The sequence below is a fragment of the Cervus canadensis genome, chromosome 22 (genome assembly GCF_019320065.1).
Source record: "Cervus canadensis isolate Bull #8, Minnesota chromosome 22, ASM1932006v1, whole genome shotgun sequence".
In the NCBI taxonomy this organism is placed as follows: Eukaryota; Metazoa; Chordata; class Mammalia; order Artiodactyla; family Cervidae; genus Cervus; species Cervus canadensis.
This window is the reverse complement of record NC_057407.1, coordinates 8895406-8963549: the sequence shown is the minus strand read 5'-3', so window position 1 is coordinate 8963549 and position 68144 is coordinate 8895406. Positions and strand designations below refer to the sequence as shown.

General features: G+C 51.8%; 6 protein-coding genes across 6 annotated transcripts; all 6 read right to left on the bottom strand.

The window, feature by feature from the left end:
* Positions 1-4776: 4776 nt before the first annotated feature.
* Positions 4777-6072, bottom strand: LOC122424366 (cathelicidin-4-like). The gene is given in 4 exon segments (XM_043442118.1): positions 4777-4854; positions 5452-5523; positions 5660-5767; positions 5875-6072. Coding segments are annotated over 4 exon segments (456 nt in total).
* A 5912-nt stretch (positions 6073-11984) lies between these two features.
* LOC122424365 (cathelicidin-4-like) lies at positions 11985-14074 on the bottom strand. Its single transcript, XM_043442117.1, has 4 exons — positions 13877-14074; positions 13147-13254; positions 12918-12992; positions 11985-12266 (listed from the first exon to the last, which is right to left on the bottom strand). The coding sequence occupies exons 1-4, from the start codon at positions 14072-14074 to the stop codon at positions 11985-11987; spliced, it is 663 nt and encodes a 220-aa protein (XP_043298052.1).
* A 6354-nt stretch (positions 14075-20428) lies between these two features.
* On the bottom strand, positions 20429-22531 carry LOC122424251 (cathelicidin-3-like). The gene is made up of 4 exons (XM_043441825.1): positions 22328-22531; positions 21598-21705; positions 21365-21436; positions 20429-20759 (listed from the first exon to the last, which is right to left on the bottom strand). Exons 1-4 carry the CDS (start codon positions 22523-22525, stop codon positions 20592-20594), a joined length of 546 nt encoding a protein of 181 aa, XP_043297760.1. The 5' UTR covers positions 22526-22531; the 3' UTR covers positions 20429-20591.
* A 9550-nt stretch (positions 22532-32081) lies between these two features.
* Positions 32082-35305, bottom strand: LOC122424364 (cathelicidin-4-like). Its single transcript, XM_043442116.1, has 5 exons — positions 35203-35305; positions 33763-34022; positions 33033-33140; positions 32793-32868; positions 32082-32197 (listed from the first exon to the last, which is right to left on the bottom strand). Exons 1-5 carry the CDS (start codon positions 35303-35305, stop codon positions 32082-32084), a joined length of 663 nt encoding a protein of 220 aa, XP_043298051.1.
* A 7191-nt stretch (positions 35306-42496) lies between these two features.
* Positions 42497-43979, bottom strand: LOC122424252 (cathelicidin-2). The gene is made up of 4 exons (XM_043441826.1): positions 43777-43979; positions 43556-43663; positions 43340-43411; positions 42497-42740 (listed from the first exon to the last, which is right to left on the bottom strand). The coding sequence occupies exons 1-4, from the start codon at positions 43972-43974 to the stop codon at positions 42609-42611; spliced, it is 510 nt and encodes a 169-aa protein (XP_043297761.1). The 5' UTR covers positions 43975-43979; the 3' UTR covers positions 42497-42608.
* Positions 43980-60180: 16201 nt separating this feature from the next.
* On the bottom strand, positions 60181-62013 carry LOC122424250 (cathelicidin-2-like). The gene is made up of 4 exons (XM_043441824.1): positions 61505-62013; positions 61284-61391; positions 61068-61139; positions 60181-60466 (listed from the first exon to the last, which is right to left on the bottom strand). Exons 1-4 carry the CDS (start codon positions 61700-61702, stop codon positions 60269-60271), a joined length of 576 nt encoding a protein of 191 aa, XP_043297759.1. The 5' UTR covers positions 61703-62013; the 3' UTR covers positions 60181-60268.
* Between the last annotated feature and the right edge of the window lie 6131 nt (positions 62014-68144).

Below are 68144 nucleotides of genomic sequence, written 5' to 3'. Positions count from 1 at the left end.
TCCCCTCTGCCTCCACAACATGGTCTCCTCAGGATTCGGGGTAAAGGAGTGTATTCAGGAGTCAGCCTCCACCTTTTGGCACTGCCTGGAACCCAGTAGAGAGTCACTTAACATTTGGTGAGGGGATGACAGTACCACATCTAAAGATGTCCACACCAGCCAGTCCCTCGGCAGACACAAGCCCCACACCACCCTTTTCTCAGTGCCCAGGCCTCAGACAGTGAGCTCCGTTGATCCCCTCTCCTGGATTCCTCTGCATTGCTTTTCTCAGTCTAAAAATGTCCTGTCCCCAGAACCCACCAACCCTGGCCTATTGCTTTGGCTGCTTCTCATCTGGCCTGAGAAACGGTCATCTGTACACTTCTTTGCTCTGTTTCACACTCAGGCCATCGCAGGCTGGACAGCCCTCCCTACGTACAGGGGCCTCACTCAAGCCTCATCTTTATCTTCACAGGCTGTGGAGTCTGTCTGTCCTCCAAAAACTGATTCTCCCCTGTTGTTGCTCTCCTGGGTCCCCTCCTCCTCCATGGGTTCTCCTGCTGAGTCTCCTCCAGGGAGTCTCCTCTTAGGAGGTGGGACTGGCTCGGGTGCATCTGGGCTGCTTTTCTTCCCAGTCCTCACATGTTCCAGGGGGCTGTCCCTTCCCTTTTCAAGACACCAGTTCTCATGTACACACGTCAGTGCTCTCTGTCTCTGGGTTCAAGACTCCTGTGAACACCCTGGTTGTCCGCACTGGACTGTTGGCTGGGTGTTGCTGCAGGAGCTCTGAGCTGGAAGCCTGCGGGTCCCACCTGCTCCTTCTTCTTCCTGAGGACACTCCCCTGACCTCCCACCACCCCGCCCTGGTCCTACCCCCGTCTTCTCTTCTCTAACAGGGAGCCGGAATGCCCAAAGTCCTCCTCCGTGTTGCTGGCTCCCCCCTGACCACTGTTCACCCTCCATACCATTGTCTAGGGGGCTCCTGCAAATCACTGATTTGGGCATTTCATCCGCTTCCTTGAGCCAGGGGCATTAGGGTCTGGATGGTTGGATCTCTTTATTGTCCTCACTCCCCACCCTACAGGCCTCAGGTATCAGGTCCCAGGCCACCCCAATCACTCAGGCCCGTCAGAGCCTCCAGCTTGTCTCCCATCTCTGCCCCTGATCCCTCTGCTTGCCCTGCTCTTCCTCCTTCAAAGGCTTCCCTGACATCTGAGAACACTCAGCATCTCCTCCTCTTGGCTCTCACAGTCCTCAGAAAGTTTCTTCTTATTTGACTCCATGTCCAGGCCTGTGGGTGAGACACCAGGCTTGAGGGTTGGTGCTGGGTGGTAGAGAGAGCACAGATGGGAGATATAAGCAGCCAAAGTGTTAGAGGGGCTCAGAGAGCATGAAGCTAATTCTAATACAGCTTCCCTTGGGATGGCCATGTGACTGGAGGCCAGGGGTAGCTCTTGGCCTCTTTTGGCCTGTGGGACTCTGGACAATTGGCTGGGGTCCCTCGGAAAGTGGCAGCTGGATGGATGGTGCTGGTTACACATCAGCTTTGGAGAGAGTAGGAGAGGTGGTCCTCTGTGCAACCTGGTTTCACAGCCCAGGTCTTGCCCCAATGGCCTCTTGGTCAAGCTGTGTCCTTTTCCCAAGTCAAAGAAGGAAAGGGAGGTGATTACAATAGAAAATAACTAGCAATATGCATGGTTACTGGCTATTAGGTAAGCCTGAAACCCTCCCATGCTTTCTTGCCTCTGGGCCTTTGCATTGGCTCACACTTCAGACTGAAGTCCCCTCCCCCATCCTCCCTAATTCTGTGTAGGGTCCTCAGGAAGGTCCTTGGTGGCGCCTCCCATGGTGAGGAGCATGTCTTCCATGCCCTGAGCAACCAGCTTTTCTGGTTTAGTCCTCACAGACTGTTAGGGCTGAGGTCTTCTTGGGAAAGACAGCGCAGCCCCTGTCCCCAGCCAGCTTGTTCCCGACTCCACATCTGAACCTTGAGAAATCCGCATGCATCTTTCACCCCAACAGACTCAGGTAGGAGCCCTGACCCTGAATCGCCCCCTCCTTTGCTCCTCCCAGCCATCCTTCCTGTCCATGAGACTCTGGGGCAAGGAGAACCAGAATCCAGTCCCTAACAGTGCCCCCAGACCTCTGGGAACACCCACCAGCTCTCTGTGTAGGTCAGTTGATGAGGAAAATGAGACCCACAGGTAAACCATTCAATCACCAGGAAATGGCAAACTCAGCAGGGTGACCCAAACCCTCCGTCAGGAAGGCGCTGTACGCTGAGACGAGCTTAAACCTCACCCACAAAAGCCCTGGAACTGGCATTGCACCCCTGCTTTAGGACTCACTGAGGAGGGAGCTGGGCTTTCATGTCCCTTCACAGGCGGTCACTTACACAGGCCAAGTGCAGAGGAGACATAATACCCCAGGCATCTCCTGGGGAGGAGGAGGCTGTGAAGGCAGCTGTGAAGGGGGACCTGTGAGCCCTTACCATCTACCTGCCACAGGATCTGAGCAGGACACTAACAATGCCTACTGCCCAGCACCCCACCCACAGATCAGCATCCCTCTGGCCCCCCCAAACCAAAGGGGTCAACACTGAACTGTCATCTCCCCCCACACACATCTTATACCTACACCCGGACGCCGAGCAGCCCAGGACCATGCTCTCACAACCCACGCCCGCATGGTCCAACCTGTCAGGGAACCAACCTGCCTCAATGAGTCTTCAGTACCTCATCCCAGGCAGCCCACACTCTCTCAGCCTCTAGAGGCTCTTCCCTCCTCTCGTGACCACTGCCTTGGCCTGATGCACAAACTCATTAATGGAAGGATCTGATATTTGTTCTCTCGGGAGTAAGAGGTCCAGGGATCGAACAGCCAAAACTCAGAAGCCAATCCCCATAGAAGGTACTGAGAAGGCCTGCAGACCTCCCTGCCAGGGACCACTTCAGCTCCCTGCGCTAGGATTTAGATGAAACCAATATAAGCATCCACCCCTTTCTGCTATCAGTGGTTACCTACGCTTGCTGAGAGCCTCCTCCACAGCAAGGAACGTCTGGTCAATGCCAGTGTAGAATATGAAAGGACGAGACTGGCCCGAGGCTATAGGTGGGTGACCATGGAAGCTGGATGGGCGATCATGGAGAACAACTGAAAACAGATGTGACTGCACAGATGCATGTCATCCTGATGAGTGGTCCCTCTCTCTGGTGGGGGTGGGATGTGCCAGCGGTGACAGGCCTAATGTGGAGCATTTGCCAATTTCAATGGTGTAAATATTTCCACCATGGCTGATTTCAAGCTACCAAGAGTGTAACATCTAGCTCAAAAACAAACAAACAAACAAACAAAACTGACCATTTAGCACTTGACTCTACCAAGCCTGCATCCTCAGGCACAGACACAACACAGCTCTGAGTTCCCTTTGTAGGGTTTCCTCCCATAGCATACGATGATGTAGAGAAGATGCACAAGGTTCCTCTAACCTGTCTGCAATCAACCCACCTGCTCACCAAGAGGAGACAAGCCTGACAGGTAACAAAGTAAATGCTCTGTGAGATCCTACCCTCTGTCCCTCTCAGACAGGGGAATATGTCTTGGTGCATATTGGCCCAGAAGGAGACTGAAGGCAAGCATTTAGTGGAAGGAGTTTGTTTGCGAGGTAATTCCAGAAAAAGCCAGCAAAAGTGTCGACGGAGGAGTCAGGGCAGGACTTGAGTGAGAAGAAGACGTGTCAATAAACAGGTACTAAAGTGGATGACAGGAGCTCAACCCAACTGGGGACCTCAGGCAGAGGTGCGATACCTCTGGAGGTGGGCCCCCGAGGGAATGAGAAAGAGAAGATGTTTTTACAGCAAGTTCCCCCAATGGTTAGTTGAAGCTGCTCCCTGATACAAACTCCCTAGTGCTTCCTGTCTGCCTCAGAGCAAAGGTCAGCTAGAGAATGGGGAGCGGGCAGGACATGGGCAGTGTCTGAAACACACAGGCAAGTAGACATGTGACCTCTGGGTCACTCTGTCTCTCACACCCTAATGGAGAAATCTTCACCCCGATGAGCAGGATACTTCTTTTTAATGGTGCAAATTTTTATACTATGTGTTCGCTAAGCACAAATCCACCACTGACATCTGAGACCCAGCCGAAGAAACAGTATTGGGTCTAAATGTCACAGGAAAAGCCAAGAGGGATGGGCTATTTCAGAATTAACATTGTCAAGAGATATGTCCTGGGCGCTGCACCTGCAGGCTTATCCCTGAGACTGAACTTCGTCTCTGTGAGTGTTTAGCAAGGTGGGAAGCCTGGCCCTGCATGGACTGTCAGCCCCACGTGAGCAGGGACAACAGACCCGCCAGTACTGCACACACAGCAGGTCTCCTTACGTCCTATTGGGTGTTGGAGGAGGAGGGCAGGGGCGGGTGAAGGGTTCGGGAGGGACCCGAGGGTGGGGACGCTGTCCTGGAGCTCCTGGGGCTGCTGCCTGCCCCGTGCCCTCCTGGAAGGAACACGGGCCTCACGCTTCTCTGTGTTCACAGGAATGATCTCACACACACACACATAGACACACACACACACACACATAGACACACATACACATAGATACACACACATTCGTGGGGGGCCTCCCAGAGTTAGGGATATTGTCCTGTTAAGTGGGAGAAGGGGAAACAAGTGAAATTAAAGCCTGGAGGAAGCTGTTTTCATAAGAATTTATTTTCACTGTCCAGACCCCTGAGCCAGAACAAATCAGACCCTTAGGACTCTTCCCCAGACTCAAGATCCGACAGTCCTTCTCCATCAACCTCGGATTATGGGAAAGAAAAGCCCGGGTCGTCGGATTCTTGGCCGTCGCCAGTGTCTCCTGACACTCTGGAGCTGTGAAACAAGAAGACACAGGCTTCTTTTGGGACTGACTCAAGATTAACACTTGACACCCCGCCACACACACACACCTCAATCTTCCCGGGCTGCCCAAGGAGCCTTGGGACCCCAGGTCACACTCTGGCTGTGACCCTTGGAGCATGTGGTTCAATCTCCACACCACAGACCGAGAGGAACCTGGCCCACGGATGACATGGGGCTTCCCAGGGTCACGAGCACATTCCAGCAAAGCTGGATGAGCAGAGGCTGAAAACCCATGACTGCAGTCAGTGTCACAGACTGAGCTCAGTCACAATTCCCTGCAAGTCTTGTGAAAATACAAATGGCTGGGCCCCACCCCACTGTCAGAGTCAGGAAGTCTGAGTGGGACTTGAGAATCCATCTCATGTCAGTTCCCAGATGGGAACCCCATTGGAGAACCACTGCTCTAAGGGAGGCAGCCCCAGGGCTGGAGACCTGGGGCTTAGGGAAGGAGGGGCCAGGGCAGGAGGGCCTCTCTCTACCCTGGATGGGGCAGCGGGTCATTGGTACAAAGGATGTTCCACACACTACCTTCCCTAGAAACCCCCCAGTCCAGTAGGGACCACTCACCTCATTACAGTTCAGGTCAAATTGGTCATTGGACGGGTCCAGGGTGACTGTCCCCACACACTGTTTCACCAGCTGGAAGGAGAGGCTCAAGGTCAAACTGGAATCCCCTTGGCCATAACCTCCCAGTGTCACCCCAGCGACAGGAAACCTTCCCAGAAGCCCCTTGTTCAGCTCCCTGGGAAACATTGACCCCAAACCCCAGCCTCACCCCATTCTCCTTGAAGTCACACTGCTCCGAGGACTGCTGAGTTGTCCTGGGGCACACAGTCTCCTTCACCGTGAAGCTCACAGGCTTTCAAGTGCCCAGATCTTCATCCTGGTGGTGGATTAAATTGGAGGGGGCGGGGACTGGGTTCGGGCTCATTCTTCTTTCTCTGATCTGTCTCCCTGCCCCTCACCTAGACAGCCCCCTCCCCAACTCACGTCACTGGGAGGTGGGTCTAGCTCCAGGAGGCGGTAGAGATTAGCTTCTGAGGACCTCTCATTGAGCTGATCCACAGCACGAAGCACGGCCTCCCTGAAGCTGAGGGCCTGGGCGCTGGACGAGGGTAGCACTAGTCCTAGCAGCAATAGCCACAGTGACCACCGTCCCAGGGAGACGCTGGCCCTCTGGGTCTCCATGGTCCCCAATCTGCCTCTTCTCCGCCTGAGGGACCCTCCTTTTACACTTGGCCTGGGCCCTGATGCAAAGGCTCAACCAGGAGTCTTCCTGACCCACCCCATCCCTGCCCTCCTCCCAGGGTGTGAGCTGGACTTGCCTCAGCCCCTGCCGTTGCTTCATGGGATTTCTGGGAAGTGGGCAGGGAGGCCCCTGTGCAAGGTGAAGAAATGTTTTCTCCATCTCCCTGACAACTTCTTGGTCTCTTCTGGACACCCTGGGGAGTGTCACCAGCAAGTTTGCTCAAAATAGTTGAGTCCTTAGGATAGGGACGGAGTCAGAAATCTGTCTTACACCTGCACACTTGACAACAGTTTAAAGGACTTTGCATGCATGAATGCTAAGTCACTTCAGCATGTCCAACTTGTTGTGACCCCATGGATTGTAGCCCACCGTGCTCCTCTGTCCATGGGAGTCTCCATGCAAGAATACTGGAGTGGGTTGCTGTGCCCTTCTCCAGGAGATCTTCCCCATCCAGGGATCAAACCCATACATCTTACATCTCCTAAAATGGCAGGCGAGTTCTTCACCACAAGCTTCACATGGGAAGCCCTTAAAGGAGTATATTCAATAATAAATCTTCAGCTCAAGGCTCTTGGCCAGTAGGCACTCAACAACTGTCATGAATGATTGACAGTATCATCAGGTCTAGAGCCTAACTTCCCCGCAAGCCAGTACCGAGGCAGGCATCAAGGCCACACCATCCTGTCCTCTGGGCTCAGTTCTCAGTCTATCAGGAGCTCAGCTCCATCTGTCCCCTGTTCTGGATTCTTCTGATTACTTTCTCAGTCATATATTTCCTATGGCCAGATGCCTGAGCTGTTACTCTGGTACCTCCCCAACTAAGTATGAGGAAGTGTCATCTGTATCATGACCACAGTTCTTTGTTCTCTCTCACAGTGAAGGCAACCACAGGATGGACAGTCCTCACTAAATACTTAGGTTGGGTTAAAGCCTTTTCTTTACCCAGTTTCTAGGGAGCATGTTCCCAGCTCTTCCCTGACCACTGTCCACCCTCCACACCATTGTCTAGGGATCCTGCAAACCACTGATTTGACCATTTCACTTGCTGCCTTGAGTCAGGGGCAACAGGGCTTGGAGCTTGATGCTCCGTGTTGTCATTTCCCCCTGCCTGCAGGCCTCGGGTGTCAGGCTCCCCTGTCCATCCCAAACACTCAGGCACCTCAGAACCACCTGCTCGTCTCCCATCTCTTCCCCTGATCCCTCTGCTTGCCCTGACCTTCTTCCTTAGGAAGCCTTCACTGATGTCCAAGGAGATTCAGCACCTCCTCATCTTGGGTCCCACAACCTTCAGGAGATCTCTTCTGATCTGACCTCAAGTGACTTCCTGTCCTGTGCCCTGGTAGGGACACTACACTGGGGTGGCCAGTGTGCTGGGTTTTGAGAACACAGCTGGCTGAGAGGATAATGGACCAAAGCAATAGATGGGCCACAGGCCAAGAAGGAAATTCTTGTACAAGTTTCAGGAGGAATGATCATGTAGTTGTGAGTTCTGGGGTTGCTATTGGTCTCAGTTTTCCTATGGGACCCTTAGGGACTTGGCCAGGACCCCTCAGAAGGTGGCAGCTGGGTGGATGGTGCTGGTTACACATCAGACTTGGAGAAGGAAGTATAGGTGGGCCCCTGTGCAACCTGGTTTCACAGTCCAGGTATTGCCCCTGTGGCCTCTTAGTCAAACTGTATCCTTTTCCCAACTCAAATGAGAAAAAGGAGATTTTCACAGTAGAAAAGAATTGGCAATACACATGATTACTGGCTACTAGGTAAGCCTGAAACCTTCCCTGTGCCTTCTTGACTCTGAAACTTTATATTTGCTCACATTTCAGACTGAAGTCCCCTCTCCCATCTTTGCAAACCCTCAGGATCTCAGGGTGAGCCTCCTGGAAGACCACGACATTTGAGCAAGAAGTGAGCTGAGCCCATCCAGGCATCAACTTCCAGGAGTATGGAGGAAATCAGGGCCCTTCACACGAGGCCCACACACTCTTTCCCCTTTTTCCTGGGTGCCTCTGTGTTCCCTCCCCACTGACTGGTTTGTCCTAGCAGAGGTATCCCATCTGCCCACGGGTGCATTGGGAACGTAGAAACAGCCCTTCCAGCAGCTCCTCCCAGGTTTTGACATCTTATATGTGCTTTGGGAAGTGAAGACACATGCTACTCAGTTATATCACCAACAGCAGACTCCAGCTGTGTGTTCAGGTACCAACTCTCCTACCTGCGGTTCTCATTGCCTCAGCAGCACAGGCAGGACGGGGCAGCACAGAGCATGGGAGGCATCAATACTCTGACAGGAATGTCTACTGATTTGAAGCTACCAAGAACTTAAAATGAAAGTGAAAGTCATTCAGTCATGTCTGACTCTTTCCAACACTATGGATGTACAGTCCATGGAATTCTCCAGGCAAGAATACTGGAGTGGGTAGCCTTTCCCTTCTCTAAGGGATCTTCCCAACCCAGGGATTGAACCCAGATCAACCACATTGCAGGTGGATTCTTTACCAGCTGAGCCACAAGAGAAGCCAAAGAATACTGCAGTGGGTAGCATATCCCTTCTCCAGAGGATCTTCCTGACCCATAGGTCGAACCGGGATCTCCTGCATTGCAGGAAGATTCTCTACCAGTTGAGCTTCCGAGGAAGCCACTAAGAGCTTAACAAGCTCTTAACAAGCAGCTAAAAAAAATCCTGACCATTGAACAATTGGCTCTGACAAGCCTGCATTACTGACATAAACAGAACAGAGCCCTCAGTTTCCCTGTAGGGTTTCCTCATGTAGAGTGAGACACATGAGGTTCCTTTCAGTTCAGTCAGTTCAGTTGCTCGGTCATGTTCAACTCTTTGCAACCCCACGGACCGCAGAACGCCAGGCTTTTCTGTCCATCAACAACTCCAGAAGCTTGCTCAAACTCATGTCCATTGAGTCGGTGATGACATCCAACCATCTCATCCTCTGTTGTCCCCTTCTCCTCCTGCCTTCCATCTTTCCCAGCATCAGAGTCTTTTCCAATGACTCAGTTCTTCATGTCAGGTGGCCAAAGTATTTGAGCTTCAGCTTCAGCATCAGTCCTTCCAATGAATATGCAGGACTGATTTTCTTTAGGATGGACTGGTTGGATCTTCTTGCAGTCCAAGGGACTTTCAAGAGTCTTCTTCAAGACCACAGTGCAAAAGCATCAATTCTTTGGGGCTCAGCTTTCTTTATGGTCCAATCTCAAATTCATACATAACTACTGGAAAAAGCATAGCTTTGACTAGATGGACCTTTGTCAGCAAAGTAATGTCTCTGCTTTTTAATATGCTGTCTAGGTTTGTCATAACATCTCTTCCAAGGAGCAAGCATCTTCTAATTTCATGGCTGCAGTCACCATCTGCATTGATTTTGGAGCCCAAGAAAATAAAGTCTGTCTCCATTTCCATTATTTCCCCAATTATTTGCCAGGAAATGATGGGACTGGATGCCATGATCTCTGTTTTTTAAATGTTGAGCTTTAAGCCAGCTTTTTCACTCTCCTCTTTCACTTTCATCAAGAGGCTTTTTAGTTCCTCTTCACTTCCTGCCATAAGCGTGGTGTCATCTGCATATCTGATGTTATTGATATTTCTCCCAGCAATCTTGATTCCAGCTTGTGCCTCATCCAACATTGAATCCAGCATTTCTCATGATGTACTATGCATATAAGTTAAATAAACAGGGTGACAATATACATCCTTGATGCACTCCTTTCCCAATTTGGAACCAGTCCATCATTCCATGTCCGGTTTTAACTGTTACTTCTTGACCTGCATACAGATTTCTCAGGAGGCAGGTAAGGTGGCCTGGTATTCCCATCTCCTTAAGAATTTTCCACAGTTTGTTGTGGTCCACACAGTCAAAGTCTTTGGCGTAATCAATAAAGCAGAAGTAAATGTTTTTCTGGAACTCTCCTGCTTTTTCTATGATCCAACAGATGCTGACAATTTGATCTCTGATTCCTCTGCCTTTTCTAAATCCAGATTCAACATCTGGAAGTTCTCAGTTCACATACTGTTGAAGCCTCACTTGGAGAATTTTGAGCATTACTTTACTAGTGTGTGAGATGAGTGCAATTGTGCGGTAGTTTGAACATTCTTTGGCATTGCCTTTCTTTGGGATTGGAATAAAAACTGACCTTTTCCAGTCCTGAGGCCACTGCTGAGTTTTCCAAATTTGTTGGCATATTGAGTGCAGCATGTTAACATCATCATCTTTCAGGATTTGAAATAGCTCAACTGGATTTCTATCACCTCCACTAGCTTTGTTCGTAGTGATGTTCCCTAAGGCCCACTTGACTTCGCATTCCAAGATGTCTGGCTCTAGGTGAGTGATCACACTATCCTGATTATCTGGGTGATGAAGATCTTTTTTGTATAGTTCTTCTGTGTATTCTTGCCACCTCTTCTTAAAATCTTCTGCTTGTTAGGTCCATACCATTTCTGTCCTTTATGGTGCCCATCTTTGCATGAAATGTTCCCTTGGTATCTCTAATTTTCTTGAAGAAATCTCTAGTCTTTTCCATTCTATTATTTTCCTCTAACCTTCCTGATTCAGCCCCACCTGTTCACCAAGAGGAGACAAGCCTGACAGGTAACAGAGTACATGCTCTGTGAGATCCTGCCCTCTGTCCCTCTCAGAGAAATGAATCTATATCTTGGTTCAGGTTGACCCAGAAGCAGACCTAAGACAAGCATTTAGCAGAAGTAGTTTGTTTGGGAGGCAATTCCAAAAATCTCGAGCAGGGATGTAGAGACATGAGACAGGGCAGGGCCTGAGTCAGAAGAGTACATTCAATGAAGAGGTCATTGAAGTGCATGACTGAGACTAAAGCCAGCTGGGGGCCTCAGACAGAGGTGTGACACATCTGGGAGTGGGATACCCAAGGAGGGAGAAAGAAGAGATGTTTTTCCATCAAGTTCCCCCAATGGTTAGTTGAAGATGCTCCCTGGATTCAAACTTTCCAAGGCTTCCATCTGCCCCAGAGCAAAGGTCAGCTAGAAAATGGAGAGTGGGCAGGACATGGGCAGTGTCTGAACACTGAGGCAAACAGTGATGTGATCTGTGTGTCACTCTGTGTGTCTCACACACTTATGGAGAAATCTCCAACCACAATGAGCAGGATGCTTGTGTTTAATGGTGCTAATTTTTATACCATGTGATCCGTAAGCACAAACCTACCACTGAAATCTGGGACCAGGTAAAGAAATAGAGATGTGTCTCAATGCAACAAGAAAAGGAACCCAAAAAAGGGTGGGATTCTCTAGAGTTATGTTTGTCAAGAGCAGGTGGAACATTCTGGGCACTGAAACTTCAGGCTTAATCCTGAGACTGAACTGTGTCTCTGTGAGTGTTTAACAAGGTGGGAAGCCTGGCCCCTCATGGACTGTCAGCTCCGTGTGAGCTGGACCAGCATTCCCACCAACACTGCACACACAGCAGGTCTCTGTTCGTCCTACTGGATGTTGGAAGAGGAGGGCAGGGGCAGGTGAAGGGCTTGGGAGGGACCCAAGGGTGGGGACGCTGTCCTGGAGCTCCTGGGGCTGCTGCCTCCCCCGTGCCCTCCTGGAAGGAACAGGAGCCTCATGTTTCTCTGTGTTCACACATACATACACACACACATAGACAAACACACAGACACGCACAGAAACATAGACACACACACACAGAGGCACACACACACACAGAGTAGGCCTCTGAGAGTTAAGGACTCAGTCTCAATAAGTGGGAAGAGGCAAGAAAGTAGAAATTGAAGCCTGGAGGAAGTTGTTTTCACAAGAATTTATTTTTTACCATCCAAAAGTCTAAGCCAAAACAAATCAGACCCTTAGGACTCTTCTGTGGACTCAGGATTCATCAAAATTCTTTAACGGGTGTGATGGCAGCCAATCCTTCACTATTTCCCAGGAAACCTTGGAATGGGAGATGTCATCAGGAATGGTTGTGGACTTAGCATTGGTCTTGGCCACAGTGCTAAACTTGACCTTGGCCTTCACAGTGATTATCACAATGGTTTTGACCATGGCCTTGGCCCTGGCCTTGGCACTGGTAATGGTAATGGCTTTGGCCATGGCCTTGGCCCTGGCCTTGGCACTGGTAATGGTAATGGCTTTGGCCATGGCCTTTCCCTTGGGAGATGTTGACACCAGGGACAAAGTCTCCTGACACTCTGAAGCCGTAAACCATGACAAAACAGATTTGTTGTGGGAATGGGCAAGGGTCAAGACAAGATCTCTCACTTCACACCAGAACAGCCCTCTAACTGGGACACCACGAGTGTTGGACCCTCTTCACCTTCTGACTGTTATCTTTGAATCATATGTTTGAATCCCTATATACAGACACTTGTGGAGAAACTGAGGTCCACAGACAACATGGGGCTTCGCAGGGCCACAAGCCCATCCTAGCAAAGCTGGATTAGAGCAGGGATGAAAGATCATTACGGACTTGAGTCAATGCCTCTCAACTTCAGCCCAGTCAGAATTCCCTGGGGGCCTTGTGAAAATACAAATGTCTGGACCTCAACCCAGAGTCTGTTTCAGGAGCTCTCAGTGGGACCTGAGAACCTATCTCATGTCAGTTCCTGGTTGGGGACCCCAGTAGAGAACCACTGCTCTAAGGGATGCAGAGCCAGGGCTGGAGACCTGGGGTTCGGGGGAACGAGGGGCCAGGGTAGGAAGGCCTGTCTCTGCCCTGGATGGAGCAGTGGGTCATTGGTCTAAAGGAAGTTCCACAACCCACCTTGTTAGCATCTGCACAACACAGAAGGGGCCACTCACCTCATTTGACCAGTTTAGGTCAAACTGGTCATCAATCTGGTCCAGGCTGACTGTTCCAACACACTTTTTCACCAGCTGGAAGGGAGCACAAGGTCAAACTGGAACCCCGGGCCATAATCTCCCAGGCTCACCTCACCACCTACATGCTGGAAGCCTTCCCGAAGTTTCCTGTCCAACTCGTGTTGAGAAGCATTTATCCCAGCCCTCAGCCTCCAGCCCCCAGGCTCACCCCATTCTCCTTGAAGTCACACTGTTCCGGGGGCTGCAGGCTTGACCTGGGGCACATGGTCTCCTTCACCCTGAAGCTCACAGGCTTTCGAGCACTGCGGTCCTCCACCTGGTCAAAGATCAAAGTGGGGAGACTGGACCCGGGCTCATGTTTCCTTCTCTGATCTGTCTCCCCGCCCCCACCCGGACGACAGCCTCTCCAGCCCCCTGTGTGTCCGGCCCTGGGCTTGGTGCTGTGAGCCAAGGGGAGGGACAGAGGGCGTCCCTGGCCTCACGGGCTCACAGAGAGCAGGAGCGGACCGCACGGCAGCACTGAGGGCAGCACCTCCCCGCAGAGGGGCTGAGGGAGGTTGGGGCCGCCTGCAGGGAGAACCCTTGTACCTGGAACTTCCAGGCTGACAGAGGCCTCCCTGGCAGGGAGACACCACAGCGCAGAGGGGGCTTCAGCAGGGACATCACCTCACAGAGCCTGTGACCCCCTCCATCCCTGGAGCTCCTGGAAGTCCTGGGAGCCAGGTGTGCAAGGCGCCTGATCCCGCAGCAGAGATGCTAAGGTAGGAAGCCTGGGGCTGGCAGGGGACCCAGGTCTGGGAAGGTTTTCTGGAAGAGGTGGGAGCCACCTAGAGGGCAAAGTGCCTTCCTGACAGGAGGTACAGCCTGAGTGAAGGGGGCGACAGTGTGGCCAAGGCAGGCAGGAGAAGGGCCCAACCACAGTCCCCTCCCCAACTCACGTCCTTGGGAGGCGGGTCTAGCTCCAGGAGGCGGTAGAGATTAGCTTCTGAGGACCGCTCATTGAACTGATCCACAACACGAAGCACGGCCTCCCTGTAGCTGAGGGCCTGGGCCCTGGCTGAGGGCAGTGCTAGTCCCAGCAGCAGTAGCCACAGTGACCACCGTCCCAGGGAGAGGCTAGGCCTCTGGGTCTCCATGTCCCTAGTCAGTCTCCTCACAGCCCAAGGAACATCCTTTTATGCCCAGTCTGGACTTGATACAAAGGATAAACCAGGAGTCTTTCTGACCCACCCCATCCCTGCCCTCCTCCCAAGGTGTGAGCTGGACTTGCCACAGTCCTTGTTGTTGCCTCATGGGGTTTCTGGGCAGTGGGCAGGGAGGACCCTGGGCAAGGTGAAGAAATGGTTTCTCCATCTCTCTTAATACCTTGGCCTCTCTGGGGCACATGGGAAGTGTCACAGGAAGGCTTGCTCAGGGGGGTTGTGCCTCCAAGAGGGAAGGAGTAGACAGTGTCTACATCCCCTCTGACCTCCCTCCTCTCCTGCCCAGCTCCTCCTCCAGTCTCCTTTCCTCTCAGTGAAGCCACAAGCCCCAGAGTTCAACTTCTTTATGTTCCAGGCTCTTCCCTAACTACTGTCCACCTTCCACACCATCGTCTAGGGCTCCTGCCAGCCACTGATGTGGCCACTGACCAGCTGCCTTGAGGCAGGGGCACCAGGGTCTGGATACTGATCCTCATCATTGTCCACACCCCAGCCCTGTGGTTCTCAGGTGTCAGCGTGCCCCACCCACCCCAACCACAGGCCACATCAGAGCCTCCTGCTCTCCTCCCATCTTTGCACCTGATGCCTCTGTTTGACCTGCCTTTCACCTTGAGAAGCCCTCCCTGACCTGCAACCACACAAGGAAACTTCTCTTGGCTCACAGAGACTTCAGGACATCCCTTCTGATTTGACCTCAGTGGCTCCCTGCTCAGTGCTTCAGTTGAACACCGATGGGGGTGGGGGGCGGGGCCCACTGGGAGGACAAGAGAGCACAGCTGGGAGAAACAGTGTGCCCAAGAGACAGAGGAGTCCTGAGACCATGAAGCCCATTCTAAACCATCACCAGCATCACTAATCCATTCTAATCCTCATGTGCCCAGGAGGCCTGGGGTGGCTTGTGCACTCAGTTGCCCTGTGGGACCCTTGGGGGCTTGGCCAGGCTGCCTTGGAAGATGGCAGCCTGGATGGACGATGCTGGTTGCCCACCCTACTCAGCCTTGGAGAAGGAAAGAAAGTGGGGTTTGTGAAACCTGGTTACACAGCCTAGATATTGCCTCAGAGGCACCTTGGTCAAGCTGTATCCTTTTCCCAAGTAAAAAGAGGAAAGGGGAAAAAAAAAAAAGAGGAAAGGGAGATGATTGCAATAGAAAATAGCTAGCAATACACATGGTTACTGGGTGACTGGAAACCCTGACACCCTCCCTGTGCCTTCCTGCCTGTGCACCTTTGTCTTTGCTCAGACTTCAGACTGAAGTCCCCTCGCCCATCCTCTCTGGATGCAGTGGCGTGTCCTCTGCCAGGTTCAGGCTGCACCTCCTGTGATGCCAAGTGTGAGCCTTCCATGCCTCCAGGATCCTGGGTTAGTCCTCACCGCCTGTCAGAACAGAGCTCTTCTCAGGAGACACACCACACCCATGTCCCCAGCCAGGTTGCCCCCAACTCCACAGCCGGTCTTTAGGAAATCCACATACACTTTTCACCCCCAACAAACCTGGATAGGAGTCCTGATCCTGCATCACCCCTTCCTTTTCTCCTACCAGCCACCCTTCCAGTCCCTGAGACTCTGGGGCAAGTGGAATGCAAACCCAGCTCTAAACAGTGCCCTCAACTCTGGGAACACCCACCAGCTCTCTGTGTAGATCAGTTGACAAGGAAAATGAGACCCACAGGTAACTCTTTCAATCAAGGACACCACCAGTCACTAGGAAATGGCAGACCCAGTGGGGGACCCAATCCCTCCACTGACCCAGCATGCTGTCCACCACTTGGGGACCAGTGGAGGGCTATTTGGCCCTCCCTCCTGCCCTCTGCAGGAAACAGGGAAGGTTCCAATGAGCTGTGAGGGTGGGCTTGGGTGAGGGCTGAGCATCAGGGCCCTCTCTCTGCTCAGGGTCTACTTCCTCCTTCCCAATGACCACTTCAGGTGAAGCAAGAGATGGGGAGGCTAAGTCCTCCTTGAAACTCCTCATCCAGGCTGGGATTTCCCAGGCATGGGGTTTGATGATGTAGATCAGCTTGTAGGAGGGCAGCACCATCCCACATCCAGCAACTGGGAGGGTGGGGTGCATAAAACCAACAGAGGCTGCACCAGCCACACCATAGCCAGAGTACTTGGAGGGCATCAGGATGACTGTTCTGAGTCAGCCTTGAGCCCAGTCATTCCAAGGGCCTCAGATGAGCCAAGCTCAGGCTCCAAATCTCACCACCACCAAGCACAGCAAACCTCCTACCAGCTCCTCTCCGCAGGATCTGGGGCTGTGTGACAAGGTGACCTGGGCCCACCTTGGGGCTGAGCAGGAAGGTGCCTGAGCTTTGCAGAAGAGAACCAGGCTCATGCCCAGCCTCAGGCAGTGAACAGACTGTGGGGCATGGGTACCATTCTTGTGAGTGGGTTTTTACTGGGGACATGGGTGTAGAGAGGGCAGCTGGGTCCCAGGCCAGACCTGTCAGCAGAGAGACTGAGTGGGTGTTCTCTTTCCAAACAGGACTCTGGAATCCTCAGGTACATCAGGAAAGCAAATCCTCTTTCATTCTTCTACCAGGACAAAGACTTGCAAACCCTCAAGATCTCAGGGTCAGCCTCCTGAGATCACAATCTTCAAACAGGAAGTGAGCTGAGCCCATCCAGACATCAACTTCTGGGAGGATGGAGGACGACAGGGCCCTTCACATGAAGCCCACACACTTCTCCCTTTTTCCTGGGTGCCTCTGTGTTCCCTCTCAACTGACTGGCATGCCCTAGTGGAGGTCTTCCATCTGTCCATGGGTGCCCTGGGAAGGTAGAAACAGCCCTTCCAGAAACAAAAGACCTATATATAGAAAACTATAAAACACCGATGAAAGAAATCAAAGATGACACAAATAGATGGAGAAATATACCACATTCACGGATCGGAAGAATCAATATAGTGAAAATGAGTATACTACCCAAAGCAATCTATAGGTTCAATGCGATCCCTATCAAGATACCAATGGTATTTTTCAGAGAACTAGAACAAATAATTTCACAATTTGTATGGAAATACAAAAAACCTCACATAGCCAAAGCAATATTGAAAAAGAAGTATGGAACTGGAGGAATCAACCTCCCTGACTTCAGGCTATACTACAAAGTAACAGTCATCAAGACAGTATGGTACTGGTACAAAGACAGAAACATAGATCAATGGAACAAAATAGAAAGCCCAGAGATAAATCCATGCACCTATGGATACCTTATCTTTGACAAAAAAGGCAAAAATATACAATAGGAAAAAGACAATCTCTATAACAAGTGGTGCTGGGAAAACTGGTCAACCACTTGTAAAAGAATGAAACTAGAACACTTTTGAACACCATACACAAAAATAAACTCAAAATGGATTAAAGATCTGAATGTAAGACCAGAAACTATAAAACTCCTAGAGGAAAACATAGGCAAAACACTCTCTGACGTAAATCATAGCAAGATCCTCTATGACCCACCTCCCAGATTAATGGAAATAAAAGCAAAAATAAACAAATGGGACCTAATTAAACTTAAAAGCTTTTGCACAACGAAGGAAAGTATAGGCAAAGTGAAAAGACAGCCTTCAGAATGGGATAAAATAATAGCAAGTGAAGCAACTGACAAAGAATTAATTTCAAAAATATACAAGCAACTCCTGCAGCTCAATTCCAGAAAAATAAGTGACCCAATCAAAAAATGGGCCAAAGAACTAAACAGACATTTCTCCAAAGAAGACATACAGATGGCTAACAAACACATGAAAAGATGCTCAATATCACTCATTATCAGAGAAATGCAAATCAAAACCACAATGAACTACCTTCTCACACCAGTCAGAATGGCTGCTATCAAAAAGTCTACAAACAGTAAATGCTGGAGAGGGTGCGGAGAAAAAGAAACCCTCTTACACTGTTGGTGGGAATGCAAACTAGGACAGCCACTATAGAGAACAGTGTGGATATTCCTTAAAAAACTGGAAATAGAAATGCCATATGACCCAGCATTCCCACTGCTGGGCATATACACTGAGGAAACCAGAATTGAAAGAGACGTGTACCCCAATGTTCATCACAGCACTGTTTACAATAGTCAGGACATGGAAGTAACCTAGATGTCCATCAGCAGACAAATGGATAAGAAAGCTGTGGTACATATACACAAAGGAATATTGCTCAGCTATTAAAAAGAATCCATTTGAATCTGTTTTAATGAGGTGGATGAAACTGGAGCCTTTTACACAGAGCGAAGTAAGTCAGAAGGAAAAAACACCAATACAAATATTAACACATATATATGGAATTTAGAAAGATGGTAACGATGACCCTATATGCGAGATAGTGAAAGAGATGTAAAGAACAGACTTTTGGACTCTATGGGAGAAGGAGAGGGTGGGTTGGTTTGAGAGAATAGCATTGAATCATATGTATTATCATATGTGAAATAGATCACCAGTCCAGGTTCAATGCATGAGACAGAGTGCTCAGAGCTGGTGCACTAGGATGACCCTGAGGGATGGGATGGGGAGCGAGGTGGGAGGGAGGTTCAGGATGGGGAACACATGTACACCCATGGCTGATCATATGAATGTATGGCAAAATCCACTACAATATTGTAAAGTAATTAGCCTCCAATTAAAATAAATAAAAATAAATAAATAAAAGAAAGAAAAAAAAAAAAAACAGCCCTTCCCGTGGCTCTTCCCAGGTTTTGACATCTAGAGTGTGCTTTGGAAAATAAAGACATTGCTACCCAGTTTCATCAACAATGGTGGACTCCAGTCAAGTGTTCTGGTACCAACTCTCCTCTCTGCAGTTCTCATTGCCTCAGCAGTACAGACAGGATGGGTGGCATGGAGCTTGGGAGGCATCAACACGCTGGCAGGAACATTCACTGTTTTGAAGCTACCAGGAGCTTAATAAGCAGCTAAAAAAAAATCCTGACCATTTTACAATTGGCTCTGGCAAGCCTGTATCACTGGTACAGACACAACAGAGCCCTAAACTTCCCTGTAGGGTTTCCTCCCATAGTGAGGAGTGATGTAGAGTGAGATGCATGAACTTTCCTGAAATCAGCCCTGCCTACTCACCAAGAGGAGACAAACCTCACAGGTAACAAAGCACACCCTCTGTGAGATCCTGCCCACTGTCCCTCTTCAAGAAAGGAATCTGTGTCTTGACCCGGAAACAGACCTAAGACAAGTATTAGTGGAAGTAGTTTATTTGGGAGGCAATTCCAAAAAGCTCTAGCAGGGATGTAGAGATGGGAGACAGGGCAGGGCCTGAGTCAGAAGAGTACATTCAATGAAGAGGTTACTGAAGTGCACAGAACCTCAGACAGAGGTGTGATATGTCTGGGAGTGGGCTACCCTAAGGACTAAGGAAGAGGAGGTGTTTTTCCATCAAGTCCCCTCAATGGTTAGTTGAAGCTGCTCCCTGGATTCAAACTCCCCAGTGCTTCCAGTATGCCCGAGGGCAAAGGTCAGCTAGAGAATGGGGAGTGGACAGGACACGAACAGTGTCTGAAACACTGGGGCAAACACATGTGATCTGTGTGTCACTCTGTGTCTCTCACCCTCATGCAGTGCTCTTCATCCCAGTGAGCAGGATGCTTGTATTTAATGGTGCAAATTTTTATACCATGTGATCCATAAGCACAAACCCAACACTGAAATCTGGGACCAGGTAAGGAAACAGATGTGCCTCAATGCAACAGGAAAAGGCAAAAGGAGTGGGCTTTTCCAGAGTTAAATTTGTCAAATGCAGGTGGAACATTCTGGACATTGAACTTTCCAGCTTAGCACTGAGACTGAACTGTGACTCTGTGAGTGTTTAATCAGGTGAGAAGCCTGGCCCCTCATGGACTGTCAGCTCCATGTGAGCTGGAGGAGCAGCCCCACCAGCACTGCACACACAGCAGGTCTCCGTACGTCCTGCTGGGTGTTGAAGGAGGGCAGGAGCGGGAGGAACCCGAGGATGGAGACACTGTCCTGGAGCTCCTGGGCCTGCTGCCTTCCCCCATGTCCTCCTGGAAGGAACAGGGGCCTCACGCTTCTCTGTGTTCACAGGAGTGATCTCACACACACACAGATATACACATGCGCATAGACACACACCTATGCACAGACACGCACAGACACACACACACAAAGGAGGTCTCTCAGACATAAGGACTCGGTCTCGGTAAGTGTTAAGAGGTGAGAAAATTGAAACTGAGCATGGGGGAAAGTTGTTTTCACAAGAATTTACTTTTCACCGTCCAGAAGTCTAAGTCAAACAAATCAGACCCTTAGGATCCTTCCATGGACTCAGGATTCATTAATATTCTTTAATGGGTGTGATGTCAACCAATCCTTCACTCTTTTCCAGGAAACCTTGGAATGGGAGTTGTCAGGAGGAATGGACGTGGACTCAGCATTGGTCTTGGCCGTAGTGCTAACCTTGACATTGGCCTCCCCAGTGATTATCACAATAGCACTGGAACTGGCCTTGGCCATGGCCGTGGTCGTGGCCGTGGCTGTGGAAAAGGCAATGGCCTTATAATTGGCCTTTGCCCTGGCCGTGGTAATGGCAATGGCCTTATAATTGGCCGTGACAAACGTCGGGCCCGGCGAAATCTCCTGACACTCTGAAGCTGTAAACCATGACAAAACAGATTTGTTGTGAGACCGTGCAAGGGCCAAGACAAGATCCCTCACTTCACACCTGAAGAGCCTTCTAAGTGGGACCCCACTAGTGTTGGGCCCTGTTCACCCTCTGGCTGTTATCTTTGAAGCATATGATTGATTCCCTATATACAGAGACTTGTGGAGAAACTGAGGTCCACAGACAGCATGGGGCTTCCCAGGCTCACAAGCCCATCCTAGCAAAACTGGATTAGAGCAGGGGATTAGAGATCATTACTAAATCGGTTCCTCTCAACTTCAGTCCAGTCAGAATCCCCTGGAGGCCTTGTGAAAATACAAATGGCTGGACCCCCCCGCCCCCCCCGCCCCAGGTCTGATTCAGGAGCTCTCAGACATGAGAATCTGTCTTATGTCAGTTCCCAGGTGGTGACAGCATTAGAGAACCACTGCTCTAAGGGATGCAGAGCCAGGGCTGGAGACCTGGGGCTTGGGGGAGGGAGGGGCCGGGGTAGGAGGGCTTTTTTCTGCCCTGGATGGGGCAGCGGGTCATTGGTCCAAAGCATGTTCTATACACTACCCCCTAGAATACCCCAATTAAGAAGGGGCCACTCACCTCATTACAGTTTAGGTCAAACTGGTCATTGGACTGGTCCAGGGTAACTGTCCCCACACACTGCTTCACCAGCTGGAAGGGGAGTTTCCAGGTCAAACTGGAACCCCCCGGGCCATAACCTCCCTGGCTCACCCTTCCTTCCAGCCCAGGGCTGGAGATCATCCCTGAAGGCCCCTGTTCAGCTCCCCGAGAACCATTTATCCCAGCCCTCAGCCTCCAGCCCCCAAGCTCACCCCATTCTCCTTGAAGTCACACTGCTCCGGGGACTGCTGGCTTGTCCTGGGGCACACGGTCTCCTTCACCCTGAAGCTCACAGGCTTCGGGATATTTGGGTTCTCATCCTGATCCAGGAATAAAATGGGGAGACTGGGCTTGGGCTCATGTTTCCTTCTCTGATCTGTCTCCCTGCCCCCACCCAGACGGCAGCCTCTCCAGCCCCCAGTGTGTCCGGCCCTGGGCTTGGTGCTGGGAGCCCAGGGGAGGGACAGAGCCCGTTCCCGGCCTCACAGGCACCCAGAGAGCAGGAGTGGACTGCACGGCAGCGCTGAGGGCAGCGCCTCCCCACAGAGGGGCTGAGAGAGGTCAGGGCCGCCTGCAGGGAGAGCCCTTGTACCTGGAACCTCCAGGCTGACAGAGGCCTCCCTGGGAGGGAGACACCGCAGTGCAGAGGGGGCTTCAGCAGGGACGTCACCTCACAGAGCCTGTGACCCCCTCCATCCCTGGAGCTCCCGGAAGTCCTGGGAGCCAGGTGTGTAGGGCGCCTGATCCCGCAGCAGAGATGCTAAGGCAGGAAGCCTGGGGCTGGCAGGGGACCCAGGTCTGGGAAGGTTTTCTGGAAGAGGTGGGAGCCACCTAGAGGGCAAAGTGCCTTCCTGACAGGAGGTACAGCCTGAGTGAAGGGGGCGACAGTGTGGCCAAGGCAGGCAGGAGAAGGGCCCAACCACAGTCCCCTCCCCAACTCACGTCCTTGGGAGGCGGGTCCAGCTCCAGGAGGCGGTAGAGATTAGCTTCTGAGGACCGCTCATTGAACTGATCCACAACACGAAGCACGGCCTCCCTGTAGCTGAGGGCCTGGGCCCTGGCTGAGGGCAGTGCTAGTCCCAGCAGCAGTAGCCACAGTGACCACCGTCCCAGGGAGAGGCTAGGCCTCTGGGTCTCCATGGTCCCCAGTCTGCCTCCTCCCACCTGAGGGACCCTCCTTTTATTTTTCGCCTGGGCCTGATGCAAAGGTTCAACCAGGAACCTTCCCCATCTGTGCCCTCCTCCCAGGGTGTGAGCTGGACTTGCCACAGTCCTTGTTGTTGCCTCATGGGGTTTCTGGGCAGTGGGCAGGGAGGACCCTGGGCAAGGTGAAGAAATGGTTTCCTCTCAGTGAAGCCACAAGCCCCAGAGTTCAACTTCTTTATGTTCCAGGCTCTTCCCTAACTACTGTCCACCTTCCACACCATCGTCTAGGGCTCCTGCCAGCCACTGATGTGGCCACTGACCAGCTGCCTTGAGGCAGGGGCACCAGGGTCTGGATACTGATCCTCATCATTGTCCACACCCCAGCCCTGTGGTTCTCAGGTGTCAGCGTGCCCCACCCACCCCAACCACAGGCCACATCAGAGCCTCCTGCTCTCCTCCCATCTTTGCACCTGATGCCTCTGTTTGACCTGCCTTTCACCTTGAGAAGCCCTCCCTGACCTGCAACCACACAAGGAAACTTCTCTTGGCTCACAGAGACTTCAGGACATCCCTTCTGATTTGACCTCAGTGGCTCCCTGCTCAGTGCTTCAGTTGAACACCGATGGGGGTGGGGGGCGGGGCCCACTGGGAGGACAAGAGAGCACAGCTGGGAGAAACAGTGTGCCCAAGAGACAGAGGAGTCCTGAGACCATGAAGCCCATTCTAAACCATCACCAGCATCACTAATCCATTCTAATCCTCATGTGCCCAGGAGGCCTGGGGTGGCTTGTGCACTCAGTTGCCCTGTGGGACCCTTGGGGGCTTGGCCAGGCTGCCTTGGAAGATGGCAGCCTGGATGGACGGTGCTGGTTGCCCACCCTACTCAGCCTTGGAGAAGGAAAGAAAGTGGGGTTTGTGAAACCTGGTTACACAGCCTAGATATTGCCTCAGAGGCACCTTGGTCAAGCTGTATCCTTTTCCCAAGTAAAAAGAGGAAAGGGGAAAAAAAAAAAAGAGGAAAGGGAGATGATTGCAATAGAAAATAGCTAGCAATACACATGGTTACTGGGTGACTGGAAACCCTGACACCCTCCCTGTGCCTTCCTGCCTGTGCACCTTTGTCTTTGCTCAGACTTCAGACTGAAGTCCCCTCGCCCATCCTCTCTGGATGCAGTGGCGTGTCCTCTGCCAGGTTCAGGCTGCACCTCCTGTGATGCCAAGTGTGAGCCTTCCATGCCTCCAGGATCCTGGGTTAGTCCTCACCGCCTGTCAGAACAGAGCTCTTCTCAGGAGACACACCACACCCATGTCCCCAGCCAGGTTGCCCCCAACTCCACAGCCGGTCTTTAGGAAATCCACATACACTTTTCACCCCCAACAAACCTGGATAGGAGTCCTGATCCTGCATCACCCCTTCCTTTTCTCCTACCAGCCACCCTTCCAGTCCCTGAGACTCTGGGGCAAGTGGAATGCAAACCCAGCTCTAAACAGTGCCCTCAACTCTGGGAACACCCACCAGCTCTCTGTGTAGATCAGTTGACAAGGAAAATGAGACCCACAGGTAACTCTTTCAATCAAGGACACCACCAGTCACTAGGAAATGGCAGACCCAGTGGGGGACCCAATCCCTCCACTGACCCAGCATGCTGTCCACCACTTGGGGACCAGTGGAGGGCTATTTGGCCCTCCCTCCTGCCCTCTGCAGGAAACAGGGAAGGTTCCAATGAGCTGTGAGGGTGGGCTTGGGTGAGGGCTGAGCATCAGGGCCCTCTCTCTGCTCAGGGTCTACTTCCTCCTTCCCAATGACCACTTCAGGTGAAGCAAGAGATGGGGAGGCTAAGTCCTCCTTGAAACTCCTCATCCAGGCTGGGATTTCCCAGGCACAGGGTTTGATGAAGCAGGCCAACTGGCAAGGGGGCAGCACCATCCCACTTCCAGGAACCGGAGGGGGGACATAAAACCAACAGAGGCTGCACCAGCCACACCATAGCCAGAGTACTTGGTGAGCATCGAGGTGACTGCTCTGAGTCAGCCTTGAGCCCAGTCATTCCAAAGGCCGCAGCTGAGCCAAGCTTGGGCTCCAAATCTCACCACCACCAAGCACAGCAAACATCCTACCAGCTCCTCTCCGCAGGATCTGGGGCTATGTGACAAGGTGACCTGGGCCCACCTTGGGGCTGAGCAGGAAGGTGCCTGAGCTTTGCAGAAGAGAACCAGGCTCAGGCCCAGCCCCGGGCAGTGAACAGACTGTGGGGCATGGGTACCATTCTTGTGAGTGGGTTTTTACTGGGGACATGGGTGTAGAGAGCACAGCTGGGGGCCCAGGCCAGACCCATCAGCAAATAGACTGAGGGGATGTTCTCTCCCCTAGACAGGACCCTGGATATCTTGGGTACATCAAGAAGGCAAATCCTCCCTCATTCTTATACCAGGACAAAGATTTGCATACCCTCAGGATCTCAGGGTTTAGCCTCCTGGCGACCACGACCTTCAAGCAGGAAGTGAGCTGAACCTGTCTAGACATCAACTTCTGGGAGGATGGAGGAAGACAGGGCCCTTCACACGAAACCCACACACTCCTCCCCCTTTCATGGGTGCCTCTGTCTTCCCTTCCCACTGACTGGCATGTTTAGTGGATATCTTCCATCTGTCCATGAGTGCCCTGGGAAGGTAGAAACACTCCTCCAGCAGCTCCTCCCAGGTTTTGCCATCTACTATGCACTTTGAATACACAGAAGAATACACAGAATACACAGAACTGTACAAAAAAGATCTTCACAACCCAGATAATCACAATGCTGTGATCACTGACCTAGAGTCAGACCAGATAATCACACTGGTGTGATCACTGACCTAGAGCCAGACATCCTGGAATGTGAAGTCAAGTGGGCCTTAGCAAGCATCACTACGAACAAAGCTAGTGGAGGTGATGGAATTCCAGTTGAGCTATTTCAAATCCTGAAAGATAATGCTGTGAAAGTGCTGCACTCAATATGCCAGCAAATTTGGAGAACTCAGCAGTGGCCACAGGACTGGAAAAGCTCAGTTTTCATTCCAATCCCTAAGAAAGGCAATCCCAAAGAATGCTCAAACTATCGCACAATTGCACTCATCTCACACTCTAGTAAAATAAAACTCAAAATTCTCCAAGCCAGGCTTCAGCAATACATGAACCGAGAACTTCCAGATGTTCAAGCTGGTTTTAGAAAAGGCAGAGGAACCAGAGATCAAATTGCCAATATCCGCTGGATCATCGAAAAAGCAAGAGAGTTCCAGAAAAACATCTATTTCTGCTTTATTGACTATGCCAAAGCCTTCTACTGTGTGGACCACAATAAACTGTGGAAAATTCTGAAAGAGATGGGAATACCAGACCACCTGACCTGCCTCTTGAGAAACCTGTATGCAGGTCAGGAAGCGCAGTTAGAACTGGACATGGAGCAACAGACTGGTTCCAAATAGGAAAAAGAGTACGTCAAGGCTGTATATTGTCACCCTGCTTATTTAACTTATATGCAGAGTACATCATGAGAAATGCTGGGCTGGAGGAAGCACAAGCTGGAATCAAGATTGCCGGGAGAAATATCAATAACCTCAGATACGCAGATGACACCACCCTTATGGCAGAGAGTGAAGAGGAACTGAAAAGCCTCTTGATGAAAGTGAAAGAGGAGAGTGAAAAAGTTGGCTTAAAGCTCAACATTCAGAAAACTAAGATCATGGCATCTGGTCCCATCACCTCATGGGAAATAGACGGGGAGACAGTGGAAACAGTGTCAGACTTTATTTTGGGCTCCAAAATCACTGCAGATGGTAAGTGCAGCCATGAAATTAAAACACACTTACTCCTTGGAAGGAAAGTTATGACCAACTTAGATAGCATATTAAAAAGCAGAGACCTTACTTTGCCAACAAAGGTCCATCGGGTCAAGGCTATGGTTTTTCCAGTGGTCATGTATGGATGTGAGAGTTGGACTGTGAAGAAAGCTGAGCGCCGAAAAATTGATGCTTTTTAACTGTGGTGTTGAAGAAGACTCTTGAGAGTCCCTTGGACTGCAAGGAGATCCAACCAGTCCATCCTAAAGGAGGTCAGTCCTGGGTGTTCATTGGAAGGACTGATGCTGAAGCTGAAACTCCAGTACTTTGGCCACCTCATGCGAAGAGTTGACTCATTGGAAAAGACCCTGATGCTGGGAGGGATTGGGGGCAGGAGAAGGAGGGGATGACAGAGGATGAGATGGCTGGATGGCATCACCGACTCGATGGGCATGAGTTTGAGACAACTCCGGGAGTTGGTGATGGACAGGGAGGCCTAGCGTGCTGCAATTCATGGGGTCGCAAAGAGTTGGACATGACTGAGCGACTGAACTGAACTGAACTGAACTGATGCACTTTGGAAAGACAGAAGGGACCAACTCCTGGGGAGAATGATGGACTGGAAATCAGAATGTAATCTCCTCGATTTCTCATGAATCTACCTTTCCTCTGATCCCAGGTCCAACCTCAATAGATCCAGGTGGCACTTGCTTTTCTTATTTCCAAAAAACAATTTGGAAGCCAGCAAAAATTAAACCAGAAAAAAAAGAAAGAAAAAGACAGGACTTCCCTAGTGATGCAGTGGTAAATAATCCACGGGTCAATGCAGGAGACATGGTTCCGATCCCTTGTCCAGGGAAATCCCACATGCCGTGGGACAACTAAGCCTGTGGGCCCCAACTCCTGATCCTGTGCTGTAGAGCCCACGTGCTGCAGCTAGTGAAGCCTGCATGCCTAGAGCCGGTGCCCTGCAACGAGAGACGCCACCGCAATGAGGAGTCTGCATACCACAACTAGAGATTAGCCCCCGTTCGCTGCAACTAGACAAAGCTGTAGCCCTGAAGACCCGGCACAGCCAAAATAAATAAATAATTAAGTGTTTTAAAAGGAAAGAAAAAGAAAAAACAGAACAAAGTAATTGGGAGATTTTAAAAGCACTTTTCGGACTGCTCACCACAAGCAAAGAACCACTGATCATGTCTCTGGCAGCAAACTGCCTCCCGAGGGGGAACCTCTTTTCAGATACTGACCTTGATTAAAAACAACACACAAGGAAGGAGCCTGGGCAGGAGGGATTGTGGATTGGATGGGGATGGAGACTGGGAGGACTGATGAGTGGCAGGGATGGGGTGGGCTAGAACTGTGTTTGGTGAGAGCCATGCTGTGTTGGTGTGAAACCCAAGCTCTGCAGTGGGCACAGAACAGATCCCCCTGACTGCTCCTGAAGCTGCGGAAGCAGGGGGCTCCCTCCACGGCTCCTTGCGGCCATGGTCACCTGTTTGCCCATGGGTGAGCTCATCGAAGTGGGTTTTCCTCCAGTGGCACCAGTTTCCTTCCAGTGAGTGAGGTGCCTGGGGTCCATCCTATCACCAGTGCAACAACCCGAACATGAATCTCTGGGATGGTCATGGTGAAAACACTTGTGAGAGGAGAGTGGGGCCCCTTGTGGCCTGCCCCCCAACTAGTCTCCCACAGCCATGTTGTCTATGGAACCTGGAGACCTGAGTCCAAGAATGGGACCTGTGTGTGTGGTCCTTCAGGGTACAAAGGGCTTTTGTGAATCCACCTCCTCCAAGCTCACAGCATTCTTTTGTAAAAAAAATATAATTAATACTGCTGTGTGTGATATATGGGCTTCCCAGGTGGCTCAGTAGTAAAGAATCCACCTGACAAGCAGAAGATTCGGGTTTGATCCCTGGGTCAGGAAGATCCCCTGGAGGAAGAAATGGCAACCCACTCCAGTATCCCTACCTGGAGAATCCCGTGGACAGAGGAACCTCGTGGACTACAGTCCATGGGGTCCTAAAGAGTTAGACATGACGTAGTGAGTAAACAGCAGCAGCAGCATTGGCTACCTAAGAGTTTGGTTTTTTTGGTACACCAGGTCTTCATTGCTGAGCACGGGCTTTCTGTAGTTGTGGCGAGCGGGGCCCACTCTCTAGTTGCAGTGTGCAGGCTTCTGATCTCAGTGGCTTTTCCTGTTGCAGACCACAGGCTCTAGGGCAGGTGGCTCAGTGGTTGTGCTGCATGGACTTAGCTGCTCTGTGGCATGTGGAATCTTCCCGAAGCAGAAATCGAACCGGTGTCCCCTGCATTGGCAAGCACATTGTTAACCACTGGACCACCAGGGAAGTCCTCACAGCACTCTTGTCAGGAGTCAGGGCAGGGCTTACCACCATCGGACCAGGGAGGAAACTGAGGCCCTGGGTGGGGTGGGGGTGTGGTCTGGGGAGGGAGGTCTTGGCCCGTGCTGATGGCAGCACTCAGAGCTCTGGCTCTTGAGTAAGTTTTTCCCGGTCCGATATGGGGCCCCTTACTTCTCTCTCAGATGACCCGCAGGCCGCCTCTGCCTAGCCCCCATCACTACCCTGGTCAGCCCTGCATCGCTCCTGCAGCCCACTGCTTTAAGAGGCCTGGAGACTCAGCTTTTTGACTTGCAGCACGATGAGCATTGACAGGCTGCTCTGGGGGTCCCTTTCTGCGTGTGCCAACTCCCACTCTCTTTCTTCCCTTCCTGGGCTGTCCCCTGTCCTCTGGACACTCAAGATTATGGATGAAGAGAACACATAAAAGTTGGGTGAGTATGTGCTGTGGCCAGCACAGCGGGTAGGGATCGAAAATGGGTCGACGCACAGTTTGGAAAAAAGAAACTACAGACAGAATTAAATTTTTAAACGTGGGACCAGGGGACTCAAGACCTCAAGGATCAAGAACCCTGCTGACCAATTCTATATTGCTTTTATTGAGCTCTTGGTATGCAGAAAGTGTCTGGTTTTTTAGATAACATAAGTTTCTTGTGTTCCCAGTCAAGTCTCCAGTTAATGATTTTCTTTGGAACTTCTGTGTTATTTTCTGTACAAAGGGCTCCAGATGGCTGGAAGCAAAGATCCCAGGAACATCAGAGAAACCATCAGTGCATGTGCAAGCAGCGTTCTAACTTGTGGTGACCCAGTGTTCCTAAGTCTGCACCTTTCAATTTCCCACTGCTTATGCAGGACTCACTGACCTCAGCTTATCAGCCCAGGTACTCTGGTTGTTTTTAACTATATTTCTTGTTGTGTTCTCAAGGCTTCAAAAAGACATCTGGATGTTTTCCCACAAGGATGGAGTGAAACCAGTTGCTCTGAGAATGACTTCCAGTGTCTCCTTTAAGTGCTGTGGGAAGTGTGGAGACACCACTGGCCAGGGCCAATTACATAACTTGCAAGATGAAAATACATGTCCCTTGAATCAAAAATTATTAAGAAATTCAAACTCCCAGAAGTCAGAGAGATTAGGAGAAAGGGAAGGCCTCCACTGGCCATTGCTGCCTTTGAAGATGGAAAAGGGTGAGCAAAGGCCTTGTTACAGCTTCTAGGAATGGAGACAAACCTCAGCCAACAGCACGCAAGGGATTCACGGTCTTGGTCCTACAAGCACAAAGGACCAAATTCTGCCATCAACCTGAACGAGCTTGAAAGCAGTTCTCCCCTGGAGGCTATTGAAAGGAATCCAGCCTTATCAGCATCTTGACTGGCCCTGTGAACACAAAGCAGAGACACCCATCATAGCTCCTAGCACCTGTGACCTACAGAGCTGAGCCACCAGGGTGAAATTTATCTTCACGTGCCTAAGAGGAAATGCATGCTGGCTCAAGGAAACCTCTCAGAGCGATGATGACATCACAGAATGGAGTGAGATCAGGAAGAGGAGCAGTCACCAAACTCAACCATAAAGACATTGGGGAAGGACTGCTCCTGTCGCAAGATGCTGGTCAGTTTCATCGGCAACAGCGGACTCCAGCTGTATGTTCTAGTACCACCTCTCTTCCCTGCAGTCTTCACTGCTTCAGCAACACAGGCAGGAGGGGATGGAACGGAACTTGGGAGGCATCAACCTGTCAGCAGGAATAGCCACCAACTTCAAGCGACCAAGAGTTTAACAACTAGCTCAAAAAAAGAAATTCTGACCATTTAACCTGTAGCTCTGGCAATCTGAATCCTCTGGCACAGACACAGCACAGTCCCGAGTTTCCCTGTGGCATTCATCCCAGAATGCTGGATGAAGTAGAGTGATGTAGCGTGAGAAGCATGAGGTTCCTCCAACCTGCCTGAAATCAGCCCCGCGTGCTCACCAAGAGGAGCCAAGCCTGACAGGTAGCAGAGTAAAGTCTCTGTGAGATCCTGCCCTCTGTCCCCCTCAGAGAAGGGAATCTGTGTCTTGGTTTAGGTTGGCTCCAAGGCAGACCTAAAACAAGCATTTAGTAGAAGTATCATGTTGGCCAAAAAGTTGTTTGGGATTTGGCGTAAGATATTACTTTTTGGCTAACCCAGCATTTTGTTTGGGAGATGATTCCAGAAAGCACCAGCAGGAGTGTAGAAAGGGGAGACAGGGCAGGACTTAAGTCAAAGAGGATGTGTTTCAGTGAAGAGGTTACAAAAATGGGAGACAGGGGCTCAACCCAGCTGTGGACATCAGGGAGTGATGTGACAGGTCTGGAAACCGGCCACCCAAGGCTTGAGGAAGAGGAGGTGTTTTTCCACCAAGTCCCTGCAATGGTTGATTGAAGTTGTTTCCTGGATCCAACAACCCCCCAGCCCCAAACGAGTGCTTCCAGTCTGCCCCAGAGCAAAGACCGGCTAGAGAATAAGGAGTGGGCAGGGCGTGGACAGTGTCTGAAACACCCAGGCAAACAGTGATGTGACCTGTGTGTCACTCTGTATGTCTCTCACCCTCATGCAGTGCTCTTCACCCCAAAGAGTAGGATGCTTGTATTTAATGGTGCAAATTTTTGTGTCATGTGATCCCTAAACACAAGCCCACCACTGAAATCTGGGACCCAGCTGAAGAAATGGTAGTGTGTCTCAAAACCACAGGAAGAGCCAGGAGGGGCAGGCTATTCCAGAATTAAGATTGTCAAGGGGAAGAGGAACGTTTAGGGCATTGTACTTGCATGCATGTAGACTAATTGCATCTCTGTGAGTGTTTAACAAGGTGAGAAGCTTGGCCCCTCGTGGACTGTCAGCTCCACATCAGAAGGAACAGCATTCACACCAGCACTGCACAGACAGCAGGTCTCCTTATGTCCTGTTGGTTGTTGGAGGAGGAGGGCAGGGGCAGGGGAAGGGCTCGGGAGGGACCCGAGGGTGGAGACACTGTCCTGGGCCTCTTGGTGCTGCTGCCTCCCCCTGTGCCCTCCTGGAAGGAACGGGGGCCTCATGCTTCTCTGTGTTCACAGGAGTGATCTCACACACGTACATAGACACACACACAAATAGACACACACATACACATAGCTACACACACACACACCCACACACACACACACACAGAGGAGGCCTCTCAGAGATAAGGACTCAGTCTCAGTAAGTGGGAGAAAGAGAAATAATTGAAATTGAAGCCTGGAGGAAGCTGATTTCACAAGAATTTATTTTTCACCGTCCAGAAGCCTGAGACAGAACAAATCAGATCTTTAAAACGCTTCCCCAGGCTCGGGATTCACCAAAAGCCATTAATAGGTGTGATAGCCAGTTCTTCACTGTTTTCCGGGGAACCTTGGCAGGAACCATGACCGTGGCCTTGGCCTTGGCCTGTGATGAGGCCGAGGTTTGGGAGGCTGAGGTCCTTTAGCCCTGACACTCCACTCTGAAGCTGTGAACCACAATGGAAGAGATTACTTGTGGGACTGGACAAGGGTCAAGAGAAGACCACTCTCTCCCCACCTGAACAACCCCCAAACTGGGCCACCAAAGGAACTTTGGCCCCAGCTCATCCTCTGACAGTGATCTTTGGAGCATGTGGTTGAATCCTTAAACCCACAACATATGGGGAAGCTGATCCCAGAGATGACAAGGAGCTTCCAAATGTCACAAGCCCATCCGGGCAAAGATGGACTGGAGCATGGCCTCAAGACCATGACTCGAGTCAGGGTGTCACAGCTTCAGCACTGTCAGGATCCCCTGGAGGCCTTGTGAAAGTACAAATGCCTGGGCCCCACCCCAAAGTCTGATTCAGGAGATCTCAGTAGGGCTGAGAATCTCCCTTACTGTCAGTTCCTGGGTGAGGACCCCTTTAGACAGCCACTTCTCTAAAGGATACAGAGCCAGGGCTGGAGACCTGGGGATTGGGGAGGGTGGGCCTGGGTAGGAGGGCCTTTTCTCTGCCCTGGATGGGGCATCGGGTCATTGGTCCAAAGGATGTTCCACAACCTACCCTGTTAGCATCTGCACAACACAGAAGGGGCCACTCACCTCATTACAGTTTAGGTCAAACTGGTCATCAGACCGGTCCAAGCTGGCTGTCCCCACACACTGTTTCACCAGCTGGAAGGGGAGTTTCCAGGTCAAACTGGAACCCCCGGGGCCATAACCTTCCAGGCTCAGCCAACCTCACCCTTCAGGGGCTGGAAATCTTCCCTGAAGTCCCCTGCTCAGCTTGTGCTGAGAAGCATTTATCCCAGCCCTCAGCCTCCAGCCCCCAGGCTCACCCCATTCTCCTTGAAGTCACACTGCTCTGGGGGCTGCTGGCTCGTCCTGGGACACACGGTCTCCTTCACCGTGAAGCTCAGAGGCTTTCGAGCTCCCCGGTCCTCCACCTGGTCAAAGATCAAAGTGGGGAGACTGGACCCGGGCTCATGTTTCCTTCTCTGATCTGTCTCCCCGCCCCCACCCGGACGGCAGCCTCTCCAGCCCCCTGTGTGTCTGGCCCTGGGCTTGGTGCTGGGAGCCCAGGGGAGGGACAGAGCCCGTCCCGGCCTCACGGGCTCACAGAGAGCAGGAGCGGACCGCACGGCAGCGCTGAGGGCAGCGCCTCCCCGCAGAGGGGCTGAAGGAGGTCAGGGCCGCCTGCAGGGAGAGCCCTTGTACCTGGAACCTCCAGGCTGACAGAGGCCTCCCTGGGAGGGAGACACCGCAGTGCAGAGGGGGCTTCAGCAGGGACGTCACCTCACAGAGCCTGTGACCCCCTCCATCCCTGGAGCTCCCGGAAGTCCTGGGAGCCAGGTGTGCAGGGCGCCTGATCCCACAGCAGAGATGCTAAGGCAGGAAGCCTGGGGCTGGCAGGGGACCCAGGTCTGGGAAGGTTTTCTGGAAGAGGTGGGAGCCACCTAGAGGGCAAAGTGCCTTCCTGACAGGAGGTACAGCCTGAGTGAAGGGGGCGACAGTGTGGCCAAGGGTGTCAGGAGACAGATCCCCTTCCCAGCCCCCTCCCCAACTCACGTCCTGCTCTGGAGGCGGGTCTAGCTCCAGGAGGCGGTAGAGATTAGCTTCCGTGGACCCGTCATTGATGCAGTCCCCCGTGTGAAGCACGGCCTCCCTGTAGCTGAGGGCCTGGGCAGAGGCCGAGGGCAGCACTAGTCTCAGCTGCAGTAGCCACAGTGACCACCGTCCCAGGGAGAGGCTGGCCCTCTGACTCTTCACCGTCCCCAGCCTGCCTCCTCCCAGCCCGAGGGACCCTCCTTTTATGCTCAGCCTGGGTCCTGATGCAAAGACTCAAACAGGAGTCTTCCAGACTCACCCTATCCCTGCCCTCCTCCCAGTGTGTGAGATTGACTTGCCTCAGCCCCTGCTGTTGCTTCATGGGATTTCTGGGTAGTGGGCAGGGAGACCACTGAGCAAGGTGAAGAAAGGTTTTCTCCATCTCCCTGACAACTCCTTGGCCTCTCCTGGACCCCATGGGGAGTGTCACCAGCGGGCTTGCTCAAGAGGATTGAGTCCTCCAGGAGATGGAGGGGCCAGGCACTGTCTACATCCCCTCTACCTCCACACCATGGGCTCCTCAGGATTCAGAGTAAAGGAGGGTATTTGCTATTCGATCTTCTCCTTTAGGCACTGCCTGGCACCCGATAGGCACTTAGTTAAAGTTTCATGAGTGGATGACAGGACCGACCCCTTCTAGCCCCTCACCCACCCACCCTGTCCCTAGGCAGCCATTTGGGCCAAACCATCCTCTTCTCTCTTCACAACCCTCAGACAGTCAGGGGCTCAGCTTCACCTGTCCCCTTTTCCTAGTCTTCTCCTCTGCCTTCCTCAGACTAAGATGTCACATCCAAAGACCCCAGCAGTTGTGGCCTGTTGCTACACTCAACCTATTTATCTTGAGGGAAACACTCTGTCCTTCTAAAATTGCCCCTGACCAATTCTCCCCTGTCCCTGCTCTCCTGGGTCCCCTCCAATTCCCTGGGGGCTCCTGCTGACTCTCCTCCAAGGATTCTCCTCTTAGGAGGAAGGGCTGGCTCAGGTGCATCCAGGCTGCTTCTCCTCCCAGTCCTCACACGTTCCTGGGGACGGCCCTTGTCAAGACACCAGTTCTCGTGAACACGTATCACTGCTCTGTCTCTGGGTTCAGGACTCCCATGAACGCCTTGGTTGTCTGCACTGGGCTGTTGGCGGGGTGCTGCCGCAGGAGCTCTGAGCTGGAAGCCTGGGAGACCCACCTGCTCCTTCTTCCTCCTGAAGACACTCCCCTGACCTCCCGCCACCCCTGCCCTGGGCCTACCCCCGTCTTGTCTCCTCTCAGTGAAGCCAGAACCTCCAGACTCCATGTTTCCTGATTTTCAGGCTCTCCCCAGGCCAATGTCCACACTTCACACTATTTCTAAGTGCAGAGGCAGAATGCTGACTTGACCATTTCACCCTCCACTTTCAGAGCACACAGACCTGCGCCTGACAGCAGGGTCTGGTCTTGACACTCCTCACTGTCCACACCCCAGCCCTGCAGGTCAGGTCTCAAGCTGCCTTGACCATTCCAACCACAAGCCATCTCGGAGCCTCCTGCTTGTCCCCCATCTCTGCAGCTGATGCCTCGGCTCGCCCTGACATGCCACCTTGCAAAGCTTTCCCTGACCTTTACCAAAAGTTGTACCTCTTCCTCTTGACTCCCAAAGCCTTCAGGACATCCCTTCTTTTTTGCTTTTTTAGCAAAATGTGCTTTTTATTTATTTAGTTAGTTCTGGCTGTACTGTGTCTTCGTTGATGCCCACCAGCTAGTCTGGTTGCATAGAGCAACAGCTACTCTCTAGTTGCGGTGCACAGGCTTCTCATTGCGGTGGCTTCTCTTGTTGTGGAGCACAGGCTCTAGAGTGTGAGGTCTCAGTAGCTGTGGCCGAAGGGCTTACTTGCCTGATGTGGGATCTTCCTGGACCAGGGGTCCAACCCGCATCCCCTGCATTGGCAGGCAGATTCTTACCCACAGGACCACCAGGGAAGTCTAGGACATCCCTTCTGATTTGACCTTCAGGACTCCCTGCCCAGTGCTCTGGTTGGGGAGGAAGACGCTGGGAGGAAAAGAGAGCACAGCTGGGGGAAATACTATGCCCAAGGGACAGAGGAGTGCTGAAGCCAAGAAGGACATTCTAATCCATCAACACCAGGGAAGCACCATGTGCCGTGAGGCCAGGGGAGGTTTGTGGACTCAGTTGCCCTGTGGGACCCTTGAGGGCTGGGCCAGGGCACCTTGGAAGGCGGCAGCCTGGATGGGAGATGCCGGGTGACCACTCAGCCTTGGAGAAGGAAAGAAAAGTGAGTTTTGTGCAACCTCGTTACACCACCCAGATATTGCCCCAGTGGCCTTTTGGTCAAGCTGTATCTTTTCCCCAAGTCAAAGAATTAGCAACACACATGCTTACCAGGTGTTTGGTAACCTGGAAATCTCCCTGTGCTTTCCTGGTGGTGGTGGTCTATTCGCTAAGTCATGTTCAACTCTTTGCGACCCCATGGAGCCCACCAGGCTCCTCTGTCCATGGGATTTCTCAGGCAAGAATACTGGAGTGGGTTGCCATGTCCTCCTCTAGGGGATCATCTCAACCCAGGGATCGAACCTGCGTCTCCTGGGTCTCCTGCATTGCAAGCAGATTCTCTACTGCTGAGTCACCACGGAAGCCCTCCCCTGTGCTTTCCTGCCTCTGCACTATTGCATTTGTTCACACTTCAGACTAAAGTTTCCTTCCCCATCCTCCCTGGATCCTGTTAGGGGCCTCTGCCAGGCCCTCAGTCTGCACCTCCTGTAATGAGGAGCGAGCCTTCCATGTCTCCAGCATCTGCCTTTTCTGATTTAGTCCTCACAGCTGTCTTGTCCTAGTGGAGTCTTATGTCTGCTCACGGGTGCCCTGGGAAGGGAGAGACAGCCTACCATCTGGAGACTTCACCCAGCCCTGGCCAGCTAGCTAGTATGCCCTTTGGGAATTAAAGAGAGAAGGGACCAACTCCTAGTAAGAGAGACAGGCCAACTGGGGATCAAAACACCATCTCACTGATTCCATTTTTTCCAGCTTGGAATCTGACACAGGTCCCCGGTCCAACTCAACAATTACAGGTAAGCACCTGACTTTATTTCTTTTGTAAAGATATTCAGGAGATTGTAAAACACCTTCCTACCTAATCACCACATGTGGAAAACCACCGATTCTGTCTCCAGCAACAACCTCCCTCCATAAGGATTTAAATCAACAGAAAAGGAAAGAGCCTGGGGAGCTGGAATTGCAGGTTACAGCAGGGTGGAGAGTGGGAAGGCTGATGGGTGGCAGAGACCAGGGAAGGGAGGGCTGGGGCAGCTGGAGACTATTCTGTGTAGGTGTGACACTCTGGCTGTGAATAGGAAACAAGACTGATACCCCTGCCATTCCTTACGTTGGGAACTCTCTCCATTTTGCTGGGAGTTCCTGCCATGATGGTCACTAGTGTGCCCTTGGACAATCTCATTGAAAGAGCTTTCTTCCAAGTAATTTGCCAATAACAAAAACACTGAGTGAGATCCCTGGGGTCCATCCTGTCACCAACACAACTCTGACGCTAATCCCTGGGAGGGTCATGGTAACAACACTGCGAGGGGAGCCTGAGGCCCCTTTTGTCCTGCCTCCCCCACTCACAGCTTTCGCATGACCACGTTGCCTATGGAGTCTGGAGACCTGAGTCCAACAATGTGACCTGTGTGTGGTCCTTCAGGGTACAACAGGTTTCTCTGCACCCACCTCCTCTGAGTTCACAGCACACTTGTCAGGAGGGCAGGGCAGGGCTCACCACCAGTCTCTTTAAGCCAAGAAGGAAACTGAGGCCCAGGGTGGGGTGAGATGTGGCCTTGGGAGAGAGGTCTTGGCCAAATCAGGGTTGATAGAAGGACCCAGAGTTCTTGTCCAGTGTGGAGTCCCCCTGGTCCAATCTAGGGCTTCCATCTTTCTTAGACTAGCTCCTTACCCCTCTCTCTCACCCTACTACCGACCACTCTGGCGAGCCCTGTATCTCTCGTGAATCTCAGAACTTAAAGAAGTTCTGGAGACTCTTCTTTTTAACCTGCAGCACTCTAGACACTGAAGGGCTGAACTAGGAGCCTGTTCTGCCCTGGTCCACCTCCCACTCTCTTCCATTGCTTCCAGGGCTATCCCTTGCCCTCTGGCTGCTAAAGTTGCTGGGGTATGGGGGAAGACCCTAGGGAGATCTGGGGCAAGAGTGGAGGGAAGTAAGTTGCTCTCAGAATGGTTTACGGGGCCTCCTTCCTGTATTATTTCAAGTATGGAGTCACCACTGGCCAGCACTGGCTCCATCACTTGCAAAATGAAAATGTGGGGCCCCTTGTTCAAAATTATGAGAATTTCAAGCCCTCAAGAATAAGTCATTAGCAAGTACCTAAGCATGGGGGCCTCTGTGACTGTACTGGTGACATTCTTGATACCAGCCGTGCCCCCTGCCCACAAAACACTCTTTATCACCACAAGAGAGAGTTTAGACTATCTGGGTGTTGTAGGTAAGTCCAGGCCAGACTTTCCATACTTAGTAGCAGCAAGATCAGCAAGAGGTGTTGCTCTTGTTATGTCAGAATCTGCCAAGTCTTTAAGCTTAGAAGTGCTACCATATTCTGGGCAACACATGTAAAAGAGTTCAAAATTTCATGATGAGACTTATGAAAATCTTATCAATATCTAGAAGGTCAACCTTGTTATGTCATGTTTAGCGGAGGCTGTCTACTCCTGGAGGTGGCAGTTGTTGGAAAGGTAACAAGAGCCCTTAGATTAAGACTCTTCAGGACTTTCCCTGGTGGTCTAGCTGTTAAGGATCTGCCTGCCAATACACGGGACACGGGTCCGATCCCTGGTCTGGGAAGATTCCACATGCCGTGGGGCAACTAAGCCGCCACGCCAGCCCACCGTAAGCCTGTATGCTACTGAGCCCAACCTCTAGAGCTCATACTCTGCAACAAGAGAAGCCACCGAGATGAGAAGCCCGTGCACTGCAATGAAGAGTAACCCCCCTCGCCGCAGCTAGAGAATGCCCAAGCACAGCAGTGAAGACTCAGCACGGTCATAAATAAATAAACAACTTTTAGAAAAAGACTCTTCATTGACTGTTGATCAGGTAGAGTCTGGGTGAAAGTGACCAGATGCCCTGTAGACAAACGCTGAGAGAGCAATGAATGGTGCGTCTTCCCACCCTAGACTCTGTGAGTCGGAGGCCTGCTATTCCCATCATCATTGTAGTTACTTTCTTCACAACCAAGTGATCTAAACACCCAGTCCCTCAGCAATCACCGCTCCTGTCCTCAGTCCTCCCCTTGTCTTAGACCATGTGCCCAGACTCCTCCCTATGTGCTCAGCAGCTTCATCCTTTTATGCCGTGACCCATCATAGAACAGCTCCCTAGGTCCTGAAACACCAGTAGGATCGCCTTAGGAGTTTCCACCTCATATTCATGATCGTTGTCATCAATATCCTTCCAGCAGCAGAGCTGGCAGTGCAACGAGCACTAGGGGAGAGTCACCCACCACATGCGTCTTCTTTGCAGCTTGCAAATTCCAATACTAGGAGCTGCCAGAGGTGCCTGGGAAAAAGACAAGTAGGGCGAGAAAGATTACTCATGTGGTTTGAGAGTCTTCCATCAGTATGGGCCTCTTCCCTCATTTCCAAGCCTCAAAATTAAACATTCTACTTAACTAGAAGATAGCCTCCCAGGGAATCAGCTCATTTAGAATTCAAGTTGCCTTCCCTAAGTGTGTGCTCCACTGGGAGGTGAGCCTTGGGTGTATAGTTATCCTTTCAATGTTTCCTCTCAGAGTCCATTTCATCTTCCAATGGTACTGACTACTTGGAGATGAGATTGGGGGCATTGAAGGTCCTGAGAGTCATCTGGGTAGCTGTTCATACCCAGCTTCTTACTATAAGGCAATGCTGTTGCAGATCAGATGTGTTCTGTGAATCCAGATATGAAACACAGACCATCTGAGAGTCTTTGAATATCATATCCCATGTATGCTGTGTGAACAGGGATGGCACCCCTGTTATCACCCTGGAATTCCTTTTGTCACTCAGTCATGAGGGTGGCAGTCAGCCACTTTGGCCAGGCTTCCTTGGCCTCATGTGCTGGCATCACTAGGCTTTGTCAATATTTTGAGGTCTAATGGTGGATTTAAATGGATCACCATGTCCCATGTGATGGTGTATCCACATGCCTAGAGACCCTACCTAGCCAGCACAGGTTTAATTCATTTGTTGATTCCGATAACATGGCCCGTGAATGGTCATTTTTCTTGCATATCAGTGTGAGTCATAAAAGAGGTAGTGAGCACAGAGCATTCTATAGCAACAAGGTTTGATACCCTCAAAGACTGAGGCTTGACCATCCAATTTCATAGGCAGACACTGGATCACACTGCCAGTCTCTGGTGTACTGCCCATGAGACAGTGAGAAACACAACCAGGTAAATTTCAGGAAACCAGGAAGGTTTCTTGAACGAGGGGCCTTGTTCAGTCACAGGTGTCAAAAGATGTCTTTGAGGCTGAGCAGCATCAGCGGCACAGCCCATGCATCCTCCTTTAACCTAGCACATCCACCCATGAAGGACCAGGCATCTTCAGGACCCTGGTGGACCAAAGCCCCCAGGGAGCTCTGACACAGACCCCATGTCTGAGAACTGCATCTGGAATGTTATCAGCCACCTTTGCCTCCAGGTGTTTCCCTCCAAGTGCCCTGTTTTCCTCTTTTCCAGGGAAGAGTCATTTTGTTGAGATTTTCATTTTTCACACTTCCCGTGATAGGGGTGTTGCTCCTTGAGGCTCTGAACATCAGACAGAGTCACACACGACTGAGCAAATGAATTGAACTGAACTGAGTTGAAAAATATACCATTAGATACATTTTTGAGGATGAATGAGTCCACACAGTTGAAGGTGCCTAGGGGCCATGAAAGAGGCAATGTAGCTCCCTGCCTCCCCTGACAGCGTCCTACCCTGCTCCAGCTGGGGATGACACAGAGGCAGAGTGGCACACGGGAGAACAGGGGCTGCATGTTTTATCTTACAACTTCATTCATGCAAGGATGGATAAAACCAAGATCCACAAGGTCCTCGCCTAGTAACGGCGCAGCGTGCCTCCTTGACACAGCACAGGTCTGGGGGATGGAGAAGCCCCTGCTGGTCCACGCTGATTGGCTCCCCTCTTCCTGATCTCTTGATCTCCTCCACTCTCTTTGATTTCAGTGCCCCCAACCAAGGAAGCTGCCCCCTGCCCTGAAGGGAGTGACCTTCACACGTACACAAACACTGAGAAACATGAGGAGGCATCTCCCTGGGCCGCTTGACCTCCTGTCCACTCTCACCACGTTGTGAAACCTTCAGTGCCCCTTGGTTTTCAGCACTGTCCCCAGGACGCCCCCTCCCGCACCACCACCCTGGACCCCTCGGGCCCTTCTCTCTTGTCTCCACATCAGGCCCCGCACCTGACCCATATGGAACGAGTGGACAGACTGCACGGTTCCACTGCCACCACAGGCCAGGTTCCCTAGAGTGAGAAGCGTGAGGTTCCTCTAACCTGCCTGAAATCAGCCCCACCTGCTCACCAAGAGGAGCCGAGCCTGACAGGTAGCAGAGTAAAGGCTCTGGGACATCGTGCCCACTGTCCCTCTCAGAGACGGCAATCTGTGTCTTGTTCAGGTGGACCCGGTAGGGAACCTAAGATAAGCCTTTGGTGGAAGGAGTTTCCTTGCAAGGAGATTCCAGAAAAAGCCAGCAGAAGTGTGTTCAGGGGAGACAGGGCAGAACATGAGTCAGAAGAGGAGGGGTCAGTGAAGAGGTCACTGATGGGGGTGGTTGGGGCTAAATCCCAGTGGGGACCTCACACAGGGGTATACATATCTGGGAGTGGGCCACCCAAGAGGGAGGAAGAGGAGGTGTTTTTCCCCCAAGTCCCTCCAATGGTTGGCTGAAGCTGCTACCAGAATACAAACTTCCTAGTGCTTCCAGTCTGCCCCAGAGCAAAGGTCAGCTAGAGCATGGGGAGTGGGCAGGACATGGACAGTGTCTGAACACCTGGGGAAAGAGAGATGTGACCTGTGTGTCACTTTCCGCGTCTCCCACAGTGTTCAGCTCATCGCCCCGATGAGCAGAATGCTTCTTTTTTAATGAGAGGTTTATATCATTGGATTCCATCATATAGACCCACCATAAAATGTGGGAGAAAACTAGAAAGACAGTGATGTGTCTGATGCCACAGGAAAGTCAGGAGGCGTGGACTTTCCAGAGTTAAGACTGTCATGGGGAAGAGGAATGTTCTGGGCACGGTACATGCAGGCTTCACCCTGAGACTGAACTGCATCTCTGTGAGTGTTTAGCAAGGTGAGCAGCCTGACCCCTTGTGGACTGTGAGCTCCACGTGAGCAGGAGAAGCAGCCCCACCAGCACTGCGCACACAGCAGGTCTCCTTACGTCCTACTGGGTGCTGGAGGAGGAGGGCAGGGGCGGGTGAAGGGCCCGGGAGGGACCCGAGGGTGGGGATGCTGTCCTGGCGCTCCTGGGGCTGCTGCCTCCCCCTTGCCTTTCTGGAAGGAACACGGGCCTCACATTTCTCTGTGTTCACAGGAGTGATCACACACACACACACACACACACACACACATACAGACACTCCTAAAGGTCATGGTAAGTTGGAAGAGGGGAGACAATTGAAACTGAAAACTGGAGGAAGTTGTTTTCACAAGATTTTATATTTTTGGATGCTGACTCAAGGCAAAGGAGATCCCAAGAGGTCTTCCCTGGGCTTCTGATTCATCAGAAGCCTTTATCAGGGAGTTATCTGCCTATTGGTCACCCTCTACCAGGAAATGGTCTTATGGGTGGTGGACGGAACGGTGGGCGGAACGGTGGGCGGAACGGTGGGCGGAATGGTGGACGGACTGGTGGACGTAGGATTGGTGGAATAAATCTGACACTCTGAAACTGTGAACCAATAAAAGCAGGTTTCTTGTGGGAACTGGGTGAAGGTCAAGACAAGACCCCTCCCTCCACACCTGCCCCCCATTCCTAGTGGACTCCAGGAACCTTGGGGACCCAGAGCACCCTCTGGCTGTGACCCTTGGAGCATATGCTTAAATCTCCGTACCACAGACAGAGATGAAACTGAGGTCCACAGATGATAAGGGGCTTCCCAGGGTCACAAACCCATTCCAGCAAAGAAGGGCATGAAGATCATCACTGAGTCAGTGCCCCTCCAGCTTCTGCACAGTCAGAGTCCCCGTGAGGCCTTATGAAAATACAAATGGCTGGACCTCGCCCCAGAATCGGATTCGGTTGGGTTGAGTGCTGCCGAGAATCTGCCTTCCTGTCAGTTCCCGGGTGGGGACCCCATGAGAGAACCACTGCTGTAAGGGATGCACAGCCAGGCTGGAGACTGGGGCTCAGGGAGGGTGGGACCCAGGCGGGACCCCGGGCAGGAGATCCTTTCTCTGCCCTCGATGGGGCAGCCGGTCATTGGTCCAAAGGATGTTTCACATACTTAGCACCCCCAGAAACACCACAGTCCAGAAGGGGCCACTCACCTCATTACAGTTTATGTCAAATTGGTCATTTGATGGGTCCAGGGTGACTGTCCCCACACACTGTTTCACCAGCTGGAAGGGGAGGTTCAAGGTCAAACTGGAACCCCTGTGGCCATAACCTCCCGGCCTCCTCCCAGGAGTTGGAAATCGTCCCCAACCCCGCTGTCCAACCCCTGAGAGGCATCTGCCATTCCCCTCCCCAACTCCCATCCTCACCCCATTCTCCTTGAATTCACACTGCTCCAGGGGCTGCTGGGCCGTCTTGGGGCACACGGTCTCCTTCACCGTGAAGCTCACAGGCTTTCTGGTGCCTGGGTCGACCTCCTGGTCACGGGTCAAAGTAGGGGAAACTGGGTTTGGGCTCATTCTTCTTCCTCTGATCTGTCTCCCTGCCCCACAACTAGCTGGCCCCCTCCCCAGATCCCTTCATAACTCACATCATTGGGTGTAGCGTCTAGCTCCAGGAGGCGGTAGAGATTAGCTTCTGAGGACCGCTTGTTGAACTGATCCACAGCACGAAGCACAGCCTCCCTGTAGCTGAGGGCCGGGGCACTGGCCGAGGGCAGCACCAGTCCCAGCAGCAGTAGCCACAGTGACCAGCGCGCCAGGGCGAGGCTGGCTCCCTGGGTCTCCATGGTCCCCAGTCCTCATCCTCCCAGCCTGAGGGACCCTCCTTTTATGCTTAGCCAGGGCCTGATGCAATCACTCAACCAGGAGTCTTCCTACCCCGCCCCAACCCTGCCCTCCTCCCAGCCTGTGAGGAGGACTTGCCTCAGACCCTGCTGTGGCCTCACAGGACTGCTGAGCAGTGGGCAAGGAGGACCCTGTGCAAGGTGAAGAAATGATTTCTCCATCTCCTGACAGTGCTTTGGCCTCTCCTGGACCCCATGGGAAGTGTCAGAGGAAGGCTTGCTCAAGAACATTGTGTCCTCCAGGAGAGGGAAGGGCCAGGCACTGTCTACATCCCCTCTGACTCTACACCATGGGCCCCTCAGGATGCAGAGTAAAGCAGTGTATTCACGTCTCAATCGCCAGCTCCTGGCCCTGTCTCGAACACAATAGGTACTCAGTTAACACTTGAAGAATGGGAAGACCACCATCTCCTGCTACAGAATTACACTTCCAGCCCCTCCCTAGGCAGACATCAATCCCACACCATCCTGTCCTCTGGGAGGAGACCTCAGCCAGTCAGGGCTTGGCTCCCTTGGTGCCCTCTCCTAGATTCATCTCCACTATTTTCTCACTGAAAAAGTTCTCCTGCACAGCAACCTCCCACCAAGACATGGCCTGTTCCCCTGATCCCTCCTGAATCAGGCAGGGGAAGGGTCATCTGCATTCTGACCCCAATTCAGGGCCCTCTCTACACTCAAGGCCACAGCAGGATGCCCAGTCTTCACTGGACCCATATTCACATTCAAGCCGTGTCTTCATCTCCACAGACTCCGGGGACCCCTGTCCTCCTGAACTTGCCCCTGTCCAATTCTCCCCTGTCCCTGCTCTCCTGAGTCCCCTCCTCCTCCATTGGGGCTCCTGCTGAGTCTCCCCCAAGGACTCTCCTCTTCAGAAGAAAGACTGGTCGGGTCCACCCAGGCTGCTTCTCCTCCCAGTCCTCACACGTTCCTGGGGACGGCCCTTCTCAAGACACCAGATCTCCTGAACACGCATCACTGCCCTGGTTGTCCACTCTGGGCTAATGACTGCTTGCTGCCGCAGGAGCCCTGGACCAGATCCCTGGGAAGCCCACCTGCTCCTTCTTCCTCCTGAGGACACTCCCCTGACTTCCCACCACCCCTGCCCTGGGCCTACCTCCATCTTCTCTCCTCTCAGGGTAGCCAAAACCTTCACACTCCACCTTCCCTGATTTCCTGGCTCACCCCTGACCACTGTCCACTCTCCACACCATTTTCTGGGAGTTCCAGCACACACCAGTTTGACCTTTTCAAGTCCTGTCTTCAGCCGCCCACACTCCCCGCTCCAGGCATCAGGGCCAAGGCTGTTATTTCGGTTTTCCTCACTCCCAGCCCCGCGGTCCTCAGCTGTCAGGCTGCCCCTTACATCTCAACCACTCAGGCCCCTCTGAGCCTCCTGCTCTCCTCCCATCTCTGCCTCTGATCCCTCCGTGTGCCCTGACCTCCACCTTGGGAAGCCTTCCCTGACCTCCAGCTAGACCCAGCATCTCCTCCTCGTCACCCACACGGCCTGCAGGACAGCCCTTCTGACTGAACCTCAGTGTCTCCCTGTCCAGTGCTCTGGCTGAGAAAGCAGGCTGGGGAGGCCAGAGCTGGGAGAGCATGGCTGGGAAACATAATGAACCAAAATGATGAAGACGTCTGAAAGCGATGAAGCAAATTCTCATCCATCTCCTTTGACCTGGTCTTGTGACTGTGAGGCCTGTAATATTTCCTGGATTCAGTTGCCTTATGGGACTCTTGGGGACTTGGCCAAAGCCCCTCAGCTGGGTCAGAATGTGCTGGTTACACATCAGCCTTGGGGAAGGAAGGAGAGGTGGGCCTCTGTGCAACCTGGTTTCACAGTCCAGGTATTGCCCCAGTGGCCTCTTGGTCAAGCTATATCCTTTTTCCAACTCGGTGGAGGAAGAGGAATGTCCACGGTAGAAGCACCTGGTAGTACACATGGTTGCTGGCTATTAGGTAAGCCTGAAACCCGCCCTGTGCTCTTCTGCCTCTGGGTTTGGGCATTTGCTCACATGTCAAACTGAATTTCCCTCCCCCATCCGCCCTGGAGACCTTGGAGGGTCCGCGTCTGGGTCCTCAGGCTGCACCTCCTGTGTTGGTGGTGAACCTTCCCTTCCTCGAGCAACCAGCTTTCCTGGTTTAGGGCTCACAGCCTGTCAGAACTGAGGTCTTCTCAGGAAAGACACCACACCCCCGTCCCCAGGCAGGTTATCCCAGACTCCACATCTGGTCCTTCAGAAATCCGCATGCACCCTTCCCCCCACCTCACTCAGGAATGAGCCAGGATCCTGCATGGCCCCCTCCTTTGTTCCTCTCACCCTTTCTTCCTCTCCAGACCCTCCATGGGAAAGAGAACTGAGCCCCAGGCTGCCGTGCCCCCGACTCTGGGGACACCCACCAGCTCTCTGACCAGCTGAAAAGTCAGTGAGACCCACACGCGGTATCATTCCAAGAAGGACCCCCATGTGCTGCAAACAGGAGGCAGGTCAAGCCATCTGGAGCTCGACTTCCAGGAGGATGGAGTCAGAGAGGGCACTTCACACAGGCACACACACCCCTCCACCCACAGTGGTACTTCCGGGTCCCTGGTACCTGGGTGATCCCTTCCTCCATCCTGGGTTTTCCTTGTTCCATCCATTTGCACATGGATTCCTGGGAAGGCAGAAACTTCCCCTTCAGATGCTCCAGTCAGGTCCACTTTGTAAAGTGATGGAGCAGGGACCAACTCCTGAGCAGAAGGACAGATTGCTGATCAGAACACAATTTCCCCAGCCCCACCACTCACAGAAGCACAACAGACTCGTGTGGTGATGTCTACATTGCCAGGGAAGACCTACATTTCTTATTTCCAAAAAGAATTTAGTAGATTTTAAAGGCACCTTTCTGGCCTCTGATTACCAGCTGAGAACCACTGATCATGTCTCCTGCAAAAAAAACTGCCTCTCTCGGTGTTTATTTCCTATCTGAAATTACCTTGTTGATCAAACTGAAGTGAATGGAGCTCAGCCGTGTCCAGCTCTTTGAGATCTCATGGACTGTAGCCCACCAGGCTCCTTGTCCGTGGAATTCTGGCAAGAATACTGGAGTGGTTTGCCATTCCCTTCTCCAGGGGATCTTCCCAACCCAGGGATTGAACCCAGGTCTCCCACATTTCAGGCAGATTCTTTACTGTCTGAGCCACCAGGGAAGCCCCATCTTGTTTAAACCAACAGACAAAGGAAGAGTCCAGGAAGCTAGGATTGCAGGTAGGTGATGGGGGTGGAGACTGGGAGGGCTGATGGGTGGCAGGAACCATGGTGGGTGGAGCTGAGCTGGTGGGAGCCATGCTGTGATGTGTGAAACCCAAACTATGAAGAGGACATCAGCGAGATCACTCCTGCTATACCTGAAACAGATGACCCCCTCCATTCTCCTGGGAGATCTTGCCCTGATGGTCACTTGTGCACCCTTGGGCAACCTCGTTGAAAGAGTTTTCTTCCAAACAATTTTCCAGTGGCAGCAGCACTGACTGGGGACCCCGGGGTCCATCCTGTCACCAAAAACAACCCTAACACGAATCCTTAGGATGGTCATGGTAACAACACTGGGAGGGGAGCCTGGGGCCTCTTGTGTCCTGCCCCCACCTCACAGCCTCCCATGGCCATGTTGTCTACAGAGTTTGGAGACCTAAGTCCAAGGACATGACCTGGGTGTGTGGTCCTGCAGGGTACAATGGTCTCCCACGCACCCACCCACTCTGAGCTCACAGCAGTCTTGTCAGGAGGCAGGGCACGGCTCACCACCAGTCTCATCAGACCAGGGAGGAAGTTGAGGCCCAGGGTGGGGTGGGGTGTGGCCTTGGGAGGGAGGTCTTGGCCAAGTCAGGGTGGATAGCGGCACCCAGAGCTCTGGTGACTGTGTGAGTCTCCTGGGGCCCACTGGGGCCCCCCTCCCTCTCAGACTAGTCCCGGGTTCTCTGTACGACCCCAGCAAACATCATCCTGACCTGCCCGGCCTCTCTCTTGCAGCCCGGTGCTTTGAAGACTCAGTTCAAAAGCTGATCATCAGTTCAAAAGCACTCTGTGCAGGGAAGGGCTGGTGGGGACCCCTTCTGACTTGTGTTGCCACTCTCTTCCTTCCCTTCCTGGGCTCTCCCCTGCCCTCTGACTGCTCAAGGCTGGGGTCAAGGACTCGGGGATTTTCTGGGCAAGTTTACAGGGAAAGAAGTTTTCTCAGAATGACTTCCACAGACTCCTTCGTGTGTGGTGGGAGGTGTGAAGTCACCACTGGTCAGAACCAGCTACACAACTAGCAAATTGAAATTGCAGGATCCCAGGTCCAAAAGGTATACAGAATTTCAAGACCTCAAGGATATACAGAGCATTAAACCAAGTACCCAGCCCTCTGGAGCCCAGGGTCCTGTGTGACCTCCCTGGTGACACACCCATGATGCTGGCCCTGTCCCCAAACCCCAGAACACAGTCGTGGCAAGGAGGACACCAAGTACTCTTCTAAAGTGCTTCACTGCCCCCACGTGGCCGAACGGGGGAGGGGCCTCCTGGGCTCACACTGCACTTGTCCTGGAGTCACTGGCGAACAATGACATTTCCCCAACTCAGCACCCCGTCACAGTAAGGAGAAGTAGTTCTCATCCTAAAACCTCGCTTTCCTGGCTGTGTGAAATATCCGCCAAATGAAACCACACAGATTAGATTCAAGGGCCCTGGTACGGTCAGTGTTAGTGGCAGCGGTATCTTTGCATCCCGAAAAGGACAGTCTGGTGCCCCACCCTCGCCTGGGGAGGACCGGTCAGAGATCTCATCAGAAGCACGCGGGACCCGCATCCCGTGGAGTGTGTCTTTTTTTACTATAAGACAAAAATGGACCAGCTTTTTGCATATACTTTCATTGATTTATTTTGGCTGTGCTGAGTCGTTGCTGCGGAGGCTTTCCTCTAGTTGCAGCGAGCCAGGGCTACTCTCTCGTTGCGGTGCTCCGGCTTCTCATTGCGGTGACTTCTCCTGGAGTGGCTCCCGGGCTCTAGAGCACAGACTCAGGAGCTGTGGCACTCCACCTTAGTTTCTCCCCAGCATGTTGAATCTTCCCAAACCAGGGATCTAAGCCAGATCTAACCCCATCTGCCAGGCCGCTGCACAGGCAGGCGGATTGTTATCTCCTGCGCCACCGAGGAAATCCTAAAAGTACTTTAAACAGACGTGTATTATACTGGACCAAAAGTGGACATAAAATCGTCAACATGTTTCAAAAGAAGGCAAAAAAGAGGAAAAATATAAATTAAAAATTCAGTCGCTAGAAGGAGCTACAAGACATGAAGTTATCATTTAAATGTGTCATGAATACTTTATATAAGTGGGTCCTGTGTTACCCAGGGTTTCTAGTTTCTGTCTCTGATGTTTTCACATCTGACTGCCCATCCCAAGGTTAGTAATTTCCTGGATTCAGCAAACCCTAGCCCTCAGCACGCCTCTCACATGCAAACTGAGCAGCAGCCCCATCCCCCGCCTCTCTACAGATGAGACTCTAAGCCCCAGTCCTGAGAACCCCAGGGCCAGGCATCAACAAATTCGGCAGCCCCCACATTCACCCCCAGCCCACTGAAATTGCTCAGCTAGCCCTTCCTCAACCTGGTCAGCCTCACCCTCCTGCCTCGCCCATTCCTTCCCTGAGAATCTCGCACAGGCTGTCACTGTCCTCTCCTCTGGGCCAGCACGACCCACTCCTCCTCCCCTGGGGGCTGTGAGTGACAGACTCGCTCTGCACCAGCGATGGGCTCCCCACCTGGTGATCAGACCACAGGTGAATAAAGCCCAAACACTGGGGACCTAGAAAACGCTGGGAGACAGGGACACAGGGAGAGTGGGAGAGAGAGGGAGGGAAAGAGAAAGAGAGAAACAAATACTTTAGGCAAAAGGTAGGTGATCCTGGAAATAGAGAATATGAAAATTTTATATACTATTTTTGCTATTTTTCACAGATTTTATATTATTGCCAGGTAATTTTTTTTTTCATTTTTAAACATAAGCATTGAGTAATAGGATAAGTGGTACATTCTCCTTTGTAAGTTGCTTCTACTTGTCAATCAAGTTCTTCCCCCAGAAGAGCTTCTTACAGGTGCCCCCTTCCCTAGGGAATAATGAGTCAATAAAACACTCTTTCTGTTCATGCTGCTTAAAGCATATTTTAATGAGTATGACTACAACCTTTGGAGATTGGGGCTTCCCTGGTGGCTCAGTGGTAACAAATCCTGCTACCAGTGCAGGAAACATGGGCTGGATCTCTGGTCTGGGAGAATACCACATGGTGTGGAGCAGCTGAGCCTCAGTGTCACAACTACTGACTCTGTGCTCTAGAGCCCCGTAGTCATAGCTGCTGACGCCGTTATGTCCTAGAGCCCAGGTTCCACAAGGAAAGCCTCCGCAAGGAGAAGCCCTCGAACTACAACTAGAGAGTAACCCCCCACTGGATGCAACCAGAGAAAAACCCGCCCAGCAACAAAGACCCAGCACAGCCAAGCAATAAATAACTAAATTGACGTATTTTTAAATAAATAAATATAACCTGTGGAGATTAAAGTGAATACATAAAAATATCTTCATTTACATAAATTATACAGTGTGTTAAAACACACACTGCCATGTACACCCCTATTCTCTAAATATACCTGCAGGAGCACACCCACGACACTACACACACATGAACACCCAGCCATACATCCACATACGCACCCTGAATTACACACCTAGTCACCTTATACCGGAGACGGCAATGGCACCCCACTCCAGTACTCTTGCCTGGAAAATCCCATGGATGGAGGAGCCTGGTGGGCTGCAGTCCATGGGGTCGCACAGAGTCGGGCATGGCTGAGCAACTTCACTTTCACTTTTCACTTTCATGCATTGGAGAAGGACATGGCAACCCACTCCAGTGTTCTTGCCTGGGGAATCCCAGGGACGGCGGAGCCTGGTGGGCTGCCGTCTATAGGGTCGCACACAGTCAGGCACGACTGAAGTGACTTAGCAGCAGCAGCAGCCTTATACACTCCTCATACACACACATTCACTCACACATCCGCGCACATGGTTTAAAAGTCACCATACACACACATCATTCACATATCCTCACACAGAAGACATATGACACACTCTGAAAGCCCACACACACGCACACACACCCAGATACGCATCCTCCATGCACATTTCAAACACACCCTGAACCTATACAGCACAGCCACAAACCCACACCCACACTCCTGTCCGACCTCACATAGACACAACCTAACTCAAACATACATGCAGGGGCATATACATCCCACAGACACATGTTAACCTATGCACACGCTGACACCTTCACAAATACTTCACAACATCTCACATGCACACACACCTCCATACCTAAACACCCAATAATTCAACCCCACATAACAGACAAGCTCACACTCACAAAAACTTGTATGAGAATAAATGGATGCAGAAGGCTGCAGGAATCTTCCACTTTAACGAAGGCAAATGAGAAATGACAAATTTGTATCAGTCTGTTTCCTTTTCTTTATTTATTTGGCTGCACTGTGTCTTAGGTGAGGTATTCGGGACCTGGTATCTGGACCAGGGATTGAACGCTGACCCCCTGCACTGGGAGACAGAGTCTTAGTCACTGAAACATCAGGGAAGTCCCCGAAAAATGACAAATTTCTGATACATCTGAGCCTCAGCTGGAAGCTGTCCTGGAGGTGAGAAACACTGTAACGGACACAATGGATAGGGCCAGCATGCAAGAAACAGTGTTGTATCCATGGAGATGTATATAGTTGAAAACCACTCCATACTTATGTAGGAGGGTGAATGCATGCCAAGCTGCTTCACGCGTCTCCAACTCTTTACAACCCTATGGACTGTAGCCTGCCAGGCTCTTCTGTCCATGAGGATTCTCCAGGCAAGAATACCGGAGTGGGTTGCCATGCCCATCTCCAGGGGATCTTCCGATCCAGGGATCGACCTGGGTGTCAAGTCTCCTGCACTGATAGGTGGGTTCTTTACCACTAGCGCCCCTTGGGAAGCATAAAAGAGGCTATGCCTAGTCTTAGGGCTTCCCTGGTAGCTTAGCTGGTAAAGAATCTGCCTGCAATGCAGGAGACTCTGGCTTGATTCCTGGGTCAGGAAGATCTGCTGGAGAAGGGATAGGCAACACACTGTCGTATTCTTGGGCTTCCCTGGTGCCTCAGATGGTAGAGAATCTACCTGCAATGCAGGAGACCTGGGTTCCATCCCTGGATTGTCAAGATCACCTGGAGAAGTGAATGGCTACCCACTCCAATATTCTGGAGTATAAAAATGCACCAATGCAGAGTATAAAAATAGCACCAATGGCTATATAACATGAAATGCAGCGTTGAATGTATTCATGTTTGCATGAATGCAGTTTTAAAATGTGTGATCGGAGAACTTCCAGATGTTCAAGATGGATTTAGAAAAGGCAGAGGAACCAGATATCAAATTGCCAGCATCCGTTGGAACATAGAAAAAACGAGACAATTCCAGAAGGACATCTACTTCTTCTTCATTGACTATGCTAAAGCCTTTTGAGAGAGTCATTTCCTAGGCAGGTTGATAAGAAGTCTAGGGGTCCCCAAGGAGAGAGGGGTCTGGAATTCTCAATGAGGAAGAAAGGACAAACATTTCCCCCTCTACATTCCTTAGGATTATATAACCATAATGTATTCTGCCTGAGGACAGTCTCTGGATCAAACCTTCTGGCTAATCCTGTTATCTTTAAATTATGGGAGTAGGTCTGGTGAGGTCTTTACAACCTCCAGACATTCTTTGGATTCATTGGAGAGTATATAACTCCATTGCTAACACTAGCAAGCGGGTACTCTTTCTACTCCCTTCTGATGTCTATGTCAGAAGCTTTCTCTATCCCTTTTATGCTTTAATAAACTCTGTTGCACAAAAGCTCCGAGCAATCAAGCCTTGTCTCTGGCCCCGGATTGAATTATTCTCCTCTGGAAGCCAAGAATCTTGGCATCTTTTTGAGGTTCAGCAACAACCTTCCATCTTGAAGGCTCATCTGGGATACTTCAGGACAAGGTAAGGATGCTTGGAGCTCTAGTTCTTTGTTCTCCTAGCGAACACGTTTTCTACTGTACTTTACTAACTCTACAGTGTGCTTGTGTGAATGAATGAAACACCCTGCATGAAGCAAGTGAGGAGCCCTGCTCTGTGGTTCCGCGGTGACCTCATACGGCTTATGGCAGAAACCTGTCGGGGGGTTTATATCGACCTGCCAGTGCCAAGAAGCACCCAACGTCTCCTTTGGGGACCGACCAGAAATGGGCAAAGTGTGTGGACCGAACTCTCCTTTCTCGGTCAAACTTTTCAGTCTCTTTGACCATTTCATAACTCCTTGGAAATTAGAAGTACTAACCTAATCTGTCGCATCACAGACTTTCAAGGGACTTGTGATCTGTGCTGTCACTGTGTACTGTGACTTAGGTCCCAAACGTGGATTGGCAGTCAGGAAGCACCTTGCCTCGCTAAGAATGAAAGCTCGAAAGTTAGATGGAGCTCTAGCTACACGAGCATCTCTGAGGTTAAAGGTTACTCAGATTGGAACTACATTGGGTTTTTTTGTTCCCCCTTTGGTAACGCTGGCTCTTAGTGGACCAGAGGAGGCTCTTATACTGGTGTGGTGATGCTTGGAAGAAACATCTCAGTTTTACGTTCGTATCGGTCTTATTGTGGTCAGGAATAGACTTAGGGTCGTGCACAGGCACTCCGGTGACCAATGTTTCCCCCAGCGGTTTAGCCTGGGAGGCATTCCGAAAGGTTACTCTGATTGCACCCCGGGTGGCATCAGAGGCAAGCAAGGTTTTAACGGTGAAGAGCTGGACGTCAGTCAGGGATGCCATCAGGTCTACCCCTGGTGCATCTCCACCCCGCCGTCTCGGTGGTAGAACCAGGCAGGACGAGTAGGTCGCCCGCGTCGGTAAGGGACAGACTAAGTCCGACCAGGGAAGGAAAGCTTTGGTGTAAAGTCTGTCTACACCCCCATCTAGAGCAGGGAGGGTCGCCTCCGGTAGAAAGATGCCGCTGGTCGCTTTTTTTCTCTCTTACAGATGGGAGCTAACAATTCCAGCCTCACTCCTTTGAACTGTATCCTGAAAAACTGGGATAGATTTGATCCCCAGGGCTTAAACACAACACACCTAGTCTTCCTATGTGATACTGCATGGCCACAGTATCCATTGGAGGATGGCGAATGGTGGCAGGTTGGAGGCTCTCTTAAGTATAATAACTGTTTTACAATTAGACTGGTTCTGTAGAAAACAAGGGAAATGGGTAGAAGTAGCATAAGTGTTGCCCTTTTTCTCTCTGCGAAATATGCCAGACTTATGTCCTAAGGGTATAGATTTGGGTGTGAAACCTCCAGCTCCCTCCTGTCCTCCTACTTCACTAAATGAGATGGAGGACAGGAGACAAAGAGATAAGGAAAAGCAGGTTTCTCCAATTTATCCCTGGGATCATATGCGCAGAGCAGCCAGAGAGACTGAGGAACAGCCACACAAGCTGTTGCCTCTTCATGAAGCACCCACCGGGAGAAATAATCAGTCTATGAGAGTTAATAAGCCTTTTTCTTATCAAGAAATACAAAGAATCAAGGAGGATCTGGGAGACTATTCAGAGGACCCAGAAAAATATACTAGAGCTTTTAAAGGTGTTACGCTGCTTTATGACCTTACTTGGAAGGATGTGATGTATATCGTGGGACAAATGCTGACTCCCGACTCAAAAACTCGAGTTCTGGGAAAAGCGGTTGCTTATGGAGATGAACGGCTTGGTAATGAATCAGTAGGGAAGAGGGAGGACAATATGACCGCCCTCCCCACTGGGAAACAGGCAGTCCCAATTACAGAACCAGACTGGGACTACAACACAGCTGAAGGAAGATGGGATCAGAGTCATTTTGTCAGATGTATTCTTCAAGGTGAGAGTGCCTTGGACTGCAAGGAGATCCAAGCAGTGCATCCTAAAGGAGATCAGTCCTGGGTGTTCATTGGAAGGACTGATGCTCAAGCTGAAACTCCAGTACTTTGGCCACCTCATGCGAAGAGTTGACTCATTGGAAAAGACCCTGATGCTGGGAGGGACTCGGGGCAGGAGGAGAAGGGGACGACAGAAGATGAGATGGCTGGGTGGCATCACCGACTCGATGGGTATGAGTTCGAGTAAACTCCAGGAGTTGGTGATGGACAAGGAGGCCTGGCATGCCGCGACTCATGGGGTCGCAAAGAGTCGGACACGACTGAGCAACTAAACTGAACTCAACTGATTCTTGAAGGACTCAGGCAGGTGCATGCTAAGCCTTTAAACTATGGCAAATGGGCAAACATAGAACAGGAGGAGAAGGAAGCTCCTGGTAAATTCCTAGATAGACTGAGAGAAGCCCTTCACAGATTCGCTGAGATTCATCCCAAAAGTGAAGAGGGAGAAGTGATCTTAAAAGATAGATTTCTCACTCAGTCGGCTCCAGATATCCACTGTAAGCTATTAAAATGGGCATATGGACCAAATCAGTCTTTAGATAATCTGTTACAAGTGTCTCAGACAGTCTATTATGGTAGAGAATATGAGGAAAAAGAAAGAAAGGCAGAAAAAGACAAAGGAACAGGAAGCCTGCACAATGGCTATGAGAACCTTCTTAAAGAGCCTGAGAAAAAATGTCCTGAGGAACCCAGGTGAAAAGGGATGGGCTTGTTATTGCTGTGGAAAGGAGGGGCACCTCAAGCAGGATTGCCCTCAGGCATCCAAGCCACCAACAGCTCCATGTCCAGTCTGCAAAGGACCACTCTGGAAGAGAGACTGCCCCCAGAGGCGGAGGTTTCAGGGGTCAGACTCTCAAGACAATCAGGACTAAAGGTGCCCGGGGGACCCCACACAAGTTCCCATCCTATTTACACCTAAAGAACCCCGGGTATTAATAACTGTGGGGGGCCAATCTGTCAATTTCCTTTTAGATACTGGGGCAACTTACTCTGTGCTTACTGAAGCCCCTGGCCCACCTTCTTCCCGATCCACTTCTACAATGGGACTGTCTGGATGAGCCAAAAGATGGGCCAGATAATCTATGTGAGCCTACTTCTGCTGACTCCAAAAATCCTGAGTCTGCCGTTTGATCCTCAAGACAATGCCTTCCTGTCCTGGGCTCATTCCTACACTGAATTCCACAATCAGTCTAACTGCTGGGTCTGTGGAGCGCTCCCCTCTTCATCAGTGAAAGGCTTCCCATGGTAGACATCCCACTTCAAGGAAAAGACTGTCTTCAAATCTGCAAATACCTTCAACAACAATCACATGTGATGCCTATTAAACTGACGACATCTAACAACCTTAAGGTGGACTGATGTAACTATGGACATAATGTGACTTTTCATTTTGATTTTAACTTGGTTTAATGACTATTTTGCCTTATGTCTGTAACTGTATAATGGGATTTTCTAACCATCTAAAAACTCTTAAGTTAAAAAAGGTTGTCCAAGCTCCTACAAGTGCCACAGCCTCCTCCAGCTTTTACTTGGGGCCCCTGGATCAGAGACCCTCAAAATGAGGGTTAGGAGAATATGTTGCCTCAACAATTTAGGGACCACATGCCTAAACAGCGGGAAGTAGTTACGGAATGAAAACAACGCCCCTTACCCTTGGCAACATAATTCTCCTAAAAGAAAAGGGGGAAATGAGAGAGTCATTTCCTAGGCAGGCTGATAAGAAGTCTAGGGGTCCCCAAGGAGAGAGGGGTCTGGAATTCTCAACGAGGAAGAAAGGACAAACTTTTCCCCCTCTACATTCCTTAGGATTATATAACAATAATGTATCCTGCCTGAGGATGGTCTCTGGATTAAACCTTCTGGTTAATCCCGTTATCGTCAAATGTAAATTATGGGAGTAGATCTGGTGAGGTCTTTACAAACTCCAGACATTCTTTGGATTCATTGGAGAGTATATAACTCCATTGCTCATACTAGCAAGTGAGTACTCTTTCTACCCGCTTCTGATGTCTATGTCATAAGCTTTCTCTATCCCTTTTATACTTCAATAAACTCTATTGCACAAAAGCTCGGAGCAATCAAGCCTCGTCTCTGGCCCAGGACTGAATTCTTCTCCTCCAGAGGCCAAGAATCCCGGCGTCTTTTCAAAGTTCAGTAACAACCTTTCACTTTGACTGTGTGGATCACAACAAACTGTGGAAAATTCTTAAAGAGGTGGGAATACCAGACCACCTTACCTGCCTCGTGAGAAATCTGTATGCAGGTCAAGAAGCAACAGTTACAACCAGTCATGGAACAATGGACTGGTTCCAAATTGGGAAAGGGGTACATCAAGGTTGTAAATTGTCACCCTGCTTATTTAATTTATATGCAGAGTACATCATGCAAAATGATGAGCTGGATGAAGCACAAGCTAGAATCAAGATTGCTTGGAGAAATATCAATAACTTCAGTTATGCAGATAACACCACCCTTATGGCAGAAAGAGAAGTGGAGGTAAAGAGGTTCTCGATGAAAGTGAGAGAGGAGAGTGTAAAAGCTGGATTAAATCTCAACGTTCAGAAAACAAAGATCATGGCATCTGGTCCTACCACTTCATGGCAAATAGATGCGAGAAAACTAGAAACAGTGGCAGATTTTCTTTTCTTGGGCTCCAAAATCACCGTGGACAGTGACTGCAGCCATGAAATTAAAAGACACTTGCTCCTTGCAAGAACAGCTATGACAAACCTTGACTGTATTAAAAAGCAGGGACGTCACTTGGCTGACAAAGTATAATCAAAGCTATGGTTTTTCCAGTAGTTATGTATGGATATGAGAGTTGGACCATAAAGAAAGCTGAGTCCTAAAGAATTGATGCTTTTGAACTGTGGTGTTGGAGAAGAGTCTTGAGAGTCCCTTGGACTGCAAGGAAATCAAGTCGGTTAATCCTAAAGGAAATCAGTTCTGAATATTCATTGGAAGCACTGATGCTGAAGCTGAAACTCCAATACTTTGGCCACCTGATGTGAAGAACTGACTTCTTGGAAAAGACTGATGCTTGGAAAGATTGAAGGCAGGAAAGGCAGGAGGAGAAGGGGGCGGTGGAGGACAAGATGGTTGGATGGCATCACCGACTCAATGGACATGAGTATGAGCAAACTCTGGGAGATAGTGATGGACAGGGAAGCCTGGCATGCTGCAGGTCTATGGGGTCACACACAACCGAGTGACTGAACTGAGTTGTAAAATGTAGCATGAGACACATTTTTGAGGATGAATGAGTCCACACAGTTGAAGGTGCCTAGGGGCCATGAAAGAGGCAATGTAGCTCCCTGCCTCCCCTGACAGCGTCCTACCCTGCTCCAGCTGGGGATGACACAGAGGCAGAGTGGCACACGGGAGAACAGGGGCTGCATGTTTTATCTTACAACTTCATTCATGCAAGGATGGATAAAACCAAGATCCACAAGGTCCTCGCCTAGTAACGGCGCAGCGTGCCTCCTTGACACAGCATGGATAGGGGGATGGAGAAGCCCCTGCTGGTCCACGCTGATTGGCTCCCCTCTTCCTGATCTTTTGATCTCCTCCACTCTGTCTTTGATTTCGGTGCCCCCAACCAAGGAAGCTGCCCCCTGCCCTGAAGGGAGTGACCTTCACACATACACAAACACTGAGAAACATGAGGAGGCATCTCCCTGGGCCACTTGACCTCCTGTCCACGCTCACCACGTTGTGAAACCTTCAGTGCCCCTTGGCTTTCAGCACTGTCCCCAGGACGCCCCCTCCCGCACCACCACCCTGGACCCCTCGGGCCCTTCTCTCTTGTCTCCACATCAGGCCCCGCACCTGACCCACATGGAATGAGTAGACAGACTGCACGGTTCCACTGCCACCACAGGCCAGGTTCCCTAGAGTGAGAAGCGTGAGGTTCCTCTAACCTGCCTGAAATCAGCCCCACCTGCTCACCAAGAGGAGCCGAGCCTGACAGGTAGCAGAGTAAAGGCTCTGGGACATCGTGCCCTCTGTCCCTCTCAGAGAAGGCAATCTGTGTCTTGTTCAGGTGGACCCAGCAGGGAACCTAAGACAAGCCTTTGGTGGAAGGAGTTTGTCTGCGAGGAGATTCCAGAAAAAGCCAGCAGAATTGTGTTCAGGGGAGACAGGGCAGAACATGAGTCAGAAGAGGAGGGGTCAATGAAGAGGTCACTGATGGGGGTGGTTGGGGCTAAATCCCGGTGGGGACCTCACGCAGGGGTATACATATCTGGGAGTGGGCCACCCAAGAGGGAGGAAGAGGAGGTGTTTTTCCCCCAAGTCCCTCCAATGGTTGGCTGAAGCTGCTACCAGAATACAAACTTCCTAGTGCTTCCAGTCTGCCCCAGAGCAAAGGTCAGCTAGAGCATGGGGAGTGGGCAGGACATGGACAGTGTCTGAACACCTGGGGAAAGAGAGATGTGACCTGTGTGTCACTTTCCGCGTCTCCCACAGTGTTCAGCTCATCGCCCCGATGAGCAGAATGCTTCTTTTTTAATGAGAGGTTTATATCATTGGATTCCATCATATAGACCCACCATAAAATGTGGGAGAAAACTAGAAAGACAGTGATGTGTCTGATGCCACAGGAAAGTCAGGAGGCGTGGACTTTCCAGAGTTAAGACTGTCATGGGGAAGAGGAATGTTCTGGGCACGGTACATGCAGGCTTCACCCTGAGACTGAGCTGCATCTCTGTGAGTGTTTAGCAAGGTGAGCAGCCTGACCCCTCGTGGCCTGTGAGCCCCACGTGAGCAGGAGAAGCAGCCCCACCAGCACTGCGCACACAGCAGGTCTCCTTACGTCCTACTGGGTGCTGGAGGAGGAGGGCAGGGGCGGGTGAAGGGCCTGGGAGGGACCCGAGGGTGGGGATGCTGTCCTGGCGCTCCTGGGGCTGCTGCCTCCCCCGTGCCCTCCTGGAAGGAACATGGGCCTCACACTTCTCTGTCTTCACAGGAGTGATCACACACACACACACACACACATACACACACACATACAAAGACACTCCTAAAGGTCATGGTAAGTTGGAAGAGGGGAGACAATTGAAATTGAAAGCTGGAGGAAGTTGTTTTCACAAGATTTTATTTTTTGGATGCTGACTCAAGGCAAAAGAGATCCCAAGAGGTCTTCCCTGGGCTTCTGATTCATCAGAAGCCCTTATCAGGGAGTTATCTGCCTATTGGTCACCGTCTACCGGGAAATCTTGGCCCAGGAAATGGAAATGGGGGTCCAAACGGTGGACCGAATGGTGGACGAAACGGTGGCCCAAACGGTGGACCAAATGGTGGACCAAACGGTGGCCGAAACGGTGGACCAAATGGTGGCCCAAACGGTGGCACAAACGGTGGATCAAATGTTGGAGGAATTCTGACGCTCTGAAGCTGTGAACCAATAAAAACAGGTTTCTTGTGAGAACTGGGTGAAGGTCAAGACAAGACCCCTCCCTCCACACCTGCCCCCCCATTCCTAGTGGACTCCAGGAAACTTGGGGACCCAGATCACCCTCTGGCTGTGACCCTTGGAGCATATGCTTAAATCTCCGTACCACAGACAGAGATGAAACTGAGGCCCACAGATGATAAGGGGCTTCCCAGTGTCACAAACCCATCCCAGCAAAGAAGGGCATGAAGATCATCACTGAGTCAGTGCCCCTCCAGCTTCTGCACAGTCAGAAGGCCCCGGCAGGCCTTGTGAAAGTACAAATGGCTGGACCTCGCCCCAGAATCAGATTCGGTTGGGTTGAGTGCTGCCGAGAATCTGCCTTCCTGTCAGTTCCCGGGTGGGGACCCCATGAGAGAACCACTGCTGTAAGGGATGCACAGCCAGGCTGGAGACTGGGGCTCAGGGAGGGTGGGACCCAGGCGGGACCCCGGGCAGGAGATCCTTTCTCTGCCCTCGATGGGGCAGCCGGTCATTGGTCCAAAGGATGTTTCACATACTTAGCACCCCCAGAAACACCACAGTCCAGAAGGGGCCACTCACCTCATTACAGTTTATGTCAAATTGGTCATTTGATGGGTCCAGGGTGACTGTCCCCACACACTGTTTCACCAGCTGGAAGGGGAGGTTCAAGGTCAAACTGGAACCCCTGTGGCCATAACCTCCCGGCCTCCTCCCAGGAGTTGGAAATCATCCCCAACCCCACTGTCCAACCCCTGGGAAGCATTTGCCACTCCCTTCCCCCACTCCCATCCTCACCCCATTCTCCTTGAAGTCACACTGCTCCAGGGGCTGCTGGGCCGTCTTGGGGCACACGGTCTCCTTCACCGTGAAGCTCACAGGCTTTCTGGTGCCTGGGTCGACCTCCTGGTCACGGGTCAAAGTAGGGGAAACTGGGTTTGGGCTCATTCTTCTTCCTCTGATCTGTCTCCCTGCCCCACAACTAGCTGGCCCCCTCCCCAGATCCCTTCATAACTCACATCATTGGGTGTAGCGTCTAGCTCCAGGAGGCGGTAGAGATTAGCTTCTGAGGACCGCTTGTTGAACTGATCCACAGCACGAAGCACAGCCTCCCTGTAGCTGAGGGCCGGGGCACTGGCCGAGGGCAGCACCAGTCCAAGCAGCAGTAGCCACAGTGACCAGAGCCCCAGGGCGAGGCTGGCTCCCTGGGTCTCCATGGTCCCCAGTCCTCATCCTCCCAGCCTGAGGGACCCTCCTTTTATGCTTAGCCAGGGCCTGATGCAATCACTCAACCAGGAGTCTTCCTACCCCGCCCCATCCCTGCCCTCCTCCCAGCCTGTGAGGAGGACTTGCCTCAGACCCTGCTGTGGCCTCACAGGACTGCTGAGCAGTGGGCAAGGAGGACCCTGTGCAAGGTGAAGAAATGATTTCTCCATCTCCTGACAGTGCTTTGGCCTCTCCTGGACCCCATGGGAAGTGTCAGAGGAAGGCTTGCTCAAGAACATTGTGTCCTCCAGGAGAGGGAAGGGCCAGGCACTGTCTACATCCCCTCTGACCCTACACCATGGGCCCCTCAGGATGCAGAGTAAAGCAGTGTATTCACGTCTCAATCGCCAGCTCCTGGCCCTGTCTCGAACACAATAGGCACTCAGTTAACACTTGAAGAATGGGAAGACCACCATCTCCTGCTACAGAATTACACTTCCAGCCCCTCCCTAGGCAGACATCAATCCCACACCATCCTGTCCTCTGGGAGGAGACCTCAGCCAGTCAGGGCTTGGCTCCCTTGGTGCCCTCTCCTAGATTCATCTCCACTATTTTCTCACTGAAAAAGTTCTCCTGCACAGCAACCTCCCACCAAGACATGGCCTGTTCCCCTGATCCCTCCTGAATCAGGCAGGGGAAGGGTCATCTGCATTCTGACCCCAATTCAGGGCCCTCTCTACACTCAAGGCCACAGCAGGATGCCCAGTCTTCACTGGACCCATATTCACATTCAAGCCGTGTCTTCATCTCCACAGACTCCGGGGACCCCTGTCCTCCTGAACTTGCCCCTGTCCAATTCTCCCCTGTCCCTGCTCTCCTGAGTCCCCTCCTCCTCCATGGAGGCTCTTGCTGAGTCTCCCCCAAGGACTCTCCTCTTCAGAAGAAAGACTGGTCGGGTCCACCCAGGCTGCTTCTCCTCCCAGTCCTCACACGTTCCTGGGGACGGCCCTTCTCAAGACACCAGATCTCCTGAACACGCATCACTGCTCTGTCTCTGGGTTCTAGACTCCCGTGAACGCCCTGGTTGTCTGCACTGGGCTGTTGGCAGGCTGCTGCCGCAGGAGCCCTGGACTGGATCCCTGGGAAGCCCACCTGCTCCTTCTTCCTCCTGAGGACACTCCCCTGACCTCCCACCACCCCTGCCCTGGGCCTACCTCCATCTTCTCTCCTCTCAGGGTAGCCAAAACCTTCACACTCCACCTTCCCTGATTTCCTGGCTCACCCCTGACCACCTCTCCACACCATTTTCTGGGAGTTCCAGCACACCACCAGTTTGACCTTTTCAAGTCTTGTCTTCAGCCGCCCATACTCCCCACTCCAGGCATCAGGGCCAAGGCTGTTATTTCGGTTTTCCTCACTCCCAGCCCCGCGGTCCTCAGCTGTCAGGCTGCCCCTTACATCTCAACCACTCAGGCCCCTCTGAGCCTCCTGCTCTCCTCCCATCTCTGCCTCTGATCCCTCCGTGTGCCCTGACCTCCACCTTGGGAAGCCTTCCCTGACCTCCAGCTAGACCCAACATCTCGTCCTCATCACCCACATGGCCTGCAGGACAGCCCTTCTGACCGGACCTCAGTGTCTCCCTGTCTAGTGCTCTGGCTGAGAAAGCAGGCTGGGGAGGCCAGAGCTGGGAGAGCATGGCTGGGAAACATAATGAGTCAAAATGATGAATACGTCTGAAAGCAATGAAGCAAATTCTCATCCTTCTCTCCTTTGACCTGGTCTTGTGACTGTGACGCCTGTGATATTTCCTGGATTCAGTTGCCTTATGGGACTCTTGGGGACTTGGCCAAAGCCCCTCAGCTGGGTTTGAATGTGCTGGTTACACATCAGCCTTGGAGAAGGAAGGAGAGGTGGGCCTCTGTGCAACCTGGTTTCACAGTCCAGGTATTGCCCCAGTGGGCTCTTGGTCAAGCTATATCCTTTTCCAATTCAGTGGAGGAAGAGGAATGTCCACGGTAGAAGCACCTGGTAGTACACATGGTTGCTGGCTATTAGGTAAGCCTGAAACACGCCCTGTGCTCTTCTGCCTCTGGGTTTGGGCATTTGCTCACATGTCAAACTGAATTTCCCTCCCCCATCCGCCCTGGAGCCCTTGGAGGGTCCGCGTCTGGGTCCTCAGGCTGCACCTCCTGTGTTGGTGGTGAACCTTCCCTTCCTCGAGCAACCAGCTTTCCTGGTTTAGGGCTCACAGCCTGTCAGAACTGAGGTCTTCTCAGGAAAGACACCACACCCCCGTCCCCAGGCAGGTTATCCCAGACTCCACATCTGGTCCTTCAGAAATCCGCATGCACCCTTCCCCCCACCTCACTCAGGAATGAGCCAGGATCCTGCATGGCCCCCTCCTTTGTTCCTCTCACCCTTCCTTCCTCTCCAGACCCTCCATGGGAAAGAGAACTGAGCCCCAGGCTGCCGTGCCCCCGACTCTGGGGACACCCACCAGCTCTCTGACCAGCTGAAAAGTCAGTGAGACCCACACGCGGTATCATTCCAAGAAGGACCCCCATGTGCTGCAAACAGGAGGCAGGTCAAGCCATCTGGAGCCCGACTTCCAGGAGGATGGAGTAAGAGAGGGCACTTCACACAGGCACACACACCCCTCCACCCACAGTGGTACTTCCGGGTCCCTGGTGTTTGGGTGATCCCTTCCTCCATCCTGGGTTTTCCTTGTTCCATCCATTTGCACATGGATTCCTGGGAAGGCAGAAACTTCCCCTTCAGATGCTCCAGTCAGGTCCACTTTGTAAAGTGATGGAGCAGGGACCAACTCCTGAGCAGAAGGACAGATTGCTGATCAGAACACAATTTCCCCAGCCCCACCACTCACAGAAGCACAACAGACTCGTGTGGTGATGTCTACATTGCCAGGGAAGACCTACATTTCTTATTTCCAAAAAGAATTTAGTAGATTTTAAAGGCACCTTTCTGGCCTCTGATTACCAGCTGAGAACCACTGATCATGTCTCCTGCAAAAAAAACTGCCTCTCTCGGTGTTTATTTCCTATCTGAAATTACCTTGTTGATCAAACTGAAGTGAATGGAGCTCAGCCGTGTCCAGCTCTTTGAGATCTCATGGACTGTAGCCCACCAGGCTCCTTGTCCGTGGAATTCTGGCAAGAATACTGGAGTGGTTTGCCATTCCCTTCTCCAGGGGATCTTCCCAACCCAGGGATTGAACCCAGGTCTCCCACATTTCAGGCAGATTCTTTACTGTCTGAGCCACCAGGGAAGCCCCATCTTGTTTAAACCAACAGACAAAGGAAGGGCCTAGGAAACTAGGATTACAGGTAGGTGGTGGAGATGAAGACTGGGAGGGCTGATGGGTGGCAGGAACCATGGTGGGTGGAGCTGAGCTGGTGGGAGCCATGCTGTGATGTGTGAAACCCAAACTATGAAGAGGACATCAGCGAGATCCCCCCTGCTATACCTGAAACAGATGACCCCCTCCATTCTCCTGGGAGATCTTGCCCTGATGGTCACCTGTGCACCCTTGGGCAACCTCGTTGAAAGAGTTTTCTTCCAAGCAATTTGCCAGTGGCAGCAGCACTGACTGGGGACCCCGGGGTCCATCCTGTCACCAAAGCAACAACCCTAACACAAATCCTTAGGATGGTCATGGTAACAACACTGGGAGGGGAGCCTGGGGCCTCTTGTATCCTGCCCCCACCTCACAGCCTCCCATGGCCATGTTGTCTACAGAGTCTGGAGACGTAAGTCCAAGGATGTGACCTGGGTGTGTGGTCCTGCAGGGTACAATGGTCTCCCACTCACCCACCCACTCTGAGCTCACAGCAGTCTTGTCGGGAGGCAGGGCATGGCTCACCACCAGTCTCATCAGACCAGGGAGGAAGTCGAGGCCCAGGGTGGGGTGGGGTGTGGCCTTGGGAGGGAGGTCTTGGCCAAGTCAGGGTGGATGGCGGCACCCAGAGCTCTGGTTCCTGTGTGAGTTTCCCAGGGCGCACTGGGGCCTCCCTCTCTCTCAGACTAGTCCCTGGTTCCCTGTACGACCCCAGCAAACATCATCCTCTCTCCTGCAGCCTCCCTCCTGCAGCCTGGTGCTTTGAAGGCTCAGTTCAAAAGCTGAGCATCAGTTCAAAAGCACTCTCTGCGGGGAAGGGCTGGTGGGGATCCCTTCTGACTTGTGTTGCCACTCTCTTCCTTCCCTTCCTGGGCTCTCCCCTGCCCTCTGACTGCTCAAGGCTGGGGGCAAGGACTCGGGGATTTTCTGGGCAAGTTTACAGGGAAAGAAGTTTTCTCAGAATGACTTCCACAGACTCCTTCGTGTGTGGTGGGAGGTGTGGGGTCACCACTGGTCAGAACCAGCTACACAAGTAGCAAATTGAAATTGCAGGATCCCAGGTCCAAAAGATATACAGAATTTCAAGACCTCAAGGATATACAGAGCATTAAACCAAGTACCCAGCCCTCTGGAGCCCAGGGTCCTGTGTGACCTCCCATGATGCTGGCCCTTCCCCAACCCCCAAAACACAGTCATGGCAAGAAGGACACCAAGTACCTGCTTCTGGAGTTCCTCAGATAGTAGAGGTTTTGATTCCCTGGGAAATACAACAGGCACTTATCATTTTGTTTTACTGGTTCTCTAAAATCTTCTCTAAGAAGTAAAGAAGGGGACTTCCCCTGGAGTCAAGTAGTTAGGAATCTAGTTACCAATGCAGGAGACACAAGTTCAATGCCTGGTCAGGGAAGATCCCATATGCAGAGGGGCAACTAAGCCCATGCGACACAACTACTGAGTCTGTGCTCTAGAGCCCAGGAGCCACAACTACTGAAGCCCCGGTGCCCTAGAGCCTGTGATCCACAGCAAGAAAAACAACTCCATGACCGCAACTAGACAGTAGCCCCACTTGCCACACCTAGAGGAAGCCAGCACACAGCAGCAAAGACCCAGTGCAGCCAAAAGCAAAAAGAAAAGCCTCTTCCTGTGGAAAGTACATTAACTGATTTCTGTTAGAAAAAAAGAGAGAGAGAAAGAGAGAGAGAGGGAGTGAGAAAAAAATAAAGTAGGGCTCTGAACACACAAATACAGGAGAAGAGCGGTGCCTTTGCAACTCCCATTGTCCAGCAGGGCAACCAGGCCCCAGGAGAGCAAGAGAGAGGCGAGCTTAGCAAGGCCAGGGGGTGCACATGGCAAGCCTAGGGCTGGACTCCCAGATCAGTGCCCTTTCCACTCCCCACAGCATCTCTAGCGGTCCCACCCTGGGGGCATCTGGAGCTGGTGACTTGGCCCCTGTCTTTCTGTCCATCCCAGCACCCCCCGCCCCACCAGCCTGCAAGAACCCAGGAGGTCCCGCACCGCAAGCTGCTTCCTGGGCTGGGACAGCCTCCCCTCCTGCCCAGCGGCACAGCCCACACATCCACCTTTAACTTAGCTGATCCATCCATGAAGGGCTAGGCATTTTCAGGACCCTGGTGGACCAAAAGCCCCCAGGGAGCTCTGACACAGACCCCACATCTGAGAGAGCCGCATCTAGAACGTGACCGGCCATGTTTCCCTCCAAATGCCCCATTTTCCCGTTTTCGGGGAAAGAGCCATTTTGTTGAGATTTTCACTTTTCACCCTTCCCGTGATAGGGGTGTTGCTCTTTGAGGCTCTGAACATCCACTGATGCCCGGTAACAAGCCAGTGATGCCTCTTGAATGGGCTGCAGTGTCAGGCTTGTGCTGTGTCCGGGTCCACAGGAGGACCGTCGCCTGCTGTCGGCTTCCTTCTGCCCCGGGCTCCAGGCTGTGTAGCTCTCAGTCCCCCATACGTGTCACTGGAAAGGCTCCTAGGACAGATTGGCCTGTGCAGGCGGCAGTCTGTACAACCCGCAAGCTGCTTTCTTGAAGTTCTTCTGTGTCCGCAGCTCCCTAGCTGATGTTTGTCCACCTTTGTCTTCTAAACTGCTTTACTGCCACCATGTGGCCGAGCAGGGGAAGATCCCCTGGAGAAGGAAATGGCAACCCACTCCAGCATTCTGGCCTGGAGAATCTTGTGGACAGAGGAGCCTGGCAGGGAACAGTCTATGGGGTCGCAAAGAGTCGGACAGGTCTGAAGCAACCTGGCACGTGTGTGGCCGAGCAGAGCAGGAGAGCCTGGAGGGCTCCCTCTGGGCATTTGTACCAATGTCACTGTCCTAACTGGGTTTTCCCCAGTGTCAGCACCCCTCAGAGTAAGGGTTATATATTAACTGGAGGATAATTACTTTACCATATTGTGATGGTTTTTGCCAGACATCAGTATGAAGCGACCATAGGTATACATGTGTCCCTTCCATCCTGAACCTCCCCTCCCACCTCCAGTCCCACCCTATCCCTCCAGGTTTTCACAGAGCACTGACTTCGGGTGCCCTGCATCATACATTTTTATTAACTGCATGCTAGTTGGATTAAGTC

Bases quoted from the DNA above. Each gene is read 5' to 3' on its own strand.
- LOC122424252 (XM_043441826.1), bottom strand. From the start codon at position 43,974: ATGGAGACCCAGGGAGCCAGCCTCGCCCTGGCGCGCTGGTCACTGTGG. The intron at 43,412-43,555 runs GTGAGGATGGGA...CTCCCCTTCCAG, and splicing joins GTGAATTCAAGGAGAATGGG to CTGGTGAAACAGTGTGTGGG. The intron at 42,741-43,339 runs GTGAGTGGCCCC...ATTGGTTCACAG, and splicing joins TTGACATAAACTGTAATGAG to TTTCAGAGTGTCAGATTTAT.
- LOC122424364 (XM_043442116.1), bottom strand. From the start codon at position 35,305: ATGGCTTGTGGTTGGAATGGTCAAGGCAGCTTGAGACCTGACCTGCAG. The intron at 34,023-35,202 runs GTCTGTGTGCTC...TCTTTGCATCAG, and splicing joins GACCCTGCTGTCAGGCGCAG to GACCCAGGCTGAGCATAAAA. The intron at 32,198-32,792 runs GTGGCCCCTTCT...TGTGGTTCACAG, and splicing joins CCTAAACTGTAATGAGGTGA to CTTCAGAGTGGAGTGTCAGG.
- LOC122424251 (XM_043441825.1), bottom strand. From the start codon at position 22,525: ATGGAGACCCAGAGGCCTAGCCTCTCCCTGGGACGGTGGTCACTGTGG. The intron at 21,706-22,327 runs GTGAGTTGGGGA...TTCCTGGATCAG, and splicing joins TGGACCCGCCTCCCAAGGAC to GATGAGAACCCAAATATCCC. The intron at 21,437-21,597 runs GTGAGCTTGGGG...CTCCCCTTCCAG, and splicing joins GTGACTTCAAGGAGAATGGG to CTGGTGAAGCAGTGTGTGGG.
- LOC122424250 (XM_043441824.1), bottom strand. From the start codon at position 61,702: ATGGAGACCCAGGGAGCCAGCCTCGCCCTGGGGCTCTGGTCACTGTGG. The intron at 61,392-61,504 runs GTGAGTTATGAA...ACCCGTGACCAG, and splicing joins TAGACGCTACACCCAATGAT to GAGGTCGACCCAGGCACCAG. The intron at 61,140-61,283 runs GTGAGGATGGGA...CTCCCCTTCCAG, and splicing joins GTGACTTCAAGGAGAATGGG to CTGGTGAAACAGTGTGTGGG.
- LOC122424365 (XM_043442117.1), bottom strand. From the start codon at position 14,074: ATGGAGACCCAGAGGCCTAGCCTCTCCCTGGGACGGTGGTCACTGTGG. The intron at 12,993-13,146 runs GTGAGCCTGGGG...GCTCCCTTCCAG, and splicing joins GTGACTTCAAGGAGAATGGG to CTGGTGAAAAAGTGTGTTGG. The intron at 12,267-12,917 runs GTGAGTGGCCCC...ACATCTCCCAAG, and splicing joins ACCTAAACTGGTCAAATGAG to GGAAAGGCCATGGCCAAAGC.